Source organism: Phaseolus vulgaris, chromosome 4 (assembly GCF_051622355.1).
Source record: "Phaseolus vulgaris cultivar YP4 chromosome 4, ASM5162235v1, whole genome shotgun sequence".
Classification (NCBI taxonomy): domain Eukaryota; kingdom Viridiplantae; phylum Streptophyta; class Magnoliopsida; order Fabales; family Fabaceae; genus Phaseolus; species Phaseolus vulgaris.
In genome coordinates, this window is record NC_143501.1 from 4,308,640 (window position 1) to 4,378,576 (window position 69,937).

The 69,937-nt window shown below is 30.7% G+C and overlaps 10 protein-coding genes, 1 long non-coding RNA gene and 7 other non-coding genes across 20 annotated transcripts; 15 read left to right on the top strand and 3 right to left on the bottom strand.

Moving 5' to 3' along the window:
* Positions 1-1,316: 1,316 nt before the first annotated feature.
* On the top strand, positions 1,317-5,661 carry LOC137836852 (uncharacterized). 2 transcript variants are annotated; one of them, XM_068645615.2, is made up of 9 exons: positions 1,317-1,774; positions 2,008-2,079; positions 2,793-3,014; positions 3,526-3,661; positions 3,816-3,978; positions 4,203-4,331; positions 4,465-4,659; positions 4,959-5,081; positions 5,342-5,661. In XM_068645615.2, exons 1-9 carry the CDS (start codon positions 1,603-1,605, stop codon positions 5,432-5,434), a joined length of 1,305 nt encoding a protein of 434 aa, XP_068501716.1. In that variant the 5' UTR covers positions 1,317-1,602; the 3' UTR covers positions 5,435-5,661. The 2 variants fall into 2 exon arrangements, with proteins under 2 accessions (XP_068501716.1, XP_068501715.2); XM_068645614.2 differs by having other exon boundaries at positions 1,413-1,774; positions 2,556-3,014.
* A 5,218-nt stretch (positions 5,662-10,879) lies between these two features.
* Positions 10,880-12,884, bottom strand: TDF1 (Duplicated homeodomain-like superfamily protein). The gene is made up of 3 exons (XM_068645098.2): positions 12,630-12,884; positions 12,393-12,522; positions 10,880-11,810 (listed from the first exon to the last, which is right to left on the bottom strand). Exons 1-3 carry the CDS (start codon positions 12,856-12,858, stop codon positions 11,075-11,077), a joined length of 1,095 nt encoding a protein of 364 aa, XP_068501199.2. The 5' UTR covers positions 12,859-12,884; the 3' UTR covers positions 10,880-11,074.
* A 5,025-nt stretch (positions 12,885-17,909) lies between these two features.
* Positions 17,910-21,853, bottom strand: LOC137836853 (putative prolyl 4-hydroxylase 7). Its single transcript, XM_068645616.2, has 8 exons — positions 21,454-21,853; positions 21,243-21,329; positions 21,105-21,162; positions 20,482-20,586; positions 19,804-19,861; positions 19,546-19,721; positions 19,361-19,421; positions 17,910-18,318 (listed from the first exon to the last, which is right to left on the bottom strand). The coding sequence occupies exons 1-8, from the start codon at positions 21,555-21,557 to the stop codon at positions 18,011-18,013; spliced, it is 957 nt and encodes a 318-aa protein (XP_068501717.2). The 5' UTR covers positions 21,558-21,853; the 3' UTR covers positions 17,910-18,010.
* Positions 21,854-24,693: 2,840 nt separating this feature from the next.
* Positions 24,694-24,775, top strand: LOC137838964 (small nucleolar RNA Z199). Its single transcript, XR_011085571.2, has one exon. It is a non-coding gene; the product is annotated as a small nucleolar RNA Z199 (small nucleolar RNA).
* A 118-nt stretch (positions 24,776-24,893) lies between these two features.
* On the top strand, positions 24,894-24,968 carry LOC137838929 (small nucleolar RNA SNORD18). The gene has a single exon (XR_011085570.1). It is a non-coding gene; the product is annotated as a small nucleolar RNA SNORD18 (small nucleolar RNA).
* Positions 24,969-25,042: 74 nt separating this feature from the next.
* On the top strand, positions 25,043-25,125 carry LOC137838966 (small nucleolar RNA U54). Its single transcript, XR_011085573.1, has one exon. It is a non-coding gene; the product is annotated as a small nucleolar RNA U54 (small nucleolar RNA).
* Positions 25,126-25,228: 103 nt separating this feature from the next.
* On the top strand, positions 25,229-25,321 carry LOC137838968 (small nucleolar RNA R64/Z200 family). The gene has a single exon (XR_011085575.1). It is a non-coding gene; the product is annotated as a small nucleolar RNA R64/Z200 family (small nucleolar RNA).
* Positions 25,322-26,867: 1,546 nt separating this feature from the next.
* LOC137836859 (UDP-glycosyltransferase 74G1) lies at positions 26,868-28,557 on the top strand. The gene is given in 3 exon segments (XM_068645623.2): positions 26,868-27,607; positions 27,733-28,261; positions 28,264-28,557. Coding segments are annotated over 3 exon segments (1,245 nt in total). The 5' UTR covers positions 26,868-26,953; the 3' UTR covers positions 28,326-28,557.
* Positions 28,558-31,257: 2,700 nt separating this feature from the next.
* LOC150027833 (uncharacterized) lies at positions 31,258-32,605 on the top strand. The gene is made up of 3 exons (XR_016520507.1): positions 31,258-31,708; positions 32,088-32,299; positions 32,405-32,605. It is a non-coding gene; the product is annotated as an uncharacterized LOC150027833 (long non-coding RNA).
* On the top strand, positions 32,488-32,570 carry LOC137838965 (small nucleolar RNA Z199). Its single transcript, XR_011085572.2, has one exon. It is a non-coding gene; the product is annotated as a small nucleolar RNA Z199 (small nucleolar RNA).
* A 70-nt stretch (positions 32,606-32,675) lies between the features above and the next one.
* Positions 32,676-32,749, top strand: LOC137838928 (small nucleolar RNA SNORD18). Its single transcript, XR_011085569.2, has one exon. It is a non-coding gene; the product is annotated as a small nucleolar RNA SNORD18 (small nucleolar RNA).
* Positions 32,750-33,007: 258 nt separating this feature from the next.
* LOC137838967 (small nucleolar RNA R64/Z200 family) lies at positions 33,008-33,100 on the top strand. The gene has a single exon (XR_011085574.2). It is a non-coding gene; the product is annotated as a small nucleolar RNA R64/Z200 family (small nucleolar RNA).
* Positions 33,101-36,660: 3,560 nt separating this feature from the next.
* LOC137836854 (Pathogenesis-related thaumatin superfamily protein) lies at positions 36,661-38,000 on the top strand. 2 transcript variants are annotated; one of them, XM_068645617.2, is made up of 2 exons: positions 36,661-36,765; positions 37,196-38,000. In XM_068645617.2, the coding sequence occupies exons 1-2, from the start codon at positions 36,702-36,704 to the stop codon at positions 37,900-37,902; spliced, it is 771 nt and encodes a 256-aa protein (XP_068501718.2). In that variant the 5' UTR covers positions 36,661-36,701; the 3' UTR covers positions 37,903-38,000. The 2 variants fall into 2 exon arrangements, with proteins under 2 accessions (XP_068501718.2, XP_068501719.2); XM_068645618.2 differs by having other exon boundaries at positions 36,662-36,765; positions 37,205-38,000.
* A 2,657-nt stretch (positions 38,001-40,657) lies between these two features.
* Positions 40,658-42,413, top strand: LOC137836855 (AAA-ATPase ASD, mitochondrial). Its single transcript, XM_068645619.2, has one exon. It carries the CDS (start codon positions 40,786-40,788, stop codon positions 42,301-42,303), a length of 1,518 nt encoding a protein of 505 aa, XP_068501720.2. The 5' UTR covers positions 40,658-40,785; the 3' UTR covers positions 42,304-42,413.
* Positions 42,414-42,703: 290 nt separating this feature from the next.
* Positions 42,704-44,523, top strand: LOC137836861 (AAA-ATPase At3g28580). The gene has a single exon (XM_068645624.2). It carries the CDS (start codon positions 42,884-42,886, stop codon positions 44,309-44,311), a length of 1,428 nt encoding a protein of 475 aa, XP_068501725.2. The 5' UTR covers positions 42,704-42,883; the 3' UTR covers positions 44,312-44,523.
* A 2,703-nt stretch (positions 44,524-47,226) lies between these two features.
* On the top strand, positions 47,227-49,231 carry LOC137836856 (AAA-ATPase ASD, mitochondrial). The gene has a single exon (XM_068645620.2). The coding sequence runs from the start codon at positions 47,535-47,537 to the stop codon at positions 49,056-49,058; it is 1,524 nt and encodes a 507-aa protein (XP_068501721.2). The 5' UTR covers positions 47,227-47,534; the 3' UTR covers positions 49,059-49,231.
* A 2,231-nt stretch (positions 49,232-51,462) lies between these two features.
* LOC137836857 (AAA-ATPase ASD, mitochondrial) lies at positions 51,463-53,225 on the top strand. The gene has a single exon (XM_068645621.2). The coding sequence runs from the start codon at positions 51,557-51,559 to the stop codon at positions 52,964-52,966; it is 1,410 nt and encodes a 469-aa protein (XP_068501722.2). The 5' UTR covers positions 51,463-51,556; the 3' UTR covers positions 52,967-53,225.
* Positions 53,226-63,670: 10,445 nt separating this feature from the next.
* On the bottom strand, positions 63,671-68,039 carry LOC137836862 (Core-2/I-branching beta-1,6-N-acetylglucosaminyltransferase family protein). Its single transcript, XM_068645625.2, has 4 exons — positions 67,061-68,039; positions 66,465-66,540; positions 66,224-66,339; positions 63,671-64,736 (listed from the first exon to the last, which is right to left on the bottom strand). The coding sequence occupies exons 1-4, from the start codon at positions 67,644-67,646 to the stop codon at positions 64,222-64,224; spliced, it is 1,293 nt and encodes a 430-aa protein (XP_068501726.2). The 5' UTR covers positions 67,647-68,039; the 3' UTR covers positions 63,671-64,221.
* Between the last annotated feature and the right edge of the window lie 1,898 nt (positions 68,040-69,937).

The window sequence follows — 69,937 nt, forward strand, 5'->3', positions numbered from 1 at the left end:
CGGTTTTAATTTTAATTTTCAAAATCTCTTATTTATTATTGCACCTCAATATCTTTATTTCTATATTATATATTTTATTTGAAAAAGTTATCTACTGTTCAAAATAATCTGATGTCGTATTTATTGTGAATCTAAAATATATTCATACGAGTTAAACTACAATAATATTTAATAATATATATAAATTTGAACTAGATATAGAAAATATTAAAATTGATTTTGATATCAAATTTAAAAATTTAGATATTTATTATATTTTTATAAAAAAATATAGTAAATTGTTTTTAAGCGTTTGATCGTATCAATCTATAGAGGTCCAAAACTATAGCTATAAATAAACAACTCATCCTTAGGAAAAAGATAACAAAACTTTTAATCCTAAATACACTACGTTTCTCTCCTTAAAACTGACTAACGTGAGAGTGTCATCGTAGAGAAGATTGAACGTGAAAGTGTCATTGCAGATATCCCTGTTGAGAAGGTTGAATGTGAGTGTCATTACAAATATCCCTGCTGAGAAGGTCAATAGTACGACAAAATTGAAGATTAAAAATTGAAAAAATACAACAAGTAAGATTAAAGATTGAAAAATACAATATTTCTTTCTTTTTCGATCTCTTGAAAAGAGCAAGATGTTCTTTTTATTTATTTTTTCAACAATTTATGATCTTTAGTAGACTTATCTATAGGATTCAAACTCAGATGAAATTTTAGTACACCTATTGATAGGATTCAAACTCAGATGAAGTTGTTTCAATACCAGTATTTTTGTGATACAAAATATATATATATATATATATATATATAATATTTATCTCTTTTGAATGTATGAGTTCATATATTCTGATTAGAAATAGATAAAAGGTTTATCTTTTAATCAACTCCCTCCTTTTATCAACGTGAACGCCTTATCTAAAACCATCGATTTATATTAAAAACTAATAAAAATAATAATCAGAAAAATCAATAATTTTAATTCTAACTGCAAACATCGCTTATAATTTTTTCAATAAATAATTTACTTTTATCAGTTGTAATTTATCTTATTTAAAAATAAATAAATAAAAGTCAGAATTAAAAAGGATAAGAGCAAAAATAAAGGGGAATTTCAAGTAACCATTTCCAAGATATCCACTTTATATTTTAAAAGATACACTTTTATTTTATTTTATTTTTTGGTAATGGAGATACCACACTTTTATTTAGCCTCGTGCTTGGCATAAATATAGAAAGATAAAAAAAAGATAGAAAAGGTGTTATTTTATTTTCCTTACCATCATCATTTATCACATATAATTAAAATTTCGACATTTTCTCTCCCAAGATTGTCCACGTGGAACTCCTTCCACCGTTTGATCAAATCCTGGAGTAGACCCCACACTCTTAAGAGCACTTGCATCATGATGGAAGCTAATGAATGACCCTTCGCCAGCTTGCTCAACGACGATGCTTTGCTGGTGACCCATCTCTTCTTCTTCTTCTTCTTCTTCTTCTTCATCTTCCATCTTCATTCTGCGAACACCCTTCTGCATAAAGCACCGATTTTTGAGCACTGCGACGCGAATAGCGAAGAGGGTCGCGGTCAGAAAGGGAGAAGGAGTAATGGGTGTTTGTGTGTCAAGGCCCAAGGCGAACGAGGACCTCGCCGCGAAGAAGAAGAACCACCGCCGACGAAGGAGGAGAATCCTCCGAAGGCGCGTCTCTTCGAGAAAGATCGAAGCCAACATCGTTGCTCACTCCAATTCCGCTTTGCAAGCTTCTAATCGCGCTTCAGGTGCTTCTGCTTCTATGCACTCTTTTATTTTTTGCTTAAAATTTGAATTTATTGTTTTACTTTATTTGAAAGAAAAATTGAACACCACAGTTTAATCAATGGTGTTGGGTTTTACTTTTGGTTTGCATGTATATGGACGTACTCTTAATTAAGGTTTATTATCATTTTTTTAGTTTTAATGAATGTTTGATTAAAATTGAAGTGGAGATCCTTATTTTGTTTTTCTGTTTCAGATGCTGCTTGGTTTGATTCTACTTCGGCGTTGGATTCTGAGTGTGATGACGAATTTTACAGTGTCTATGATGGTAAGTGAATTTTTTCCTTTTTCTGTAAATTTGGAGTATAAATTTCAGGTTTTTAAATTGGGGTTGCCGAGTCTTCGGTATAATCCTTGATATTGAGGATAATTGGGGACAGAAAAATGGCTCATACGGGTGAAATTGAGGTCGGTTGTGGTTGGGGAGATTCAAATTTAAGGTTTTGAATTGGGCAGAGCAGAGGTCGGAATTTTGTTGTAATTCTTTGTATTGTGGGAAATTACAGACAAATGTGGTCGATTAGGCTGCAGTTGTGGTTGTTGGGGGAAATTGTTGAAAAATGTAACCGATGTAGCTACAATTGTAGCAGTGTCTTGTGGTCACAAAGTCTCCGAAAACCTTGATGTTAAGGCTGAAATTGTGTCTGTGGGTCTTTTTTTGAAACCTTGATTAGATTTTCAGTTTATTGTTGTTTAGTTTTCTTGTCAGTGTGGTTATATATTTTTTACATGACTGTTTGGTAGATTGGGTGTCTTTGAATGAGAGTGAAACTGTGTCAAGGCCAAACTATTCATCTCCTGAAGGAGTTGATCCTGCGTTTGTTGATCACCACCACCACAGCCAGAAACAAAGAGTGCACCCATATAATTATGTTTGTAGCAATTCTTCTTTGAAGATTGCTAAGAATCAAGGCAAACCAAAAGATTCTTCTACAATGAAATCAGATGGTCCTCGAGCTTATTTCGACTCTGTTTCGACAGGAGAAGTATCTTCAGGTCATGCAGATGATATTGGAGAGGACAGAAAGCTGACCCTGGATCACTGTGGGATTCTGCCAAATACCTGTTTGCCTTGCCTCTCCTCCAATGCACTTGCTGTTGAAAAAAGAAGGCCAATGAGTCCTGATACACCGAGTTCACAGAGAAAGTCGCTTTCCAAACTCTCCTCCAAATGGAGAGAAGGGTCTTCAGATATGACTTTACGTGAGTATTCTGCATATTTCTTTCCCTGCAAGAATAGGTTTTTGTTTCAGTTCTTGCGCACTTTCCAACTTTGTGCAAATGGATTAATTAGGATATGTTTGTTTTGAGGAAATGTTTTCTGCTTTGTTCTGTGTGTTCATAGATGATTATGAAAATGTCTTTGTTTGCACATTGCTTCGTATTCAAATCTCTGAAAACAGGAAGCATAAGGTGACATTTTAGTAACCATTTATAAAAACAGAAGATGTTTTCTCAAATCAAGTAGACTCTTAGGACAACTGTGAAATTATGAAAGTGAAGATAAGTTGTTTGCTTGAGGTCGAGCTTATTTTGTTTATCCTGCCATGTTTACAGCAGTAAACACATAAGGAATATATAAAAAGTATCAGTTATTTCTTTAATTTGCTCTCGTTGAATTTGCCGTTTCATGCACTTTCCCATTTTTAGATGTTTTGTGTTAGTTCTCTTATGGCTTCTCTTGTTACTAATTCATGGCTCTCTTTTATTGCAGTTTCTCCCAAGGCATTTAAACAAAAACATTTGGCTGGTTCATCGATTCCATTTTGTTCAATAGAGAAGCAAACCCCTGGTTCTTGGTCGCAAATTGAGCCTAGTTCATTCAGAGTCAGAGGCAAAAACTACTTTAGGTAGGCACCGAGTTTATAATCCATGCTAAATATTCTTTCAGGGATTGAACATTTTGTTACGGATGCCTCTTGTATAGATGTCATTCATTATGTTAACAATTAAGCACTATTCCATTCTTCATAATGCCATAATTCATTTGTTCCATGTTGGCAGGGATAAGAAGAAAGATTTTGCTCCAAACAGCGCTGCGTTCTATCCTCTTGGAGCTGACCTCTTCTTGTCTGCTCGAAAAGTTGATCATATTGCTCGCTTTATACAAATTCCTGCAATAAATGTACATGGGGACGTCCCTTCTATTCTTATTATAAACATTCAGGTAGCTGCATGTTTTTTTTTTTAGAATTTCTCATCCATTTCACTGAGGTGCAAATTTATGCTCTGTGCCCATAGTTCCGAGTTTCTTACCATTCTGCATATGGATGCCAATTTTATCAATAATTCTGTGTCATATGTGCTGAAAAACATATTGTGTCAATAATTCATCACTATCTAAATTTTTTACCTCAAGATTTTAACATATTGATGCTCTTTAAAATGCAGATACCGTTATATCCGGCCTCTATTTTCCAAAGTGAAAATGATGGTGAAGGAATGAATGTGGTTTTGTACTTCAAATTATCTGAAAAGTACTCTAAAGACCTTCCAGACCAATTCCGCGAAAATATCAGTGTAAGGGGAATGATATTTATCCTTTGTTATAGTCATTGTGCCTCATGTTACAGAAGATTTTACCTCTGTAACACAATATGTAGTTTTTGGACACTTCATTAACATGTGTGCATGTTCTTGTTTTCCTTGACAGAAACTAATCAACGACGAAGTGGAAAGAGTTAAAGGCTTCCCTCTAGATGCAATTGTACCGTTTAGGGAGAGATTAAAAATTTTAGGCAGAATTGCAAATTTGGAGAATCTGTCTTTAAGCACAACTGAAAAGAAGCTTATGAATGCTTACAACGAAAAACCAGTTCTCTCCCGTCCTCAGCACGAATTTTACTTGGTACACACTTGCATATTCTAGTTTCAGATTCAACATCCTTCAATAAATTTTAAAAGTACCTTTTAATCTTGCACTGAAGCAATCATCACTGAATGTGTAAAGTGTCTGATTCAGTACATCACTGTCGAAAATCATACAAATAGGTTCATTACTTTGATCTGTCTGTGACACCATTAGCCTTCATTTTCACATGCAAAATTTGTCAACATATTAGTGGACATATGTTTCTTTCTTAGTTATGTTGAGTGATATTTTTGAGCTGTTGAAAGATTCCTAATCTGATGCTATTTCTTCCACAGGGAGAAAACTATCTTGAGATAGATTTAGATGTGCACAGATTTAGCTATATTGCAAGAAAAGGATTTGAAGGCTTCATTGAAAGACTGAAGCTATGTAACCTGGATTTTGGTCTCACAATTCAGGTAACTTCCTTACCATTTTATTGGCAACATAGATAAACTTTCTTCTATATTAACCAAGTGTTAAGCTATCAATCAATCAGAAACCAGAAACCATCATTAGTATGATTCTTAACATAATCACTATACAATCCATCAAACTTATCATACATAATGGTTTGTAATTAGATGATAGTATAAAAATTCCTTGCATAAACTATTTACATGCAATTGGAAGATTCAAAGTCTTGGTATGTAATTAATTTCTTGTGTTCATGATGCAGGGAAACAAGGGTGAAGACTTGCCAGAGCATTTATTATGCGCAATTCGGTTGAACAAACTTGACTACAGCAACTTCAACCATTTTTGCCCTTAAGTCTAGTGTTCAACATAAAGAGTTTTTTTTAACCTTAATATTTTTCATAATGATTACAAGTGTGTCACTCACAAGTTGTTTTCAAAAACAAAACAAAAAATGGTAGCTAACAGCAATGTATCCCTGAATTTAATCGATTCATTGATATAAAATTCGAAGAATGTATAGTGATGAGAATAATCAAATTGGAAATTATCAATGAGTAATTTATCTCTCAAAGATACAAACACTCCCTGAACCTTCATTATCACTTCTGAATTTAGGCCATTACTATTTTTTTTCTCCATATTTTGCAACACTCATGACAAAAATATCACCTTAATCATCAAGTTTATACTTCATTTATTACTTCCTCTCCTATGTTCTTCCTAAACTAAAAAATTCCTATAGTTGGATTAAATTGATGAATAAAACAAGATAAATCCAATAAAGTTTGAAAATTAGATTAAATTCAACTTGATAATCCAATCTAAACTACATATACTCTTTTTAACTAGTCTCTTAAATATTAAAACATTCTTTTAATCTATTTTTCCTCTTCGTTCTCTCCCATTTGGTGAGATTCATAAGTCTTTATAATCTAATATTGGCAAAAAAAAGGTAAACCAATTCAATTTAACACTTTTTTTTAACATATTATCCTAAATGGTTAAAGGAATGCGATGAATATTTGACAAGATGGTTTTTTTTTTCACCTAACTTATCCATGGTTAGTGCTCTGTTTGACACTGAAGATTTTGAGAAAATGGCAACGAAATAGTGTAGTTTTGTAGGGTTAATTAGTGAGAGAATTGATTTGGGTGGAGGTTGGTCCCATCACAAAAAAGTTTCCTCCCTTTAATGATGGCAGTAAGAATTGAAAATAGATTAGTATCTTCTATAAAAGAATAAAGTTTGAGTGTGATAAAAGTCTTGTTTGCATCTTAAAAAGATTTTCTTAAATTAGCCAAAATATTACATTATTAATCTAAATGGATCTATTAATAATTATATTTTATTATATATATATATTGCATATTTTAATTGTTTAATATAATATAATAAACTAAACTACTTATATAATAAAACATTTAAATAACATATAAATTTACCTTTTATTAATCTTATAAGTTTGAGATTTATGTCCATCAATATGCTTCATAATCAAGAAAAATATAGAAATTTATGATTTTAACATATTGTAAAAAATATAATGTAACAATAATATAAACAGAAAAATTTATCTATATCTACTTATATAGTTTGACCTAATAGGTATACAACATTTTTAATGATTTAAAATCTGACTTTTTACCCAAAAATGCTTTTTAAAAATTTAGATTTGACCCATTTTCTAAAAAAATGGTTTGTCTTAGACTTGGTACAAAACAAGTCATAAATCTCTTTCAAATAATATGATTTATTTTCACCTCTAATGATATTATACCAAACTAACATTAAAGAAAATGGTGTTTTTTGTTTGCATTTTCTAGGATTTCTTTTTGGTAAAAAAAGGAAATTCTTATCTTTATTACATTTAAACTAAACACAACTTCATAATTTTACTACATTCTCATATACTTTTCAATTAAATATCCTTGAATTTATTTTTATTTATTATTTACTTTTTCATTATTTCAATTAACTTTTTTTTCTTCGCAATGTAAAAAGAAGAAAAGCGAATGAATTGACTTTAGTAATATGAAATGGCTAACCTGTGTAGTCCGTTTTGGTGGATTGATTGCAGAGAAGGTGGGTCAGTTTTTTATTTTTATTTTTTATACCTACACTGCATGTGTTTTCTATATTTATATGACAAAGTCTTGCTTCATAAAGAAGGTTCCTTGAAAATTCCATGTCTCTATTATTTTAATTATAAATTTATTAAAGCCTTTGGGAATGTGATTAAAGATGAAATAAGGTCATGTTAAATGTAAGATGAGTTATAATTTTATTTTGAATAATTTCTATTATGTCACATTATTTTTGAGAATATTTTACAAATTTTAACTTATGCAAATTTTTATTTTCATTTCAATTTTTTACAATTTAAAAAATTAATTTATTAAATTCTATTAAAATTGAAAATCTCACTAAAAAAATCATTAAGCTCTATTAGTATTTTAGAGACTAATTTAAAATATAAAATATTACTAGCTAAAATCTGGGTAACTAATTTAGATAATAATTTAAAAATTATTTTATAATTTTTTATTAATAATATAAATATTTTTTATATGAATAAATTTTTAGTATCTAAATTAGTATATAATTTAATCAATATAGTGACTAATTATTTTTTGTTTTTTTAGTGTTTTTTTTCCTCTTAAGATCCAATCTTATTTAGGACCCTTTTCATGTCTCTGTTATCTTATTTTAATAGAGATTTTTGGGTAATTTTTTTATCCTAAACTTAAGTTGTGATGTTGCATTATATATTATCTAATGAGATTTCTTAATGAATTTGTTTCAAATCACACCTCTCTTGTACCCAAAATCCATGATCTTCATCACAATCTTGTAATTAAAAACCATATTTCTTGTTTATGCACAAAATACTAAAATAAATATTGTCTAGGAGGTTAAAAAGGGTGCTTCCAAGACTTATTAACTAGACTCAAATTACCTTTCTAAAAGGAAGAAATATTGTAGCTAGTTAAACTTGGTAGAGAAAGAAAAAGGGTTTACTTTATGAAAAAGCATATTACTTGGAACTTTTTGTTTTACATGCTAGATGGATTGGATTTTTGTGAAAAATGATTGGTATTTGTCTATATCTCATGTCTACACATATTTAAGTGTTGGTAAATGTAAGTCTTTCTAATGAGTTCATATCACAAAAGGGATTTAGGCAAGTAGATCCCTTACTTAGCATCTTTGTTATTGTGGTGGAAGTTTGTTTAATGGTTTTTTGGTTGGAAGCTATTACATGGAAATTTGCTTCATCCAATATACTGATAACACTCTAATTTTCATGGTTAAAACATGATCTTCACACATTTTGAAGACAGACTAATGAGTTATTAAGTTTGAGTCTCTATCAATAAGTTGAATGTGGTACAACTATATATTTGTGTCATCACTTGGTAACAAAAAAGAAATTGCAAAGTCCATGTTCTATTATGTGAGTGCTGCAATGCAGTATACATATGAATGCTGCATAAAGGACAGGACATTAGCTAGTGCTCATGTGAAGGTTGTCTGTTGCAAGGATGATGAAGGATACATACCAAGAGGAAGATAAGGTGGATGCTTATCAACAAAATAAATTTAATTGATGCTTAAGGTTATCATAACTGCTATGGGATAAGCACTTGCACAGCAGATTTTTGGTGGAAGGGGACTTCTTGATTATGCAGTTTTTGAATTTGGAGTTTATATATAGCATAACAGTTTTATGGTTGAACCAGAATGCATGATTTTGCAGTTGATGATTAGTAAATGTGCTTTTTTTGGTGTTGGTGGTTTCCTTATAAGGTTATATCAAATACTTGTCTTCTATGAATTAATACACATAACCTTCTGTTTGTATATGTTCAGAGATTTTCCTGTTTTGTTTCCATGTACTTTAATTTGGTACCATTTGTTACTTGTAGTTCCCAAGTACCAAATGGTTCCTTTTTCAATATGATACAATTTGACTGATAAACTCTTGGTTAAGTTAGATTCCTTTGGCAGCATTGTTAATACTCACCTGAAGAAGTTGTGATGAATAATTTCACATTGTTCATTCATTCTGCAATTATCAAATAATTGCTTCATTTTAGTCCTTATTCATTGTGGTACATTTTCTTGTCTTTTTTGTTCATTTTCTCTTTACTTTGCCAATACCCTTATTTTGAGATGAAATTGTTGATAAGAATTATTTTTACTAATCAAAAGGGTGCATCTACATGAGGGGAAAAGATGCCCTTTATCATTTTTCTGAACGGAATTTGCAATTTTCGCATTTATTGCTTGTTTCTTTTGCTGATATACACTGAACATTGGTTATGGTTAAGAACATAGCAAACACAAAACCAAAGAACATGGAATGATTCTGTTAAGAATAACGAAAGAATGTTCATTGAAGATAAAATGAAGACACATATTTGCACAAGATGAAAATCCAATTAACTGATACAAAAGAGAAGACCCTAATAAAAAAAAATAAGGGTGATCATCAATCACGACCTGATGGATTGCTCATACATAATCCGCAAATGGAAGAGAAAAAACTTCCATGTACCTTGTTTTGAGTTTTAGATAAAGAAGGTGATGATTGTGAATGTGGATCACCTTCATCATTCTCATGAAATGTTCTTCCCATTATGTTTTCTTCCATTTGTGGCACATTTCCCTCCCTGTTGTTGTTGCTGTTGATCTTGTTCCTAGAAAATTTAGCACTACTACCATTACCATTGGCTTTTGAATCCTCGACTTGCATTTGATCTTGCCATATCCGACCAGAAGATCCTTGTCTTCGAAATGAAAATGATGATCTTTGCAATGAATTCATGATATGAATCAAATTTTTTTCCTGGATTGCAATGAAAATGTGTGTGTGTCTTCTCTTTGTTTCTTGTGATCTCTTCCAATGAAATCTCAATTCACCATTTTTTAACTAATCACATAATATGTTTTGGCTTGTGTTTGACTATAATAATCTCTCATTCATTAAGCCAGTACATGCAAATATAGTAATTAGCCTTCTATGTTTAGTTCTTATCCCCACAAATTTTGACTAATTCATTTGGCTCAGTTGCTATATTTGGAAACTTAGTAATAAGTGTTCTTACTTTTGGTGATGCTACATTTTAGGGATAATTATTTAACCACTAATATCTCTTGCTCATTTTTAGGTCTCAGGTTTTTCATTTATGGGTCTAAGGTTTTTAGCATAATTATTGGTAGCAGAGTTTTTGCTTCAAGATTTTATCAAAATTCCAATGTAATTTTATTATCTCTTTTAATATAATAAAGTATTATATATATATATGGTATGTTTGCTAACATTTTAGAAAAGTGATACATTAACAACTTGCACCAATATACACTCCTATTTCGTCTACAACTCTATTTCTTTACCTAAAATTTCATTTTTTTTCATGAAATGACGAAAATATTCTTTCTTCGTATCATGAATCCCAAGTTGTATAATGGAGCATCATGAATCCCAAGTTGTATAATGGAGCAAGTTGTTGAATTTTTACCCTAACTCTGTATAAAACTTAAATTATGAACTTTAACATATTGAAAATTGCAATTTTTTATTTATCCATGATAGAAAAAATACTTTATATGAATATTTATTCACATTAAGAATTTCCTAATACATAGGAGGTCCCAATGCTACATCGACATAGTTATATTATATAAACTCAAAACCTTAGAAGGAATTAATCTTGATTATATAGTTACACATTAACATCCAAAATTCAGTACATGTTTATTTTGTTAAAGAAAATACACATCTTTTCAAAAAAATGTTAAAAACTAAAAAAGGGCATTGTGAAAGAGTAACAAGCACTAAATCATGTGTAAGAGGCATTGCAAAAGGTATATCATAACAAAATCTGCAAGTGGAAAACATAATGAATGGTTTAACTTTTTGGTACATCCTAGTGATGTGAGAGTGTTGTACTTAATAGCCCTGCTAATCATCAATAAGCAGAAAAACACTTAGTAGTCAAAAGAAGCATCCAAAAGTTCAGGGAATGCTGCTCTTAACTCACTGTCCCTGTCCAAAATACCATCTACAAATGAATGACCTTCACATTGCTTTTTAATTTGATATTCCATTCCTGCACCACAACAACCCTCAATTGAAGCAACTCCTTGTTTGTCATGGCCATTGCTTTTGGCATTGATGGAAAGATCAGCTTCAGTTTGCACCAGACTTGAGGGGTTCAGTGACCACATAAATGAGTCACTGTGAAGAAACTCACTCCAATCAAAGGAGGAACAATGAGGGGTTTGGCAAGAGTAGGACTGTGGTGAGCCTAAGTGTGTGAGGTTGGAGGAAGATGAGGATGAGGTGGAGGATGCAGCTTCACTGAAGACATGTGGTTGGACATTTTCTGTGGTGAGGACTTGGTAAGGAAAGTGGTGTTCCCATGAGTGAACTTGACCCTCTTGTGTGTTCTCCACCATTGACTTATTGGAACCTGATGGTTCAGTTTTGGTTGGCACCATGTTGCTCATCATCAAGTCCTTGTTAACAAAGGCCATTTGGTTAGTGGTGGTGCTGTTAGGGAGGCCACTAATGCTTCCCAAGTCAGAGAGGACTTGTGATACTGGCTTATGAGTCACTGGATCAATTCCCATCTTCATAAGCTTCTTCCTTAGCTTTGTGTTCCAGTAGTTCTTCACATCATTGTCTGTTCTCCCAGGTAATCTTCTTGCAATCAAAGACCATCTGAAAAGAAAATGTGATTAGATGTCACAAACAAGGTGATGAGATTTTTTTTCTTTGAATAAAAAAAAGGTTAAAAGGAAGGCAAAGAGAAAAAAAGGGGGGGTTATATAGTTGGCACATTTGTGGTGCATGTCAAAGTTTATGGTTAGTTCATTCTCTCAATAAACCAAGACAGCACAGTTTATATTTTCCTCATGCAACATATACCAACAAGTGCATTAAGTTTTGTCATGCTAATTTTGCTTACTTTGTGAGGCTAATAGCTGTATCATAAAAACAGAATTTAGTAAATTGCACCCTATAGTGTGATTAGACAGCTTGGAATTAACCATTATCATTTTAGAGACTAAATCCCCTTTAATAAATCATATAGGTGAATGGCATATGTAGTTAAAACCTTCAAATACACAAAAAAATGATGACAGATAAGCACTTTATACAGAAGGTAAATCACACTGAAATTTTAGATGCTACTTTAACTTTAAAACCAGTCTGATTAATTATTTCATTTTGTGTCACCTTTCATATTGGTTTCACTGAGGCTATAGAAGAATTTTACCATATATAAAGAGTAGAAGATACCTGCTTCCTATGGCTCCATGAAGGTTAATAATGAGCTCTTCTTCTTGGGGAGTAAAACTATCATGCTTGAGGTCAGGTCTCAGATAGTTGGTCCATCTGAGCCTGCAGCTTTTACCACACCTATTCAGCCCTGCAAACAAGTCAAGAAAAGAGAGTAAAGTTGCACCATAAAAAAGTTATGTCTCTTGATTCTTATTTTCACTTCTTTTTTTTAAGGAAAGAAGTTGTTGAAGAGACCTGCTTTCTTTGGAACCAATGTCCAGTTTCCAGTTCCATGATTGGCTACATAGGCAAGTATTTTAGCATCTTCCTCAGGAGTCCAAAGACCCCTTTTGACATTGGATTTGTCACAACAAGGAGGCCTTCCCATTTTTGTGAAATGAGAAACAGAAGAAGAAGAAGAAGAAGAAGAAGAAGAAGAAGAAGAAGGACAGAGTGAATTATGTAATGGTGATGCAATATGCATTGAAGGGTAACTTTAAAGTGGTGAAAGGGGCTAATGTTTAAGATATGAAGAGGCAAGAAAAGCATGCAAATATTGGCTCCTAATAACAACAATTGCATGATTATATTCATCTTTATGTAAACAAAATTAAAAACCAAAACCATTTGTATGACATCAGAAACATAATGCAAGTGCCTTCCCATTTCCTTCTCTGTCTTATTCACAAAAGCAATATCTATTTCAGGTGCAATTTGAATGACCTCTTTGGTTAAAACTGACAAGATTAACTGATTTAATTTCATAATGCAATCCAAATTCTTTCATCTTATTATGTGCTCATTGGCCTCTTAATTAACAGTACAAAATCATAAAGAAAAAGTACACATAGACCTTTGTCACTAGATAGATTCATTCTGAGAGAGCCTGTGTAAGCATTACCACTAAATTATAAAAAAAATAAAAAAATCTACCATCACTCAACATTTTCTTCCTTTATTTCATTCATTAGAAAATGAAAGCTAAAACGAGATTGAGTTAGTCTTAAAGTTCATTTTTTAATATGGTATCAGAGCAATTTCAAGTTTATTCTAGTGAAAGTTTGTTGGGTTTATTGGGTCACTCGTTATCGAGCCGATATCAGACCACCCTTAATATATTGTCCTACACACGAACTATCACTCTCGGCGTAAGGAGGGTATGTTGGAGAGCTCACATGAACTAAAGATTAAGATATTTTACAGTATATAAGTGAGTGTAGACCTCACCTCATAAGTTGATTTTATAAGGTTGGGTTAGACTTAAATTCACATCTTAATATTTCCTGTATCTATATAGGGAGATTGTTTTCTCTATGTATTCATTCACAAGAATTAATACCAACGTCGTTGTCTTTTTCATTTCATTCTGAATATTTGTTTTGTTTTAAATCTATTTTTAAAAATAATAATAATAATATAAGTGAGTGTAAATCTCATCTTATAAATAAATTTTATAATATTAAATTAGAATTACATTTCAGAACTTAAATGCTATCAAAATAATTTAAAGTCTATCTTAATAATTATTGATCAAAACACCCATAATATCACCATTATATAATTCCACATAACACTTGTGTGGGTTTATGACTCACCTTTACCGTTATCTTGACATAAATGGGAGGTTAATTGTCACAATCAATTGCAATCAATAGGAGGTTAATTGCCGCAATCAATTGCAATCAATGGGAAGTTAATTGCCGCAATCAATGGGAGGTTAATTACCATTAATTGTATTTATTATTGTTGTCTCCTAGAACCACTATATATAGTGACTTCCTTCCAGCAATGTAACACACTACACACAAGCAACACACACTTGTTTCCTCTCTCTTTTCATATACTCTCTATTTCTATTCTTGGGTTATCATTATAGTGAAAGTTTTGGCTCTCTCGCCGGTGGTTTTTTACCTCTATTTAAAGGGGTTTTCCACCTAAAAAATTCTGGTATCATTCTCACTTTACTTATTACTTTAATTTCTCATAATCTTTGGTTGAAATTATCACGCTTCCGCACACGATATCCCTACAACTTGATATAAATAAGTACAGATCTTATATTATAAGTTTATTAATTTTATAAGATTAATTAATTTAAATTATATCTTAACAACTATTGAATACATCAGAACATTCATGTCACGTTATATAATCATCTTATATTATAAGTTGATTGATTTTATAAGATTAAAGATCCCTTTCTAATAAAATAAATTCTTTTAAAATAAATTAAATGTTTGTTCATTTTAAACTGAAATTTAAATTGTTTTCATATTTATATATACTTTTTTTTCTTATAATTTTTTTTTCTTACGTTAAAACATAATTATTTAAATAATTTATTTTTTGCTTGTTATGAACCTTAATAGTTTGCGAATCGTTATCTATACCTATATCTATACATTCCCCTTCTAACTGTCATATAATATTATTTCAATTTTATTCTTAGATTTATATTTTATTTCATTATTTTAAAAATTTAAAAATATATTATTTCATTATTTTAAAAATTTAAAAATATATTATTTCATTTTTTTAACAGTTTTAAATGTATAACAGAAATATATAACAGAAGAGATAACATTATTTTTAAAAATCAAAACTAAATATATCTTTTTCTCCCATTATTTTCTCTTATCAAACACGATCTTTTCGTCTTCATATTCAAATTCATATTCAAAATATGAGAAGTCTTTCTTACGTTCCACGACCACGAACCCAGGAACCCAACCAGTAATCTTTCAATTATAAAATAGAAGATGAAATTGCATTGTATGAATTTACTTTTATTTTTTATGTTTTATTTATTGATAATAATATTATTCTTATTGTGCTAATACATAAAACATTGAAAGGGAAAGAACATACTGCTGCAATTGTCAGGTTCAGTGCCATGGCGGTAATGGATTCCAACTCAACATCGAGTGTGGAACGGATGACGGTAGTAACGAAGTCGGCGATTTTGATTGACTCACCGCAGACATAGGCAAGGAGAGAGTTGTTCGATGGGCCACCGGTGTAGAATTGTGGTAGAGTGGATTCATAATGGTAGTTGGTTTTCAATTACAAGGATTCCATTTAGAAACTGCTGCCACTGTGTAAAATCCTTCAGGTTTCAAATTTTTTCAAACTTTTTAAATTTGAAACTTTTCAAAATTTTAAATTTTTAAATTTGTGAAATTTTTAAATTTCAAAAAATTTCAATTTTTCAAAATTTCAAACCCTAAATTAAAACACTTCAAAAAATTTAAAATTTAAATTTTAAAAATTCTTAAATTTTTTAAACCCAAAAAATCTTTAAATTTTAAAATTTCAAAATTTTCATATTTCAGAATTTTCAAATTTCAAAATTTTGAATTTTAAAATTTTTTAAATTTTCAAAATTTTAAATTTAAATCTAAACTGAAGGCTTTATAAACCCATCAAATATCTTTTTCGTTTTCTATTTTCTTATTCAAAATATTAGTCGTAATTTTGTTTCAAGACCACGAAATCAAATCAACCAGTAAGTAGTGTTTTTCAATGGCTTCTACACAGTTGACTCTTGCAAATTCGTAAGTATGTATATAATTATTGTTTTGTGTTTCTTATAATAATTACCAAAATCATTCCATTAAAAGATTCTCCATGTTTTGTTTCGTGAACATTTATAACTCTCTCAAATTAATCTTTTGGTCTCATTACCTTTTCTCTCTCTTATTTTCTCTCTATTCTTTGTATCTCTTTTCTTCCTTAATCTCTTTTAATTTTATTATATGCGATTTGCAGTTTGAAGAACTTTCATGCGTTATGACCTGGGATTTGCAAGCTATTGTGGGATGCACCATTGCCCTAGCCACCACTATGGACAACCCGAATCTCATTCTTTTTCTCAAGGTTTTTGTGCTGAACAAGATGACCTACTTTGTGATTTTCATAAATTCTCATAAACCAAAACGGTGAATTTTAAATTTGCGAAATTTTTAAATTTCAAAAAATTTCAATTTTTCAAAATTTCAAACCCTAAATTAAAACACTTCAAAAAATTTAAAATTTAAATTTTAAAAATTCTTAAATTTTCAAAAATTATAAATTTTTTAAACTCAAAAAATCTTTAAATTTTAAAATTTTGAATTTTAAAATTTTTTAAATTTGTTTCAAGAACCACGAAATCAAATCTACCAGTAAGTAGTGTTTTTCAATGGCTTCTACACAGTTGACTCTTGCAAATTCGTAAGTATGTATATAATTATTGTTTTGTGTTTCTTATAATAATTACCAAAACCATTCCATTAACAAGATTCTCCATTTTTTGTTTCGTGAACATTTATAACTCTCTCAAATTAATCATTGGTGTTTCACTCTCTTATCTCCCCAGAGTCAACTTTTCCTATCCATGTTACAAAGACCAAGGTCAAAGACTCATGGGAATGTGGAAAAATCATAAACCAATGAATGGTGACACTTTACTCCAGATGAGGACGTTTGTGTTTTCAGAATTGAAGTGCTCCCATTTTGCCTTCACAGGGTGCAAGAGTTACACGGTCGAAAAAGGTAGATACTTTTAGGAGTCTGTGGTGTAAAGAAACTCAACAAAACAACAACAATAATGATTCTTTGGGCATTGTTTTTTTCCATTAAAGGGGTTTTGTCTTGAGTCTCCTTTGGAGAATTGTGTGTTCCTATATATTTTGGGATTATTATTTTACAATCACATGGTGATGAGTGTGCATTTGTCCATTGGAAATAATAAAGAAGATGAGAAGACCAAACTTTTGGTTAAATGGAACTTCATTCTAAAATATTGGTTCATGTTAGCAATGAGAATGGAAGTAATAAAATTAACAATAAAATTAACAGTAATGTTGAAAGAGAGGGTGAAAAAGGTGAATGATGTTTGCTCTAAATTATTTTGTATTTTGTTTTCACTTTTACTAATAATGTGTAAATAATAATATTATTTATTCAATTTTACTATTAAACATAATTATATAAAAATAAAAAATGCGGATACACTCTCTTTCTATAGTCCTTTCAAACCCTAACAAATATTAGGAAGAGTCTTGAGAACAACAGAAACACCAAAAGTATCAATGATATATAATAGAAATATAAATGATACATAATAGAAAATTACTTCATTTTAATAACAAAATAATAACATATCAACACTCTAAAATATTCAAAACTCGTTTCCAAAGTATTTTAATCAACTCTTAGTTTATGAAAATAACTTGTATTATTATAACTCAATCATATTTCATCTTTGATTACTAAAACAAGTCATACAATGATAATCAGTTATTTAATAAACACTTAATCAAGTTTTACTCAAGCATAACCTCTATCCAAAATGCATGAAGAGTGATATCAGGCAATCTAAACACCCTCAAGACACAGCACAGAGCACACAACACACAACACTTCCCTTACCTGGAGAAGAGAATGGTGTATCCTGTTCTTATCTTTGACTATTGGAATATGGCTAAAAACTAAAACACTTGTGTTTTGGTAAAACAGTATAAAAGGTATGAAATGTACTGGCAGAGTTCATGGTTATAGTTCACAACAAAATGAATGTTATATACAATATATTTGACAATGTATTATGTTTCTACATGCATTTGAGAACAAAGAAGAAAAAGGTAACAGACTCCCTAAGAAGAGCAGACATTGCAACTCTTCATACACTTCCCTCTGACTCCTGCACTACCAACCATATAAAGTGGATTCTTCTCACATTCACCAATTTTAGCCCACCTAGAGCAATTCTCGTTATCATCAACACAGTCTCCACCCTCCACTGAAATGACAGGCTTTTCAAAGTCACTAACGTGAATCCACTTGGTTGCAGACCACTTCTCACCCTCAATGACTGGACAGCTTCCATGCAAGCTATTGGCATCTGTAGTTGCATCAAGATGGAGACTGAAGAACAACAAGGCATCACCCTTCTCAGGTTTTACTGAAATGACAGAAACAGAAAGGGTTAGATTGATAGGTGAGAGATTAAAATAATGGTGACACTGAAATATCAAGGAGAAGAATAGTTTAAGTTCATTTAGTACTGAAAAAACCATTGAATTCTTAGTGTGTGATAACTTAGAAGTCAATATTATCAGTGACATAGCAAACTTTTTGGCAAGAGAAAGAAAGATGTCTCTACAAAGCAACACATAAGCAGTATGATTTTAACCAATTTAGTAAATACCAAATGAAGCAGCTAAGAAAAAAAAGTTTACTAATGTACTATTACTAGTAAGAGAAAAAGCCCAAGCCCAAGCCTAAGCCCAACCAACCACACCTTTCTTCCATTTTTGTCCCTCATACTGCTTGTATTTTTCCTCTAAGAATAAAGAGGAACTCACAGTTAAAAGTGAGCATTACAGTAGTCATGCCATGGGTGTTCAACAAATGAGTTTATGATCATCCTAGGGCCTCAATCGTTTTTTGAAGTAAACCAACACAACCAACCTTTATTCATTTTAGTTTTGAGAACTGATCTTTAGTTGTGCCTTTGAGTTTTGAGAATAATTTTCAAGAACAGAAAAAAATTTCCAATCAGACCCTTTTGAAGAAACTGAGGATAAATATAAAAATTTGACTTAATACCTAATGAATAACATGATCACATTTTTCATCCTGATAAAATTTGATGGAATTGGAAACATATATGGTCAAATATCATTTAGCCTTAAGTTCCTGCTTCTATAAATTTGTCTTATCTATCCACAGTGTCAGAAGTTTATACAATTTGTCCAAATTTAAAATTAAAAAGTCACAGCTTGGCTAATTCAAAAATATTGAGCCAATTTAATTATTAGCATCTGCATATGTGCCTGCAACATCATCTTACTAAGAAGGAGAGTGTGAAATTATGTACACCACAAGATATTATACACTACAGACCTCAAGGGATGTTTCTTTGATGTAGTTAAAAATATCAAACATCTAAGTCAATACATAAAAAACTGCTAATAGTTTGTAAAAGCATCTAAATTATATACCTGCATATCCTTTGTGAGCACATTCGGACCAGGTATCATCTTTTGGCTGTAAAAGCTTTGCCTGAAAATGAAAACGAATTCATTATGATCTCATTTTTCTTTTTTTCTTTTTGATTGAGGGAAGGGAGCTAGGGGTGTTCTTTAAAAAAACATCAGCGAATCAAAGCCATGAAAAAAATCTTTACCTCAGAATTGGGAAAAATTGTTTCCCCACCCTTCCCAACATTGGACAAATACATCAATACAGTGGCAACCCGATGGCCACCCATAATTTGATTAGCTTTGTCATGGAAGTAATCAAAGTGTGGTTCATACTTCTGACCATTCTCATAGTGCAATACTTGCATCGACTCACCATTCTCTGATGCAATGAACATATGTTTAAATTAAAGCAAAGAAAAACAAATACTGAACTGGATCAAAGAATGATATTGTCTACTAACCTATAGGAAGGAATGTCCATGCAGAAATCCGGGCTTCAATATCAGCAACTATTTTATCCTTTAAAGATTAAAAAAGAGGAAATCAATAGCTATATGCAAGTGTCACAAAGCTCAGTTAGAATAAATTTCAGCTCACGAAATTGAGATAAAAAAAATTGCAAAGAAATTATGCTAATTTTCCCAACAGTCAGTAGTAGATGATTCTGGGAGGAGAGGGGAATTACTAATGAAAAAATAGATTAGATTCATATAGGCCCTCTAGATATAAATGCTAGATTAAAAAGTGAGTTATTAGACTACTTTATCTTTCAAGTAACTTATGGGCTCGGCACACTTTATTCTTATTCACATGTTAACTTCTAATTTGGTACATCTTCACTTCATTGGTAATTATAATTCAATCTACATTTTTCATACACTTCCATTTAACTTGCTCAAGTGAAGAATATATTCATACTTATTTTCCCAGGATCAACCAAAGTCGCAAAATCATCAAAACCTCCAAACTAATTTCTATAACATTTCTCGCAATCTAGCATCATTAATAAACATGATGTGTTCCAATAAAATCACAGCCATAAAATTAAAGAAAAAGAACTTCACCATCATAATCAATCAAATAAAAAGCATTGCAGGTTTTCACATAAGCATAAAATAAACCATTTTGGTTCAGCATACCTGTGCCTTGTTGAGAAACATTCCAGAACTCGTTCTGACTTCACTCATTACACTTTTACCAGACTCATTATCCGCCACCATAGATATCTCCAGCTTGTCCTTGGCCTAATATCACAAAAATTCAGACACAACATAATGTGATATATAATCCCATAAAAAATCTCACACAAACCCAATGCTAGAGGGTTTTAATTGTAGCCACAATTTCATCACAACCCTTAATATTGCGATAAATTGTGGACAAATGCAGCCTCAGCAACCAAAAAAACCTTCAAGTTGCAGCCTAGATGACAGTCGCAGACCCTTTTCTAAAAGCTTCATTTGCTAATATATTGATCATAAAAATCAAACATATAAACAAAATTGGGCGTAGTTCCATACTTTATAAAGATTTACTCCCCGTATTGTTATAATTTATCAGTTTCATCCTTGACCCTACAATACTATATTTCATAAAGATGAACAGAATTCAACAATTATAAAAAACAAGATCAAAATTCATCGATTATAAAAAATAACAAGAGCAATGCCCACAGTCCTTGTTTTAAAAGTATAGGACTAAGATTAATTTTGACCGAATAGGGAGAGACTTAAAACACATTTTATCAAAAACAAAATCTAACCAGAGTTATCAAATGATCACATTCTTCCTCCGATAAAAATCCCTTGTACAGAAAAGCCCTGCATGATATAATTCACAAAAATCATCAACAACAAAAAACAAAAGCGACCCATTTGTCTAACAAAGGAAAAGGTCAAACCTGGGATTCCACGAGAGCTGAGTGACCCGTGTGGGATCAAATTTCACTGAAGAGCCTCCCGTTTTCATCCTAAGCACCGATCCATGGCTGAAAAACGAGCACCCACAAACCAAACCAAAGTAAAGGTCAAATTTTAAACGCATCAGCCGGCAGAGAGATAAAAAAATGGCAAAAGGGCATTCAGAAATATAATTATTATCATCGTCATTACGTGGACTTGGCTTCTTGGTCCAGACCGGGCAACCGAATGGAGGAAACAGAGATCTCGAAACAGAGGAAACAGAGGACGAGCGACACGAAATGGCGAGAAACCATGGTGAAAAGCTTTTTCGGTGGCAGTCTGAAAGAGTGTTGAAATTTATGCAATCCAGATATAGAGTTGAGAGAGAAAGAGAAAGTTTGTGAAAATGCAATGTGGGCGTTATTTCAATTCCGTTTGTCGTTTTTCGGAGCTTTGAGGATTCAACGAAACGCCCACTGGTTTTGATTTGGCTTTCTACTTCCTCTGTCTGTTTCCGATGTGTGCTTAAACCCACCTTCTGGAACCTTCGTTTACCGCATCAACACGGAAAAAACATGCCCTTTTTTTTTTTCAAACAGTTTAATTTCCCAGTAATAATACTGTTATATTATATATAGTTTTTTATGTTAATTGTTGATAATGTGTTTTTAAAATTAAATGGAGCATAGTTGTTTTAAATTAATTTTATTATTGTTTTTAAACAAAGTGCAAAAATAAATTTTATGCTCTTAAATAACACTCACTTCTTCTGAAATAGATATTTATCTTCCTTCGGAATTTAATTTAATAAAATAACATTTACACTCTTTTTTAGATTTTTTTAAAATAATAATGATTTTAATAAAATAACACCCTTTTCACTTGTACTTACCACTCTTGTTTTATATTAAAAATAACATGTTGAATAACATTTAAATAAAAATATAAAGTAAAGTTGGTCTTACTTATTCTTATTTAGACAAAGTGTAGATTTTTGGAGAAGAGCACAAAGTTGGAATAGTTTATCATTATCAAAAGGATAGAAAAAAAATCATGGTGGTGGCCTTAAACAATGATAGTTTTTTTTTTAATTGATGAGGAAAATTACTTAAAAAATTCATTTTGATATTTGGCTTTGGTGCATCCTTTCATATCACACTCGTGAATTTTTTTTTTATGTGCATCTTTTCATATCACACCTCATTAAGTTTTTTTTTCCATCTTATCAAAAGAGTAAGATTCAATAGATAAGAGAAGTGATTCTAATTGACTAATAATGATGCATATGAATCTTACCTCAACAAAAATTTGGATGAAAATGAGATGACAAGAATCTAAAGTGAGATGCTCCAAGAGATTTAGACAATCACAAGAAATAACTTCTCAAATTAATACTAAATCCAAAATAAATGGGTGTTCAAGCTTAAGATTAAAGAGAGCAACCTAAATTCCATATATAAATCACAATTTGTTTTATAAATCTAAAACAAAGATATATATTTTAAAAAATTACTAACAATGAAGATGACATTTATAAGACTAGTTGCCAAATAGAGTTGGAGATTTGACAACTTGATGTCAAATTATTATGAAGCCATGATTATTTAGGATCATGTAGATACTGAATATTGTAAATTTAAGGTTATAGAATATAATTACATCACAATCTCACACTAAATAACATCCACATGAAAATGACAATAAAGTGATTTATGTAATTGTTAAATCATGATTAGATCTCATATGTAACAGCCAATTCTTCATATCCTTTTCAATAAGATTGATCAATTCAATTAATTATTTGTATTTTATTATCAATGTTTTGTTCTTTTGGGATCAACCAAACCTTAATTCAATCCCTCTTAAAAAAACATATTCCAATTAAGATCCATATAAAAATATTACTACCCTCTTATTTCTTACTAATAAAAAAATATCTAATATTCAATTTTTAAGTCACCTAAGATGTTGATTGTTTAAATATTTCATTAAGAATTAAATAACGTTAAATTTATCTATTAAAGATTATTATGATTAAATTAAATTTATGAATTGCTGAATTTAATTAATTAAAAGTATTTGAATGAGTATCAAAGTGAATGAGATAATAAGTTAGGCAAGTAAACAAGGTGCTCCACCAATATTATACAAGTTTAATGAGTAAACCTGCCACTTGTATTTTTTTTGGTAAAATGTCAATGACAAAAAAATGTTTAATAATTAAGCATAAGTGTAAGTCTAAACTATTTAATGAATGTTTGAAAATAATGTCAAATGCACGTCTTTAATGTTTGTTTGAAGAATGACGTGCATACAATTAATGCCTTTAATTCTATAAAATTAAATTATTTTGCATATTGGTCTTGTTAAAGGTTTATTTTACTTTTATCCATAAAAATAACTTTTTTGTCATATTATTACGTGGCAATTAGTATTGATTATGTGTTTTAAAAATGTTTACAATATATAATTTTTGAATTCCTAAAACAATATTATTTATCTTCCCATACTGAATAATAAGTGTTCCGGCTAGTTAGATGAAATCTAGAGAACTATTGAAATTTTTATCTCCATCCTTCGGTCGAGCAGGTTGTTGGGTGATGAATGGAGTTCTTCTCGTTTTCTTCGTGCTTTTCTTTCGCCTCTTGGTCTCAGATGAACAACGAATGGGGTACCTGCGGAAGACACTTTGACGTCCAAGTCAGTAAAGCGGGTGATAGATACTCAGATAGGTGTACAGTAATAAATAACGTATCTTTCTCCTTGGAATATGTGCTATTTATATTATTTTAATGGACTTACCTTGTTGGGTCTGATTAGTGAAATGGATCACACTTAGGGTTGCATTACCTAATTCTTAATGATGGTTTAACTTCACTGACCTTGGTTTGAGCGTTAGTGGTTATACATGTCGATCGGTTGGTCAGGTTGACAGAGGTCGTGCCAGTGTGTCTCGGTCATCTCGGACAGGAAGATCAAGACACGTCATGTGTCGGTCGACCATACCGGTACAATAAGGATAAAGAGTAGTGACTTTATATTTAAAAAAAAATAAAATATTTTTGTAAATAAATAAATAAAAAAACAAATCCAGCATCTTTTGGCAATGAATAATTTTGTAATTAAAAGATGTATAGAGATGCAGTAACGAAGGTGGAGGAAGAAATTACCTTAAGATGAATGCACACAGATATAAAGAAAAGGCCCATATTGACAAGGACCGGCCCATTCAGCACCTCTTTCAATTTTAGGGTTTCTTCTTTCTAGATACTTCACCGTTCAAATGTGCTTGCTTATAAATACGCGTAGCAAGTGCCTCACTCCCAGTGTCTCCCATTTGTGCCTCTTCCAACTGCACAGGGTTCAGCTCACTCAGAGGTTCAAATTCATCTGGTTCAATTAGGTTTTTTCTTTATCTCCATTTGTTTTAAGTGCAATCTTTTTTGTTATAAATCATGTGATGAGAAAAAAAAACTGCAACAATATGATTGGATTCGTTCCATGATTCCTTGTATTTAAGTCTCTGATGATTGATTCTATCTTTCTCTGCTTACACTTTTCGAAATCGTATTTCACTATGTTTCTCGGTATTTATTTTTGAATTTGTCTTTCCCCTTGTAGTTAGTTATTCGACTAGATCTACATGCGAGGAGATGTGATGATTTTTACATTGGTCCGTGTTTCTGAATTACCGTGACCGACAAATCTTACCAATTTCTGATCTCCATTCATGTATAATATATTTTAATTGCAATCGTTTTTTTTTTTTTTACTCATGTGTATTTTTTTTGTTTGTTCTGGCTCAATGATATTCTGCTATATATGCAGTATACGCTATTCCGACTTATTACGTGAGCAGATTTTTAATTGTAGATGAGAGCCACTGATTTCTTAGTATTCGTAGTATCATCACAATTAATCACGCAGTATGGTTTGAATTTAAACTTTTTCTGATTTTAATTCCGACATGTTTTCTGATTATCTTATTCTGCAATGACGACTTAAGAATAAAATTCACATGTCAGACTTCAGAGATTTTCGAATCAATGAGAATGACAATTCTTTTACCGAGCGGATTATGTGACAGCTTCAGGACTATTTGCATATGGCTTGTTATATGTCAATCATTTGTTGTAACTCTAATTATTGTCTTCTGTATAAATTTAATGTCATTGACGGGAGTTTCTTATCCGGATTCTCACACTTTTGTTGAGGGCGAACGAATTGTGTTTGCATGTTCTCAAGTAACCGTCATAAAACAATTCTCCGGCGTGACGGCGCTACCGTAAAGGTTAGCATCTCCGCTAGAGTGGTCTCATATTCCATTGCCTTGTGGAGCGGCGTCGCTGCCTTTACCATATGGGCCGGCCATGAGACAAACATTCCTGTATTTTAAAATTTTTGTTTCTATTTATTAATTGATTTTTTTAGCTTGAGTGTTATATTCTATGTACTGTCTACAAAAACGGGTTCACAGTCGTAATGTGAGTTATAACTTTTTATTGAATAATAATTTATTATGGCTCTGATTATTGAATTCTGTTTAAATTTAATCTTATTGGCGGGAGATTCTCATCCGGATTCTCGCACTTTTGTTGAGAGCAAACGAATTGTGTTTGCATGTTCTCAAGTAACCGTCATAAAACAATTCTCCGGCGTGACGGCGCTGCCGTAAAGGTTTGCATCTCCGCTAGAGTGGTCTCATATTCCATTGCTCTGTGGAGCGGCGTCGCTGCCTTTACCATTTGGGCCGGCCATGAGACGAACATTCCTTCATTTTATTGTTATTTATTAATTGTATTCTTGGAATATGATTGTTGTATTTTGTATAATTTTTACGCAATTTATTTGTTGTAATTTTTATTCTTGTATTGTTCATTCGTTTAGGTCCTTAAAATTAAAGGAAATTTATAGTTTCACAACCCATAATGTATCATTACCCAAAATTAAAATTAGCATTGGAGTATATATATATTTTTTTATATTATATTGTTTACATACTGAAAGTTAAGCATTGGATCGTGTTGTATCATATTATACCGGAATTAAAATATGTCGAAATTCCAAACCGAAGTCACTATAAAGCAGAAGTATTCGAATGTTAGTCATCTGGAAATTCAGTTTAAACATAAGCTTGCAATTATAATTAAATTGATTTACAATTTAAAAAATGATAATACCAATTCTTTTATTCTCATCGCTCTCGAATACGTATTAATTAGTAAACAACATAATGACTTAACAACGTGGATAAACAATACAAAAATCCGTAAAAGACTTCCAAAAACAACATAGAGATATAACCACTTCAATAAACCACACAATAATTTAATTCAAAAAAACAACACAATAATTTACTGATTTCAATAAACAACAAAGGTATATAAACATCATTTCAAGACTTTTAGTTCGTTATAATTAAATAACAATTATAAATTAGTTCATTATAAGCTCATCTAAGATAAAAATGTTAACTCTTTCTTTTTCTATTCTTAAAACTGATTATAAAGTTTATGTATTTTATTTTCTGAAAATTGTTCATAAAATAAATTTCTCATATCCCAAATATATATATAAACTAATCATGTCGGAATATCATTTTCCTTAAAATTCCGTATGTTGGCTGGTACGAAACCCTGGTCACACATCTTTGAATCTTATCTTGTATAAACCAGCTCCTCTCATCTCCAGACACATCACAGAGAGAAAAATGGCGAAGAAAAGCACAGCAACAAGAACAGCACATTGCTTGGTGTTAGCGTTCCCTGCCCATGGTCATATAAACCCCTTGCTCCAGTTCTCGAAGCTGTTGGTGCATCAAGGGGTGAGAGTAACGTTCGTCACAACCATTTTCCACGCCAAGATTATGCAGAAAGTGCCTCCTTCCATTGCCCTTGAAACCATTTCTGATGGGTTTGATGAAGTTGGGTTGGCAGGTGCAGTGAACCTCAAGGCCTACGGAGAAAAATTTTGGGAAGTTGGGCCACTCACCTTTGGTAAGCTTCTTGAGAAACTTGGTAGATCAAAAGATGAGCATGTTGATTGTGTTGTGTATGATTCATTCTTCCCTTGGGCACTGGATGTTGCAAAGAGATTTGGCATAGTTGGTGCTGCTTATCTCACACAAAACATGACTGTGAATAGCATATACTATCATGTTCACACGGGAAAGTTGCAGGTTCCACTCATACAACACGAGTTTTCCCTTCCCACTTTGCCTAAACTTCAACCTCACGACTTGCCTACATTTTTTCTTACATATGAAAGAAAACAGTTTCTGCTTCAGTATTCTGTGGCTCAGTTCTCAAACATCGAAAAAGCTGATTGGATCCTATGCAACACATTCTACGAGATGGAAAAAGAGGTATGAATTTTTATGCAACTTGTTATACTGTTAAAACAAAATTATTCAAATAAAAAATAATTAATAAAATTTTAACTTTTATTTTATTTTAGTATTTAATATTCTTTTAACCAGCGTTTTTTTAGATTATAGATTGGATCATGGAGATTTGGCCTAAATTTAGGTCTATCGGACCAAATATACCATCTTTCTTTTTAGATAAGCAATATGAAGATGATCAAGATTATGGGGTGACAGAATTCAAGAGGGATGAATGCATAGAATGGCTTGATGATAAGCCAAAAGGGTCTGTTGTTTATGTATCATTTGGGAGTATTGCTACCTTTAACAAGGAGCAAATGGAAGAAATAGGTTGTTGTTTGAAAGAGTGTTCACATTACTATTTGTGGGTGGTTAGAAAATCAGAAGAAACCAATCTCCCTAAGGATTTTGAGAAAAAAACAGAAAAGGGTTTTGTAGTGAGATGGTGCTCCCAGCTAAAAGTCCTGGCTCATGAGGCTATAGGATGTTTTGTGACACATTGTGGTTGGAATTCCACATTAGAAACTTTGTGCTTAGGAGTCCCAATAATTGCAATACCATTTTGGTCAGATCAAACCACAAATGCAAAGCTCATGGAAGATGTTTGGAAGATGGGAATTAGGGCTCCCTTTGATGAAAAAAAGGTTGTGAGAAGAGATGCACTCAAGCATTGCATAAGAGAAATAATGGAGTTTGAGAAAGGCAATGAGATGAAAAATAATGCAAATCAATGGAGGACTTTAGCCATAAAGGCTGTGAAAAGTGGTGGAAGTTCTCATCAAAATATTTTAGAATTTATAAATAGCTTGTTTTATTTAGAATGCAGAGCAAGGTTTTGAATGTCATAATGTTTTTATGAAATTTATTATTTATAATGTTTTATTAACATGAACATGTAAAAATAGATGATATTGTTAGAATTGAATAAAGGTCTGAATATCTCTAAAATAATCTATTATTTTTTTACTGATGCAAAAAAGTTACATTTACTTACATGCATGAATATTTTCTTGAATCCACTGCATACAGGAATATGCTTTTCACAAGACAGTACATTTTCCAGTTTTTGGAGATTTTTTTTATTGAAATGGCTCTAGACCATTGTGCTTCTAGAGCCACCACCGCTGTTATGTGTGTTGGGTCTGCTTTGCTCCTTGGTGCCTCTAGCCACCTATGTCGTGTCGCGCCTCCACCATGTTAGTTGATGTTTTTTTGTTCTATTTTTAGTGTTATTTTTTTAGTTATTATTTTTAATGAATTTAGTATATGTTTGATTATTTAGAATTGATTAGTGATATTATCAGTTATAAAGTTAGATTTGATGAATTAATTAAATTATTAACTATATTATTAGTTAAAATGTAAAATTAGAATTGATTCATTTTTAAGGAAGAGTATAATTAGAATTGTTTAATATTGTTTTAGTTATAATTGTAAAGTTAGTATTGATTAATTAGTTATATTATTATTTAAATTATTAGGTAGATTATTAGTTGTAATTGTAAAGATACAATTGATTAATTTTTTAATTGGAGGTATAATTATAATTGTTTAATATGTGTTAGTATTAGGTTTGAGGTGTTCGAACTTTGACAAATATTGTTAGATTTTGTAAAGTTCTTGTTTTAAGCCTTGTACTGTCCAAATTTAGCACTTTCTTTAAGAGATTCTTAGTTGAGATTTAATACATTTATTTGTCTAATACTCCTTTAAGGTAAATGTATTTTTTTCACACTAAACATTTTATAAAAAAACATTGAAGGTTGTACATTGAATGTTGAATTATTTGAACAATTTGGGAAAAGTATTCATTTTTTATTAGTTTATTAATATATAACTTGTAATCTACATTTCATATATTTTAAGTAATTTTGGTTCATTTCACTTTGTGTTGGTTTTCATGTGCATATTTTATTGTGGAGATTTAATGTCACCGCTTTCATTTCGTGCCATCCGAAGACCAATGCACAATATTGTCGAAATTTCGTGAAATATAAGGGATGACGATTAAATATTAAGTACCATTGAACTATAATAAAAGTGAGTCTTTTCGAATGAGATAGAGTCACACCTTTGAAAAAATGTGAGAGTATACATGCATTTAGTCACCATGCAAAAGTGATGCATACAAGAGAGAAGTAGAATAATTTATACAATTTGCTTAACTTGCTCAACATAATGCCAACAGTAGTGTTGATGGAATAAAGTTTAGGTGTTCTTGCATTAATTGTTTGAATGAGAGAAAATTGGATACCAAAATTAGGAACACCTTCTATGTGATGGGTTTCTATGACATTGTAACTTGTTCATGACACAATGAATTATTATAGTTAGCAAGTGTGTGCAAATCTCAAGAATATGTTGATTGTACCAGGGATGATGAAGCGAAGCAAGAACGATTGTAGGACATGATTCATGATGTTGGAGCTGAGTATTTTACATAAACACACGAATACAAAAGTATGTCTAGTGATGCAGAGACTCCTTTATATCCTAAATCAACTAATTTCATACAGCTGTCCAGTGGTGTTACGATTGATGAATTTGAAGGCAGAAAATACTCTACCTTAACGTAATTATGAGGTTAAGAAAATTTCTTGTCTGATGGGTATGGACACATGTTCAACAACTCCTTTGAGTCTTAGCACGTGAGAAGATTTTCATTTTAGTACCTTCATGGGATTATGTGCCTAATGTCGACCAAAACATGATTTGACAAGATATTTTGGTAATGTATACAATCTCCTTGTTATCATATATATGTTATTTTTTTTATATTAAATCATAATTATAACTTTATTGTATTGTCTTTCAGATGCATTTTGATACCCCTAATATACAAACCATGAAATCAAAGGTTCTTTCTTTGATCACCATTAAATTATGCCAGTTTAAGTCAAAGCCGATGATGACATACATTTTTGGGCCGAAAAAATGTCAAAATCCTTGTCAAGATACACCAACATTGACGAAGAGACTTACCCGTTATTTGTTGAAAGTCGTGAAGTTGACAAATGGATGGTTAGTACAAGTAGTTTTCATTCAAATTAAAGGTCATAAATAAATCTATCATTAGTTTATTCAATTTGTTTGTTCCATTTTTGACAGGATGTTAGGGAAAAAAGCTAAGGCTATTCAAGCACAAAATGTTACCTCAGACTTATTGCCTCGTGCGAGTTATAATAAGGTTGAGGATGTTATGATGAGGTTGAAGGAGAAAATATGACTTGTTGTTACTTCTAAGGATGACAGAGGGGCCAGTCAACCTCCATCACCATCTTCCTACGACCAGAAATGGAAGCAAGTTCGTTTAAAAAAATCAGGTGCATAAATAAAAATAAATAAAATTAAAATATTTTTATAAAATTCTAAAAGTGATAAGTATAAATATACTATTTTTTTTCAATATATGTAATTTTATTGGTAAAATGTGAATGACAAAAAAAGTTTAATAACAAAACATAAGTTTAAGTCTAAATTATTTAAATGAATGTTTGGAAACAATATGTCAAATACACGTCTTTAATGTTTGTTTGAAGAATGACGTGCATAAACATAATGCCTTTAATTCTATAAAATTAAATTATTTGCATATTTGTCTTTTTAAAGGTTTTATTTTATTACTATTCATAAAAATAACTTTATTTTTTGTTATATTATTACTTGACATTAGTATTGATTATGTGTTTTAAAAAAAGTTTAGAATATCTAATTTTTGAATTCTATAACAATATTATTTATCTACCTAACTGAATTTCCCAAAACCTTTAAACACGCCTAAATTATGGCAATACCTATTGGACCATATCAAACTTGAAAATACAAAAGGCAGTTTCTTCCTGCACCCCCACTTTTTTCTTCCTGCACTTATACAAAGACAAAATCACCTTTATTAGTTTTCAAAATTTCAAACATATCCCTAATACGAAAAAACCCTAAAATGAAGACAGCGTTGATTTTCTCATTTGTGCAGCGTTTTTCTTCCTCTCCAACAGCAGCATAGCAGCGACACCTCCACAACATTTTTCTTTCAATCTTACACATTCTTTTTTGGTGATTTAGAGTGCTCTTCACAAAAAGGTAAGTAAATTTCTTTGTTTTTCGGATTTACAAATTTGTTTTTTCCATGGATTTATGTTTTCGTAATCATTTTTTCACATTCCGAACTTATGGATCTGGTAAAATCCTGAATTTCTGATTCTGGGAATGTTTCGAATTTTGGGATCCGGTAAGCTTCTGAATTTATGGATTCGGTATTGTACTGGATTGATGTGTCTGGAATAATGAGTTGATGTTTTTGTTTGTGTTACTCAAATTAGTAAACAACAATTATATTGGCTCAATGTTTTGTAGTGTTTTGCTTGGTATTATATTTAAACTTTATTTAGTGTTTGGGTCAACAATTATGCTAAGTTTTGTAGTGTTTTGTAGTAAACTTTATTTAAATTTGACATTGTAGTTGATACCCAAGGATAAAGATGATCAGTGATTGTGGAAATGCAGAACGGTGCCCTTTACAAATTTTAGGTCAAGGGTAATGTTGGAATTTTTAAAATTGTGGGGGTGCAGGAAAAAAATGTGGGGGTGCAGGAAGAAGAAGCCCCTACAAAATAAAGCAAAGGCCCATATTGACAAGGACCCGTCCCATTCCGCACCTCTTTCAATTTTAAGGTTTTTCCTTTCTACTCCACCGTTCAAATGTCCTTGCTTATAAATACGCGAAGCAAGAGCTTCACTCACAGTGTCTCTCACATTTGTGCCTTTCCAACTGCTCAGGGTTCAGCTCTCTCAGAGGATCAAATTCATCTGGCTCAATTAGGTTTCTTCTTCATTTGTTTAAGGGTATTATTTTTCGTTATAAATCATCTGATGAGAAAAAAAAAACTGCAACAATATGATTGGATTCGTTCCATGATTCCTTGTATTTAAGTCTCTGATGATTGATTCTATGATCTCTGCTTCCAGTTTTCGAAATCATATTTTTCTGTTTTTCGGTATTTGTTTTTGAATTTGCCTTTGCAGTTATTCGATTGGATCTAAATGCGAGGAGATATGATGATTTTACATTGGTCCGTGTTTCTGAATTACCGTGACCGACAAATCTTACCAATTTCTGATCTCCATTCGTATATAACATCTTTTAATTGCAATCGTTTCTTCAATTATTTAGGTGTATGTTCTGATTTGTGTTGGTTCAGCGATATTGTGCTATATATGCAGTATACGCTATTCCGATTTATTACGTTAGCAGATATTTAATTGTCGATTAGAGCCACTGATATCTTAGTATTCGAAGTATCATCACAGTTAATCACGCAGCATTGACTGAATTAAAACTTTTTTTCGATTTTAATTTCGGTTCTGTTTTCTGATTATCTTATTCTGCAATGACGATTGAAGAATGAAATTCACATGTCAGACTTCAGAGATTTTCGAATCGATGAGAATGACAATTCTTTTACTGAGCGGATTATGTGACAGCTTCAGGACTATTTGCATATGGCTAGTTATATGTTAATCATATATTGTAAATCTAATTATTGTGTTCTGTATAAATTTTTATTTCATTGACGGGAGATTCTTATCCGGATTCTCACACTTTTGTTGAGGGCGAACGAATTGTGTTTGCATGTTCTCAAGTAACCGTCATAAAACAATTCTCCGGCGTGACGGCGCTGCCGTAAAGGTTTGCATCTCCGCTAGAGTGGTCTCATATTCCATTGCCTTGTGGAGCGGCGTCGCTGCCTTAACCATTTGGGCCGGCCATGAGACAAACATTCCTGTTTTTTTTATTTTCGTCTTTCTATTTATTTATTGAAATCTGTGACTAGGTGTGTTATATTTTGTATATTGTATTCAGAAATCGTGTTAATAATTGTAATTTGAGTTATAGTTTCTATTCTTTCTATTAATGTTGTTTCTTTTAGGTCTTTAAAATTCATGTTGTTTTTAGTATTGGAATTCGTTCCTTTGTTCTGTTGGATTTTCAAACTTGAACTTGTTGTAAGTATATTTTTGAATTGTTGCCTATTTCTGATTATCGGCATAGGAAATATGGTGTGAATTTGATTGTAATAGGATATAATATCTTTTGTATATAGTATTGTTAACATACTGTAAATAGTGCGTGTTGTATCATATTGTACATCGGAACTGAAATCAGTGGTAGTACCAAGCCAAAGTCATTATCAAATGGAATTAGTCAAATATAAATCTTCTAAAAATTCCGTTTAAATTCCCAAAGATTTGCAAAATACTGATACAAATTTTTAGTTTTTAATTGGTGACTCTTATTATTGTTTTACGTCTCTTTTTTTAATATATTTATAGGTACAAATAGTTTTTAAAGTACTAGATAATTTTTTATGTCTACAAAATAGATTAATTAATGAATTATTATAAAAATGTATTATATTTTCTCAAATATACGTCATTCATATATGTATCAGTAATAATACTATCAATTTAATAATAACGTTTCTTTATTTACATTGATTACTTGAACTGAATTATGACTCAGTTGTACATTTGATTCATGTATTTCATGGTTTGAATATTCTGTTATTATTTGAATGATGAATTAGTTAAAATTCATTTCAAACAAGTTTTCTTTCAAGTTTCGAAACTATCAATTTGAAAATAAAATGCTCATTATAAAATTTAAGATTTTACTCGAGCCCCATTTTTGAAATCCACACACTCCCACTTTCTGGGCATAAACCTTTTATTTTATTCTCTTTTTTGTCTATCAAACAAACCTTAATTCAATTTCTCTTGAAAAATTCACATCCACTTATTTTATAGGAGCAGGAAATATTCAATTTTCAATATTTAAGTAATCATCATTAAGATTTGTTTGTTTACCATATTTGACTATTTTCTTTTAATTAAATAAATTATCCATTAAAGGATCATGATTAAATTAAATTAATGAATTACTGAATTAACTAAGTAAAGTATTGAATAATATTAAAGTGAATGAGATAATAAAAGTTAGGCAAGTCAACAAGGTGCTCCACCAACATGTCAAATACACCTCTTTAATGTTTGTTTTGAAGAATGACGTGCATAGTCTTAATGCCTTTAATTTTATTAAATTAAATTTTGTGCATATTTGTCTTTTTAAAGGTTTTATTTAATTTTTATCCATAAAAATAACTTTATTTTTTGTCGTATTATTAGGTGACAGTTAGTATTGATTATGTGTTTTAAAAAAGTTTAGAATATTGATTATTGTTTACGGTACCATATTAACACTAAATTAAGTCATGAGTACTGTTTTATATAAATTTTAAATATTGTGAAGACATAAAAAGAAAAAATGGTAATATATAGAATGAACAATTTATTTATTTATGATATATTAAAGATATTAAGATTAGAATATATAGAATGAATTATAAACTCTAAATGTAATATAATTATTTTTAATGGAAATAAAGTATTATAAAAGCTTAAATTATTGAATAAAAATAAAGAAATGACGTAAATAGTTATTTGATTTTTATTAAATAATAAATATATCACTTAATCATAACATAATTTCATTGATATATATCATATCAACAATTTTATATTTTTGATAGTTTTTCATAATATATACCATAATAAGAGTTCTACGTCAGAATAAAGAATTATCCATATATTTCATACATTCTATACTTATTAAAACTAACTTTTTCATGAGTCCATGTTCTATACAAGATCTAAGCTTCCTTAAACCATTTTTACTAGACATATTAAAGAAAAACATGGAAAATATTAAATCTTTATAAGTCTTAAATATCAAACTTAATAAACTTAACACATAATATAGATAATGAAGTTAATGACTTGATTCACAACCATAAGACTCAATCTCACTATATATGCATCAAAAGTTAATTGAAAATTGATTAAGTAGTTGAATATTTCTCATTAGGTACAATTATAATTTTTTTTTCAAGAATATCCACCATTTATTGGTTCACAAAGAGATATATACTCATTATCTAACTTTGGTTATGTTGAACATGTATTAGATATTTCCAAGTTTGACCTATGGATATCCTTTATACCTACACATATAAAAAAATTACAACGATAAAATATATAAATAACTTTCTTTTATCCAAACTTATTAAATAAAAATAATAACTATTTTTACTTTATTTTTATTATTACTTCATATATATTTTTGAATTATAAAAAAATACATTTCAAATAATATAAAAAGAAACTAAAATAAAAACTTTTAAATAATTAATATGGATTAATATATTATAAAAATATATAAACTAATAAATATGATCACCCCATAATTAAGATGAATTAAATAATATAAATATAAATAAATAGTAATAATTAATAAGTAGTAATAATAATAATAACAATATTAATATTATTAATAACAATAGTGATAATAATAATAATAACACGGCAGAGTGAATATACCTTTAATTTAAAATTAAAAATTATTTTTATTAAAACTAAATACAAGAAAATCATTAAATAGAAATCAATTTTAGAGACAAAAAAATAATTAGTTTTTATAAAAACTAAATTAGAAACCATTTTAAAGACTAAAAAAAATTATTAGTTTCTAAATTAGTTTCTATTATTGATAAATAGTTTTTAAACTGATATTTAATTAGCTACCAAGGTTTTAACTATCAATTATTTATATTCTAAATTTGGTAGAAAAATCTTAATATCTAATTAGATACCAATTTACAATTTATTTATCAATTTTATGTGAAATAAAGACATGTTTAATCTTGTGTTTTTTTTCTCACAGGAAAAGGGACATTTTGACATAATCATTCCATATTTAATGCCTCATTAAAAAAGAAGGTAAATGTTATTACTCTAACATTAATCAATAAGCAACATTTCATTAGTGTTCGCCACTTGTTTTGTGATCCTTCAAGCAAAGACAACGAATGCTTAAGGGTCAACAACACATCATTTTTCTTTCTTCTATGTAAAGATTATCCACATCAAATCTTAGAGTACAATTGTTACTTCTTTTCTCCTATATAAGTGTGTGTCTCTGTTAGGTGTTCACAGCTTTCATTTACTAAGATTCACAATCATGCAGCTCCCAAAGTGTAATGTGGCACTCTTTTTCTTCCTCATCTGCTCTTCCATTTACTCTGGTAATTCCATATTCATCTTATTTTCCATGTTAATATAATTCATAGGTAACAGTTGAATTGGGTTGTTTCTATTGTTATATTTAGTTTTTGGAACTTATACATGAATTCTGTTTGATTTATCTATCACAATGTATTGAAAATAGTATTGAGATCAGTGAGCAATCAGAAATTCTCATATTGTTTATGACATTAATTTATAAGGATTAGTTCAAAAGTTATTTATCTAAAGTTTGGTGTTACTACGTATGATTGTTGTTACTACATATGATTGTTGTTACTTGATGTGTCAATATAACTGAGATGTCAAGTCTTCTGATATGAGAGTTTTTATATAAAAAAATCTTATAAAACTCGAATAACGTTATCATCTAGTTATATATTATGAAATATACTTATCTCTAATCTCTCTTATAATTACAAACTATGAAAGCATATGCAGGAAATGCAAAGAATCATGTGACATTCTATCTGCACAACAAGTGTTCCTTTCCAATATGGCCAGCATTTGCATCAAACAATGGGCAACCAGAGATAGCAGATGGAGGATTTCCCCTTGCACCAGATCAAACACAACGTATGATAATACCATGGACATGGAATGGTAGAATCTGGGCCAGAACAGGTTGCAATTTCAGTTCAAATGGGAAACCAGGTTGTGAAACAGGGGACTGTGAGGGAAGACAAGCATGCAGAGGACTCATAGGCACTCCCCCAGCAACACTAGTTGAAGTTTCACTTGAAGGAGGAAAACCAGATTACTATGATGTTAGCCTTGTTGATGGCTACAACATCCCTGTGTCTATCACTCCCAGGACCACAGACCCCAAGTGCCTCATTGGAGGGTGCTTGAAGGACATCAACTCCTTGTGCCCTCCTCAACTTAAGGTGCTGAATTCCAAGGGAGAAGTTGTGGGCTGCAAAAGTGCTTGTTTGGCCTTTGGTGATGACAGGTATTGTTGCAGGAATGCTTATGGGACTCCAGAGAAGTGCAGGCCTAGTGTGTACTCAAAGATATTTAAGGATGCTTGTCCTAGTTATTTTAGCTATGCCTTTGACTCACCAACCCCATTGGTGAGATGTGCAGCCTCATTGTATGTAGTAACATTTTGTCCTCCTTATGATCACAGATCTGAGTAGGAACTGTTTACATCTCTCTTTGTTCTTGTATGGATTTTGTGGGAATTGAAGTTGGTTCTTGAATAAAATGATTTGGTTCTGTTTATGTTGCAATAAAAGTGTTGTGTGTTGGTTATTGCATGTTATTGATGCCTGAAAAATACCAAGTGATGCACATTTTGACAGAAGAAGTAATTTGTATTTAAAAAGTATAAGAAATATCTCAGTCTATGTATAGTAAAACCAAAAATCAAATGAGACTAATGTTTTTAAGGTATATGCAGCGTAAAAAAAACATGAAATAAAAACTAATTTTAGAAATAAAAAATAATTAATTATTATAATAATTAAATTAGATATCATTTTATAAACTAAAAAAAAATTGGTTTCTAAATTAGTTTTTATTATTGTTAAATGGTTTTTAAATTGATATCTAATTTGCTACCAAGGTTTTAACTATCAATTATTTAGTTTCTAAATTTGGTAGCAAAAACCTTGGTTGCTAATTAGATACTAATTTAGAAACTATTTAACAATAATAGAAACTAATTTAGAAATCAAAAATTTTTTAGTCTCTAAAATGGTATCTAATTTAGTCACTACAATAACTAATTATTTTTTGTCTCTAAAAATTAGTTTCTATTTCATAATTTTTTTGTATGGTAGATTTGAGTGTGTTCAAGAATTGAAATAGTTACACAATACATGTGTAAAATACTACAAATTGTAAATAAAATTTATATAATAAGAAAATTGTAAATAAAATCAAAGGTATAATAAACTTTCATATAATCTGTTTTTAGAATTATTTATGAATAGATATAATCTACATATGTATAATTTTTGTTAGCATATAAGTTTTAGTCTAGTTTTTAATATTTTTTTGTATATTTTTTTCTTTTTTTTATTATTTTTTTATGTGAGATGACAAATGATTGTTGTTGCTTGAGGTATCAATCTAGCTTAGATGTCAAGTTGAATAATGATATTTAATATGAAAACTTTTATAAAACAAATAAAATCAAAGGTAAGATTAGTATTTCATTGAAAAAAAGGATTAAATGAAAAAAAAAGACAAACAAATGTATGTAAGAATTGTTAGTTCTATATAGGTAATAAATTAAACTATATTGAATTGTAAGAAAGTAATTTAATTATTTAAACTGTTTTTTGTATTACACATTAAACAAGGAGAAATGTTTATTACCCTGTTTTTCTATTTAAAATTAAATTTAACCTATAATTTTTTTTTGTATTTTTCTTTTGAAAATATTTGTTATTATTTTTACAGTTTATTTCTAGAATTATTGAATTTTTATAAATATATGAAACAAAAATTATCCCTCCCACTTAGCCCAGGGGCAAGTTTTTTTTTTTTTTTACCAATAATTTATTTTTCTATTTTTCTTTTTAAAGTCATCTTATTTCTTCCTACTCTTTGATGCTGATTATTGTTAATACTATAAGCCTATTTAATTAAAGAGGAATATAAATGAACAACTATTTTTGCTAAATTAAACAATAGTCCACCATTAGAATATATTAGTTTTTGGCAAGACTCTTTCATGCATAGACTTTGTTTAGTCTTTTTAGTCAACTTACATATAGTATCAAAATATATGGATCAAAATCAACACTTTCAAAATCAAAAAGAGTACAACACTTCACTTGAATAAGAAATATTTATTGTATTTTTGCAGGTTTTTTTTCAAGTGGGTATAGTTTTCTATTAAATCAAATTAAATTATATATATATATATATATATATATAAATAATTAACTGAATTACTCTACTTGTTCATCAGAAAAATAAAAACAAAGTAACACTTTATCATTGAAAACATGAAACAAAATTATTAAATAAAAACTACTTATAGATAAAAAGAAAAAGTAATTTGTTAAATTATATATTATTTTAAAATTAAAAAATTATTAATATCTAAAATAATTATTAATATTGAAAGGTCAAAAAAGGCTGCTATTGAATAGAAACACAATCAAATCAAATGAACTCCACAAAATGACAAAAATAGGGAAACTCCCAAGAAATTAAACATACCGTGTGAACTTGGACTGTGGATCACATCATTTTTAAAGTGCAAATTTTTTTGTGATAAAAAGAAAGTGATATTTTTACACTCACCTAAAAAATAACATTTAACAATTAATATATTAATACTTTTTATCATTTTTTAATTTAAAATAATATATTGTTATATATTAAAAAGAGTTATTAACTGTCTATTTTTTCAAGATGTCAAAATATTATTTTTTATTTAAATCAGGTGAAAACAAATTATGTCCACATCCATTATTAGTGTTGGAATCCATATCGACTAGAGATTAGAGCCTTTTCATTGTATATAAGTGGGTGCAAATCTCAACCTCTTAAGCTGGTTTTATGAGGTTGAGTTAGACTTAAAAAAACTTTATTTTGTAATATGGTATCAGAGTCATTTCGAGCTCATCCTAGCGAGTATTTGTTGGCCTTATCAAAGCCACCCACTATCGGACCACCCATAATATATAGTCCCACGCAAAAGTTGACAGTCTCGATTAAGTTAGGCTTAAAGTAAACTTCTTAATAATTAGTTTTTTTTTATAATTATAAATATATTTTTTCTGATTAACACCTTATCCATTAAAACATATGGACATGATTGTTTAAGTATAAAAAATATTTTTCTTTTTCTATTAAAAAAATATATTTTGACAACTGGAAAAATTTTGGGTGTACCAGACAAACAACTGGACTTCACTTTACAACTCATGTGTAGCAAATCTGAGTTCCCATTTGTAACATTTGAGTCTATAAATACCACATTAATTCCATGCATCATTAAACACAGAAAACAGACAACAGAAACAAACAGAAACATTTTTGTAATAGATTCTGTTGAAAAGATGATGGGTGAAGTCTGGTCTCAACTAGGTTCACTCATGGCTAGCATCATGTTTGTGTATGCCATGTATGAGCAATTCTTCCCACGCCATCTTCGAATCCATGCCACAAAATACACACAAAAATTCACTGCCGTTTTCTACCCTTACATCCAAATCTCCTTCTCCGAGTTCTCAGGAGAACGGCTGAAGAGAAGTGAAGCATACACTGCCATAAGAACCTACCTCAGTGCAAACTCATCTCAGAGAGTCAGAAGGCTCAAAGCTGAAGAGGTGAAAGATAGCCAAAACCCTCTTATCTTTTCTATGGAAGACAATGAAGAGATCACAGATGAGTTCCAAGGTGTTCAACTGTGGTGGAGGGCAAGCTACAAAGTCCCAAAAACACAGTCTTTCTCCTTTTACCCTACTTCCGAAGAGAAGAGGTTTCTGACTCTAACATTCCACAAGCGCCACCGTGACCTTGTCACAGCCTCTTACATCCAACATGTGATGAAACAAGGAAGAGATATTGCAGTTCAGAACAGAACACTCAAGTTGTACACCAACAACCCCAGCAAAGATTGGTCTGGCTACAAACAGACCAAGTGGAGCCATGTGAATTTTGAGCACCCTTCAACGTTTCAGACTCTTGCAATGGATCCAAAGAAGAAGGAGGAGATTGTGGACGACCTTGATAGGTTCAAGGCAGGAAAAGAGTACTATGCTAAAGTAGGGAAGGCTTGGAAGAGAGGGTACTTGTTGTATGGTCCCCCAGGAACTGGGAAGTCAAGCATGATAGCTGCTATGGCTAATTACATGAACTATGATGTGTATGATCTTGAACTCACAGCTGTGAAGGAAAACACGGACTTAAGGAAGCTGTTGATTGAAACATCAAGCAAGTCCATTATAGTGATTGAGGACATTGATTGCTCTATTGATCTCACTGGCCAAAGGAAGAAGAAGAAGGAGAAAGATGAGGATGAGGAGAAGCCAAAGAATCCTGAGAAGAAAGCTGAGGAAGAAGAGAAGAAGGGAAGTAAGGTGACTCTATCAGGGTTGTTGAATTTCATTGATGGAATTTGGTCTGCGTGTGGGGGAGAGAGGATCATAATCTTCACCACAAACTTTGTGGACAAGCTTGATCCTGCTCTCATTAGGAGGGGAAGAATGGACAAGCACATAGAAATGTCATACTGTGGCTATGAAGCATTCAAGGTGCTGGCCAAGAACTACTTGGGGGTTGAGTCACACACTTTGTTTCCTACTATTGAGAAGTTGCTGGGAGAGACCAATATGCCACCTGCTGATGTAGCTGAGAATCTAATGCCTAAGTCAATTGTTGCTGATTCTGAGCTTTGCTTGAAGAGTTTGATAGAGTCTCTTGAGGAGGCCAAAAAGAAGGCAGAAGAGGAAGCAGAGAAAAAGGCCAAGGAGGATGAGGAAGCAAGGTTGAAGGAAGAGTTAGCCAAAGAGGAAAAGGTTGAAGCTAATGGAAAATCTGGAGAAGAGGTGAAAGAAAATGGCAGTGTACATTAATTTAGATTATGAGCAGTCATAATAGTGAAACAATAGCTGTGATGTATGTTCTTCAAATAACACTTTCCTTAGTTTTCTGAAGCAATAAATCTATTTAAAGGTTACAGAAATGATTAAGACATGTTTAGTTTAAGGTTAACTTTTCTTGACACTAGAAAATAAAACACACACTTTACAACTCTTTATAATTATATTTTTAGATACGTGTCAATATATCACCTCCTGGAAGAAGGTTCTGTGGACCAGCAGATGGAGAATGGATTAAAATTAACTATTTCAATATTTTATAGTTAACATAAAAAATTTATGAATTTAACTGAAGTTCAACAAAATATTAATTTATTAAAATGTAAAATGTATGTTTTCAAAATGTTAAGAGTGTTAATATATCATCAATCACTCATGTAAAAAGCAGATTCCTTCAGCACATAAAAATTATATTTCCTTTTCACACAATTTGATCAACAATTCCTCTGTTTAACTCTATAAATACAACAGAATTGCTTCATATATAGCATAACAAACCAAGCTCTTGCAGACACAATCTTTTGTGTGAGATCAAGTGAAAAAAGACTTAAAAATGTGGACACAAGCGGGGTCATTGATGGCCTCAACCATGTTCATATATGCCATGTTCATGCGCTTGGTTCCTTCAACTCTTCAAGCTCGTGTAAGATGGTACACCAACAAATTCACCACCTTGGTCTACCCTTACATCAGAATCACCTTCCATGAATTCACAGGTGAACGCCTCATGAAAAGTGAGGCCTACACTGCCATTCAAACCTACCTTGGTGAACACTCTTCCCAAAGGGCCACAAGGCTCAAAGGAGAACTCATCAAAGTCAAAGACACACACAACCCTTTGGTCCTTAGCATGGATGATAACGAAGAGATCATGGATGAGTTCCAAGGAGTAAAGGTGTGGTGGAGTTCCTACAAAATCACCCCCAAAACTCAGTCTTTTTCTATCCACCCTTCTTCAGATGAAAGAAGGTACTACAAACTTACCTTTCACAAAGGCTATAGAACCCTCATCACTGAGACTTACCTCAAACATGTTTTGGAAGAAGCAAAGACCATTGAGACAAAGAATAGAAAACTGAAGCTGTACACCAACAGCAGGACAAGGTGGAGCCATGTGGTTTTTGAGCATCCTGCAACTTTTGAGACACTTGCAATGAGACCAAAGGAGAAGGAGGGTATCATCAATGACCTTGTGAAGTTCAAAAGTGGGAAGAGTTATTATGCCAAGATTGGGAAGGCGTGGAAAAGAGGGTACTTGCTATATGGTCCTCCAGGCACAGGGAAATCTACCATGATAGCTGCAATGGCTAATTTCATGAACTATGATGTCTATGATCTTGAGTTGACAGCAGTGAAGGACAATTCAGATTTGAGAAAGCTGTTGATTAACACCTCAAACAAGTCAATTATAGTGATTGAGGACATTGATTGCTCTCTTGATCTCACTGGTCAAAGGAAGAAGAAAAAGGAAAAAGTTGAGGGTAGAGAAGGAAAAAGTTCTTCTTCCAAAGGGGATGATGAAGATGATGAGGACAGGGGAAGCAAGGTAACACTTTCTGGACTGTTGAATGTTATAGATGGGATTTGGTCAGCTTGTGGTGGGGAGAGGATCATGATTTTCACCACTAACTTTGTGGAAAAACTTGACCCTGCTTTGATTAGAAGAGGGAGGATGGATAAGCACATAGAATTGTCATATTGTTGCTATGAGGCTTTCAAGGTGCTTGCCAAAAACTACTTGGATGTTGAGTCTCATCATTTGTTTCCCAGAATTGAGAAGTTGTTGGAAGAGACCAAGATCACCCCTGCTGATGTTGCTGAGATTCTGATGCCAAAATCAATTGATGAAGAAGCTGAGACTTGCTTGCATAGCTTAGTTGAATTTCTTGAGATGACAGAAAGGAAGCAGTTCCATGGACAAGAGAGTAAAGATATTAAACACGATGAAGAAGTGGTGGACAAAATTGGTGTCATTAATTAGTTACTTTTTCTCTATCATTGAGCTTGCTTACTTGGCATAGTAATAATAGTATGCAGAATGTTTCTAATTGTCCCTATGTTTGAACATTTTCTTGGAATAGTAGTATGCAAAATATCTGTAATTGTTCTTATGTTGTTCAAACTTTTTAGTAGTTTTTCTTTGATCTTCCAAATCCAGACAAAAACAAAAATGAAACACTAGTTTGCTCCAAACCTTAGGATATCAATTATTGGTGTGCTTACACCCAAGTTATTGCTTGCGTTTTTTTTTTATCCCATGATGTGAACAGTTCTAGTGGATATTTTTACAGGAATGTCTTGAACCCAAACAGAAAATCCAATTTAGAGAATCATAAGTTCAATTATTCAAAATATAATAATGTTAAAGTGGTTATTGAACACACTAAAGTATTAAGATAGTTTCTGAAATTATAGAACATCAATCAATTTAGTTAAATAAATCAAATAGAAAAATAACTTCTAAATCTATTTTTGTTAAAAAAACAGAGGGATATGACAGAATCACAGTTCAATTTTTTCATTAATTTAAGTCAGATTAATTCCATATGTTCAACAATTTTCTTGAAAAACAATGACATCTTGGTGTTATTCATATTCAGAAATAAAGAACTGCATCATTTTATCATTATGACAGAGAGTTAGTAAACACTTTTCTGTCGTTTTATCATTTTTGAACCAGAAACATTGTTTGGGAGAAAATGACATTTTTGTTCTTCTGTCAAACTTCATTATAGAATACAGAAGTACAGCAATAACATATTGTTAATTGCTGCAAATCATGCATCATGCAGCATGCATGATATTAACATTTGCTTGAGGTGATGTGTATTCTTTGTTATTTATTATTACAAGTTTGAAAAAAGTAAAGCAAAGAAAGAGACAACAACTTACTTATCAACATGTATTAGAATAGATGAATGTTTCTTAAACCATGTTTATCTTTAGAAGTGTTTGTTTAACATTATCACTCACAATCTATAACTATCTTTAAAATTATATGATTTATGGATTGTACAATTTAAAATTTTCTTTCTAATTTTATAATAGGAAATTTTTTAGATTCTGTAATTTGAAAGTTACTTATGAATTTTTATATTGCACAATTTAAAAGTAATTTTTTCATTAAAAAAATAGCTCTATGATTATATTAATTTTAAGCTTATATAATTTATAAATAAAAATAAATTTTAAATTATTGTTTTAAATTGTGTAATCTTATGACTCTTTTTAAATTTTAGATTATATAATTTTTTAAGTTTTAGATTACATAATCTAAGGAGATTTTCGAATGCTACAATTAGAAAGAAACTTTAAACTAAAGGATAAAGTGTAGATTTTAATATTTATGGGGTGCAGAAGAAAAACAAGTGGGTACAAAACAAAATTCCCCCAAACAAATGTATTCAGACTAGGCTTCAGTGGGCAATTTGAATTGTCCAATTTCAAAAACGGAAATTTTTCATGTTCCTCAATATTTTCCTTCCACACCCATACTTCTAAAAATATCGAAATTATTTTAATATTTTATTGATTTTTTTTTTTCAATTTTGAAATATGAAATTCAAAGATTTCTCTAATTATAGAATCCATAATTTAATATTTGTTCTTTTTTGCAAACTAGATTTCATAATCTGAAATACAAAACTTATTCTTGTACAATCAAGAATACAAAATTTATATTTCAAATTATATGATACAAAATAAAAATTTTGCATTTCAGATTGTATAATCTAGAATATAAATTTACTGAAATACAAATTTTTAAAAAAAGTATAATTTTGAAATTTTCAAAATATGGGAGTGTAGGAAGAAACACATGGAGATGTTGTCTTTAAAAATAATAAAGGAATTACTATATCCAGTCTAATTGTCTACTAGCCCATTAGTCTAATTAATTAATTGATTTATTACTCAACTACATGTTTTTACATCTAATAGGACAAATATTTTTTTTGTGTGTGCATACAATAGTAAAACAAAATTATAATTCATGAGAATATCTCTCTCTATTTGTTTTTTTGTTTTATAATACCCATTTTGGCTATGTTCTAATTTCAATTATCGAGATGCACATGAATTAGTGAAGTAATTGTTGGAAATAACAACCTCAAATATTCCAAAGTTCCATAAATTCCTTTAGTTACTACTATTCATCGAATACCATGTAAATTTAATAACTCATTTATTTTATATTTTAACCATTTATACCCACAAGTCATTCATAATTATTTGTTCAGTTTATATACGCATTTTTTTTTATCTGTCTTTTATTTGTTGTATACAAAAATAAGAAAATATAATAGATTTCAGTAATCACAATAAAATAGTCCCATCACAAAGTTTATTACAAGGAGAAAGTATCTCATATACTTTTTATGTAAATTAATTTTAGTTCATATATATATTATTTATTTTTCTTGTCTTTAAGTTTCTCTAACGATGAACAAGAAAAAGAAAAATTGTAAGAATTGATTTTAAAATGAAATATGAAAAAAAAAGTTAAAATGTTTTAAAATAATGAGTGGGTACAAGAGTAGATGATGCAATTATCTGAAGAAAGCGTGTTGGTGATATAACGTGGAAGAAGGGTAGGCTGCTATTGTCGCATATGCCAAATGGAGACGAAAGAACCAACGCAATGCTTCTTGCTAAAGCGGCTTTCACACTTTTCACCGTCTAAACATGTGTCCTTCCATTCTTCACAAACATTTTTTTTTTTCATCTTATACCATGTTTGGAGAGATGAGAATATTTCATTGTATATAAATGGATTAATGCAGATGTAAATTTTATTTTGTAAATCGGTTTTTAAAATTGAGTTAGGTTTAAAATCTACTTTTTAGAGTCATTTTCGAGTTTATCTTAACAAAAATTTGTTGGACTTAACAGGCTATCGAACTACGACACTACCCATAATATCTTTTCACACGGGAATAGATTACAAAATTGATTTTATAACTGAGTTAGAGTAGAATTTCAACTCAGATTAAATTAAAGAAGAACTTCTCCCATTTGAAAAAGTTTTCTTCTTTCTTTTTCTTTGAGGAACTTGAGAGGAAAAGGGCACATGGATGTATGAAACTTGACTTTTCCTTGGAGGAACTTAGCGAGAAAGAAAGCACATGTGTATATATATACACACAGAAATTGTGTAAGATGAGAGAAAAGTGAGAAAAGCTAGAGCAGCAGAGAAGATTAGAGAGATGATGGGGGAGCTATGGGGTCAAATGGGATCAGTAATGGCGACTGTTGTGTTCATGTACACCATTTTTGAGAGATTCTTTCCTCCTACCATTCGAGACCGTCTTCAAGCCTATGCTCAAAAACTGACCAACCACTTTAACCCTTACATCCAAATAACCTTTCCTGAGTTCTCAGGGGAAAGACTAAAGAAAAGTGAAGCATACACTGCAATCCAAACCTACCTCAGTGCAAACTCATCTCAAAGAGCCAAAAAACTCAAAGCTGAAGTGGTGAAGGATAGCCAAACCCCACTGGTTCTCAGCATGGATGACAATGAAGAGATCACAGATGAGTTCCAAGGTGTCAAAGTGTGGTGGAGTGCAAACAAAGTAAGCTCCAATCCACAAAGGTACAACCCTTTCTCTTACTACGGTTCCTCTGATGAAAAAAGGTTCTACAAGCTCACTTTCCACAAAAGCTACCGTGACATCATCACCATGTCTTACATAAAGCACGTGTTGGAAGAGGGCAAGGAAATTGAGATGTCGAACAGGCAGTTGAAGCTTTACACCAACAATCCCAGCAGTGGTTGGTATGGTTACAAGCAGTCAAAGTGGAGCCACATAGTGTTTGAGCACCCTGCTTCTTTTGAAACACTAGCAATGGATCAGAAAAGGAAGGAAGATATCCTGAAAGACCTTGTTAAGTTTAAGAAGGGAAAGGATTATTATGCAAAGATAGGGAAGGCTTGGAAAAGAGGGTATCTTCTGTATGGCCCTCCAGGGACTGGGAAGTCTACCATGATAGCTGCTATTGCTAAATTCATGAACTATGATGTGTATGATCTTGAGTTGACAGCAGTGAAAGACAACAATGAGTTGAGAAAGTTGTTGATTGAAACTCCAAGTAAGTCTATCACAGTGATTGAGGACATTGATTGTTCACTTGATCTTACTGGCCAGAGGAAGCAGAAGAAGGAAGAGGTTGAGAGTGAAGAACCAAAAGATCCTATGAGGAGGAATGAAGAGGAGAGTAGCAAGAGCAGCAAGGTAACTCTATCTGGGTTGTTGAATTTTATTGATGGGATTTGGTCAGCTTGTGGAGGTGAGAGGATCATCATTTTCACCACAAACTATGTGGAGAAACTTGACCCTGCTCTCATTAGGAGAGGGAGAATGGACAAGCACATTGAGATGTCCTATTGTTGTTATGATTCATTCAAGGTGCTAGCCAAGAACTACTTGGATGTTGAGTCTCACCTTTTGTTTGGTAGAATTGGGAGATTGCTGGAAGATACAGAAATGTCACCTGCGGATGTAGCTGAGAATCTAATGCCAACGTCTGTGGATGAAGATGTGGAGATTTGCCTGGAGAAATTGATCAAGGCTCTTGAGAAGAACAAGGAGGAAAAAGCAAGGAAAAAGGCAGAAGAAGAAGCACAGAAAAAGTTGGAGGAGAAACAGAAAGAAGAATCTACTAAGATGAAGGAAATGAGCAAAGAAAAAACTAGGGAGAATGTGGTGAAGGAAAATGGTTTTTGTTGAGGGGCAATGCAAATGTTTTTGCAAATAACAATCAATTACTGATTTAGCTAGTTAGTTTTTCTGTTAGTTGGTAATTACTACTGCTAGGATTTGGTCATTTGGAATATCTACTAATTTTTCCAATGTACTTTCTTGGCTTATTAAGAATCAATTAACCTTCTTGTGTTGTTCAATTTCTGTTTTCCTTGTCTTCTGGTTTTTCCAATGTTTCTTAGAGTAGCAGATTAAACTCACTTCAGTTCAGCTTGTGCCATCTTTGTATATAGCATAATGTTTTGTTCATAGGAAACTAAGAACTTGAAAAAAATGCAGTTCAAAGATTTTACTATGTGAAGGAATAGTGTTTTTTTAATAAAAAAATATCCTAGTCAAATGAACCTGCAATGATCATTCTCTTAACAATCTAATTCATTCTTTCAATTCTCTTGCAGGCCAAAAAAGAAATGATTTTTCTCTGATCTTTGACGTTGTTGATAACAGAAAAGTTCAACATTTCTTGAATAATTAGTTTTCAATTACTGGTTCACAACCTAATTATCGAACAGTTCTGAATTTCAATCAATCAATATTTTATTTTATTTTAAATTGTGATAGTTACTGGTTTTCAGATCATTACTGATAATTATTCTATATTTTCTATATATTATTCTAAGTTCTATCTCTATGTATGCAGCAATCTTCATTTGGCACAAATTTGGGGTCATTTTTCAAAGTACTGTCTGAAGACATTTTCACCACTGTTGCAATTGGCATGTCAAAATGACAACAATTTGTCATGTTACCTTTGATTATTTCAAATCCATTCTTAACATTTCTCTTTGTACTTAAACTTTCATAAAAGCACAGAAATAAGCAAAGGTGAACAATGTTGTTTTTTGTTGTTTTCTTTTGTTTTTTTCAAATCACAATGCAAACCACAGTGAATTTGAGAAAGGATTTACCATGTTGAGATCTTGCTCCCATTGAGCCTAATGTGGGGTGCTAACAATAATAGCCATACCATAACTTTGATCCACACTAAAATAAGAAGACCCTTTTCACTTCCTAGATTCATACATGGAGAGTGAAATCAAATAAATTTTTTATGGATGAACTTGTTTGGTAGATGAACTAATATTCTCAATATGAATTTTGTACCATAGACCCTCTCCATTAACCGAATATCCACATCACTGACATGATTTCATAGATCCATGCTCCTTAACATATAGTGATTAACGTATCTATAGTACGAAATGTTACCTTAACTTCGAGGTTAACCTATCTTAAATTAGACACAAAGAGACTCATCACGATTCTATAATTGTGCACATTTAAGAAGACAAAATACACCTTGAATAAAATTTATTATCCTCACCTAACTCATACCAAACTCTAACTTAATAGTACATTTTGTAAATATCATACCCTCATACTTCTAACTTAAGTATTGAAATACTTTTTTCAGAACCTGACACCTTAAACTAGAATCATCCAGTGAAGTATTTCCTGTCTGTAAGAACAAATTTCATCTTAGTTGGACATTAAAGTGACAACATTTAAGTAATATAAAACTTTTAGTCTTGTTCTTGAAACATAAATCACTATGAATATACCTTTTACAGGTAAAAGATTATGAATAACAGTATAAACCTATTTTATACATATAAATTTCATAAACTTATAAATTTAGTAGTTAGCACTATCAAAACCTAGAAATGTTGTACTGTCAACTATTAAAAATTATTGTTAATATGCCTTTCAAGACAATTATTATAAACATTTAACCTATAATAGTCTGCGATTAAATAAAAATGGTAATCTATTTTCTCAAAGCATTTTAAATAAACAAGTCTTTTCATTCTGTTTTGTTGCTCTGTGCCCTCCCTAAACAGAACATAAAATAAGCCTAATTTATTTTTTCTTGCAAAAGTAAAGTCTGATTTCATCTTTATCCAGTGACCTTTCAACCTTTTTAAGAACCAATCAAATGAAAATTGTGTAGCATAAGTCAAACATTAGGACACCTAACCAAAATTTTGTTTTTCTGTTTTATTGTGTCTTCTTATCCAATTGATTAAGGAACCTGTAGTCGGTGTTATGACAATTTAGCATGCATCCACACACGTCATGCACAACAAAACATCTTTCTGAATCTGATTGAATACATAAATAAACTAAAAAAAAACAGCACAGATATAGTGGAAGTGCTTCTAGTAAATTATTTATGACAAGATGTAATGAAAGAAAACTTTTGCTAATATATCAGAGTACCTGTTTAGTATTGGTAATAAAGTTTGATCATGAGAATCAACCAGAAGTCAACAAATCATATCATGATGTATCCACAGTGTAGAACTATTTTATTAAGAATATGGTGTATTTTTATTTAAAGTATATCCGAAGATATGAGGAGAAATGAGATGGATATTTTTGTCACACATATCCTGAATCTTCTATATAAGACAATATCTGAACCAGAAATTTGTGGACAAGAAAAAGTAGGAGGTGGAAACAGGATGAATCCAGGTGATACGTTTGGTCACTTAGGATCCATAGTTGGTTCCTTGATGTTTGTTTGGGCCATGTTTAAGCAATTTTTCCCTTACCAACTCATCAACCAAATTGAGAAACACTCCCAAAGATTGGTGATTTATATGTACCCTTACATCCAAATCACATTCAATGAGTTCACAGGTGAGAGACTGATGAGGAGTGAGGCCTATTCTGCTATAGAGAACTACCTCAGCTCCAAGGCATCAACACAAGCAAAGAGGCTCAAAGGTGACATAGGGAAGAACAACCAGTCTCTTGTTCTGAGCATGGATGATCATGAAGAAGTAGCTGATGAGTTCAATGGTTTGAAGCTTTGGTGGGCCTCTGGCAAGCACATTTCCAAGGCACAGTCCACAGTTTCCTTCCACCACTCTATGTCAGAGGAGAGAAGGTACTACAAACTCACTTTTCATAAGAGGAATAGAGATGTGATCTTAGGGACATATCTTAACTATGTTATGGAAGAGGGTAAGGCCATTAGGGTGAAAAACAGGCAAAGGAAGCTTTATACCAATAGTGGTGCTCATTGGAGCCATGTGGTGTTTGAGCACCCTGCAACATTTCAAACACTAGCTATGGATCCTGAGGAGAAGGAAATGATCATTGATGATCTCATTACATTCAGCAAGGCAGGGGGGTTCTATTCAAGGATTGGGAGGGCTTGGAAGAGAGGGTACCTACTTTATGGACCCCCAGGAACAGGCAAGTCCACAATGATTGCTGCTATGGCAAATTTGTTAGGATATGATTTGTATGATCTTGAGTTGACTGCTGTGAAGGAAAACACTGAGTTGAGGAAGCTTCTGATTGAGACCTCAAGCAAGTCTATAATTGTGATTGAGGACATAGATTGTTCACTTGATTTGACTGGTCAAAGGAGGAAGAAAAAGGAAAAGGAAGAGGAAGGGAAGGAGAAGGATCCAGGGCAAAAACAACAAGGAATGCAAGAAAGAGATGTTAGAACTAGCCAGGTAACACTTTCTGGTCTTCTGAATTTCATTGATGGGTTATGGTCTTCATGTGGGGGAGAGAGACTAATAGTTTTCACCACAAACTATGTGGAGAAATTGGACCCTGCATTGGTTAGGAAAGGGAGAATGGACAAGCACATAGAGTTATCCTACTGTGGCTTTGAGGCATTCAAGTTGTTGGCTAAGAACTATCTTAACATTGAGTCACACCATTTGTTTGGCACAATACATGAACTGCTCAAGGAAATCAAAATCACTCCAGCTGATGTTGCAGAACATTTGATGCCTAAAAGTTCTTTTGGGGATGCAGAAATTTACTTGAAAAGTCTGATTCAAGCACTGGAATTGGCAAAGGAAGATGCAAGAAAAAGTTCTGCATGGTCCTCATTGGACTCAAAATGAGTCAATTAGTGGATACTTTTTTCAGTAATTTTTAATAATACTTGATGAAGTATATTTAATACTGAGTGACATCCTTGGAACATTCATGAGCTGAACCTTAAAACATTATAGAACTGCTACACCTTTTGTTTGTGGCCTAAACATTGTTCTATGGTCCAATCTCAAGAGTACCTAATTGATGACCCAACTAAATTTCCAACAGACATGTGCTGATGATTGAAAATTCATAGAATATGTATGAAACCAGTGATTTGATAAACTCATGCTGTATTCCTTTACACGCAAGCATGCACTTCATCTTCATTAGACTGCACTAAATCCAGAATTGTGATAAGAATGGTGTAAAGTTGAAGAAAAAGGAATGCAAATATCATTGAATAACAGATAAAAACAAAAGAACTGATGTTGCAACAGATTCAGATTATATATTATATAGTTACAAGAGTAGAAATATCCATTTACTTTTTCTTTTACAAACTCATGTAATTGATTAATTGTTCTTAAAATTTAAATACAAGGAAAAAATGTAATTAGAAAAAGAAACTCAACTAAAAATTAGTTATAATTTTGCATAAAAAACTGCTTAGCCAACAAAAAAATGATTTTAGGAACACTTTTTTCTTATAAAAATGGTTTGAGGTGTATTAAAAGGATCAATTTTTTTTTTTTATAATTTTATAAATAACTTTATTATTTATTAAGTCTCAAAATGTTAAGATTTATTATAAGCCAAGTGCATGGCCCAACAAAAGATGGACTTTTTGTTATTGGGACTAATAAGCGTTGCAAGGCTATTACTTTCTCCACCACCATAATTTCTTTCTAGACCCCTACTTTTTTAAATATTCATTTTATCTTTGTAATTTTTATATTTTTGAAACTCTAAAAAATCCCTTTTTGAATTATTATTCACTGGTGCATTCAGCTCTTACTTTGGACTTTTTTGGCAAAGGATATGATCGGAAATCAAGATTTTGTAGAGGTTGAAGTTGGTCATTAGTACATATTTGGCAAAGAAATCTTTTCCTTTTTTCAATGTATTTGAACACTGGTTATTGAAATAAAAATTTGAAGTTAAACATTTGATGATTGCAAATTTATGCTTCTAAACACAAAATACTTTGTTAAAGATGTTGATATGTACTTAACCTTAATTAGATTAGATTGTAATTTGAGATTTTAATCATCATTACTACAAGAAAATTATTAAATAAAAATCAATTTTAGAGACAAAAGATTAAATTATAGATTATTTTAGAGACTTTAACAAATTATTGGTTTCTAAATTTATTATTGTCAATGAAGATGAATATTCCTTGTCTGATGTGGTGCATCAAATGGAGCGTAATAGTAATGGAAAAATAGAGATTCTGATAAATCTTAATTGCAAATGAAAAAGAGACCATGACTTAAGCATAAAAGAGAGAAAAACAGAGAAAATGAAATATAAAAGAAATTTTTATTTACTTGTGTATATGAGAATAAAATATATGATGTATATATAAAAAAAAGATTAAAACCTGGCTGAAACAAAAAAGAAAAATTACCAATAACTTAAAACAGAAAAACTAAACATGTTAACAAAATTAGTTTCTATTATTATAAACAGTTTCTAAATTAGTATATAATTAGCTACCAAAATTTTTATTATAAAATTTAAAATCTAAATAATTATTAGTGAAAAACTTTACATATTTTTGCCTATTTTTCATATTATTTTTTAGTCACCCAAAGAAAACTCATTGCACTTATTTCTCTTCTATTCTTTATCATTCGAATAATAAATTTTAATTTATTTTTACTTTGATTTTTTTACTCTAATGTTTTCTTCTGTTCTCACTATCTGTGTTTAAAGTGTGGAAAAAGTGTCAAATGATAATTAACAATCATGTCATTACATTCAATTATTTCACAGAAAAATATAAAATATTAAATAAGAAACAACAAACATATTATCCTTAATTAATTGACCCAATTGTCAATCCATGTGATTAGTATTTTAGGATAACGTTTGGGCTATGTCACATGATTTGGAAATATTCAATTCTCAAATATTAGAAGAAATTAAAATTAAGTTGACCAAAGAATTTTAGTGACAATTTATAACGAGATTATGCATTATTTATCAAATTTTAAGTTTAAATAAAATTATTTTCGTAATTGAAATATCAACTAAACAACATCACAAGTTAAATCACTTTCACAATTATTGATGAAATAAGTTTAACATCTTTTACATCAATTATAAAACTAATAAAAAATTGAATAAAATGTTGAAGGACATATTAGATACGTTGTTCTAAAAAATCTATGTAATATATGTACTGGTAAACTAAAAGGAAAACATTAGAATATTTAAATGAACATAATTTGTTCTAAATACTTAATAAAAATAAATTTTTTAATAAAAAAATAATTAAAAATACTTGAATTTATAAGATAATTAAAATGTAATTAATCCCCTCATGCTTTTTGGCTTATATGTATGTTTATCCGTAATTGCTACATTTTTGGATAAATTATTGTTTTGCACTTTTTGATTTTTCAAACTAAGGACACTAATTAGCATTTTCTTAGCACTTTCTGTGTGTATCATCATCATAATTACTCCTTAAGAACATTATTATATATATAGATTACTGTCCTGCAATTTCAGCTATTTATTGACCGTCATATTATATTATATTGTCTGCATGAAAAGCTAATTAAAGTGATTTGTTTTTAAAATTTATTTACATAAATAAAATTGATTTAAATTTTTAGATACAATGAATCAATGTATAAATTGTATTGTTTCAATAAATAATATTACTTTTCAGTTTTTTAAAAATTGTAATTATTATCTTTGAAAAACAAGTTAACGCATAACAACTCTTTACAAACATTCTACCCTCAATTCTTCATATTTATAGAGATGTTATGCAAATATTTAAAGAGAGTTTGTTGTTTTGTATTCCACATGGTCTAAAAAAAAGCTAATTTTGAATCCATTTTTAAAATTCTAAATTATCCTTTATTTTAGAGTTAAAAATTTAAAATAAAAAAATATATATTTTGAAATACAAATTTGAAATAGTTTTTTATGTTCAGAAAATGAAATTCTAAAACAAAATTAGAAAACTAAAATCTCATTTAAAAAACAATTCCGAATAACATAAAAAATATGTTTTAGAAAAAAAAAATAGAAAAATGAAATCTAAAAATATATTCTAGAATTTAGAAAAATATTTTAGAAATTCAAATCTAAAAACGTATATAAAAAAGAAATTTCGAAATATATTCTAACCTGTATTCCTCTTATTTAAATATATTTGTATTATTTCACATTATTGAAGAATATTTATAATATTTGTATCATTTTTCACGTTCCAATTCGTCATGTCACATAAATTTATATATGCCAACTTTGACTAATTTACGTAACTAATTCTACCTAGTATATTATTTAAGAGACTAAAGTATTTAACAAAAAAACCATTCCATTAATAGTTGCACACTTTATAATTCATTGATAAAGTGAATGGTTGGTATGCACAAAAAGTAATTAAACGAAATTGAGGTAGAATTTTCCTTACAATGCTTTCACAACATTATACGTGCCTCTCGTGACCTCAATTATTGCTTTCGATTTTTTTTTAGCAACTTGCAACCAACAATATTCCCTAAACTCAAACGTAATTTATTACATATACACTCTTAATACAGAGTACTAACTTGATCGTCAGAAAACTTTCTGCAAGTTAACTCTCAATCAAGCACCAAGGAGAAAAGCGACCGAGTACCAAAGAGTGAGTACGAGAAGAGTAAACAGGAGCAACCGAGTACAAGAAGAATAAGGAGGAGCGACCGAGACATCAACGACAATTGTTACTATCAGTTTAATTTCTAGGTATTATATCTAGGCCCCTTTTAGTCTATACAAGTACACTTTCTTTCATAGTAACTCTTCTCTCTTAGCAGACCAACCCAAAATCTTTGACCCTACATATACTGCATATCCTTTTCGCTCCAAAACATTTGATAATATTTTGAAAATTACAAACTAAAGAAATAAATTTCCTCCAACCAACAAAACACAAACCAGAATCCTCCCAAATTCAAACAACCTACAAGAAGAAAAAAACAAGCAAGCAAGAAAATACTACTTCATAAAGCATAGTGAAAAAAAAAAAAACAACTCAATTACCTTTTCTAATATATTTCATACATTTCAAAGGTTCCACAATCTGAATAAGAAAAATCAATTACATGTTCCTTTATTATCCACAACCAAATTTTTATTTGTGCAATAGTGAAAATTTCCACTTGATCGACTCTACCAATTTTAAATATACATTTATTTCTATGTTTTTAAATCTCTCCAATTATTACTATTCATATACATAAAATGAGATTTCGCATATAATATAATTAAGTGTGATATCCTCATAGATGATTTATGGACTTTTTTTTTAAAAAAAAAAAAACACATATTATTTGGTATAGTGTATTGGATTTCATGACACGTACTTCAGCCACCACGGATGTCACTTTTAATGGCGATACCAAGTTTCTTGGCATGTGCTACCGATCAATCATCATCGTTTATGTAACTCCATCGAAGTTTCTCGTACATGCACATTCCTAGAAAGTGTCTTGTTTCTAATCAATAGAGTGAAATTGGTGCAATTCAACCTTCAAATCATGAATATTAAACTACTCTCTTTCTCTATAACTTTTTTTCCTTAACATGTGCTACAGTTTTTGCAGCTTTCCCACCATTCCCTTTTTCAACTTGTTTCTAGAGGATTGGTTCTATATATATACAAACACATGAGACATTCGAAGCATCAAAAGGGAGAAGGAACATGGAAATAAGGGGATGAGAGAATGTCGTCGCAGGATAGAGGGCACTGCCTGTGATTCACGAATGCAGACATGTTTATAGCCAGTGTCTCTATTTTCCGACAATATTCTCTTCAACCTCTGTCACAGTATCTTTGTTTTGTTGCTACCATGGAAGATTTACGAGGTTTGTATTTCATATCCAACTTTTATCACTGTACTTTTCTGAACTTTGAACTATCACTTAATGCAGATCATTTCAAGCTTTTTAGTTTAGCTTTTGCTTTGCATTAGTTATAGTTTTATTTATTTATTTAAAATAACTTATTTAAATCTGCAATTTTTTACTCAAATTAAGCTTCATATTTATCTTGTTGAGAGTTGTATAAAAAAAATTTAACGGAAACTGTACCTGTATGGATATTGGGGACTGAGTAATGTTGGTCCACGTTGATACAAGGTGTCTGCTTCAGTCTTAGTTGTCCTGTCCTTCGAGTTTCCTTCTTCCTCGCGTGCCTCGGTCGGCCGGTGGGGTACCTGCGATTGTGCTCCGACGCTCAAGTCAGTAATATCTCTCAGTGAGAATCCTTGATAATCTGAAAAACATACCTTTCTCTCTTTCTTTCTCTTCTTTTGTATGTCCCCTTGGGCTTGGGCCCTCCGGGTCGTTAGTGGTTCGCGACCTGTTTTGTGGTCCTTGGGTCGTGGGTCGTGTTAGATGGTTTCCTGGGATCTAGGGGGTGTTCTCGAAAATCCAGGGAATGCTCACGTGTGTTTGTTGCTCAGTGGGAATTGTAACCGTTTGTCCCACGTGTAACCACGTTCTTTGCTTAATTAGATAATTTACTTCGAACCACGCGGTCGTCCGGTGCCGACCGGTACAGAAACCAAGTCATATTTAAATTGTTGTGCTTGAACTACTATGTTCTTAATGAGATAGAAATTGATGATAAAAGCATAGTTGTGAATTACATCAATTTTATTAATTATATTTTTTAGTAAATAGATCAACATTTAATCCTCTAACATACATTTTATGTAATTTAACATATAACTTCTAAAATGTATATTAAGTTGGGTAACCTATACTTTGACCTTTATGAAGTTATGATAGACTTTTACACAAAAACATGCAATGAAAACTTTATCTGCTATTTCACAGTAACGTTTTTTTCTCAAACTATCACATAAACCTTTGAATCATTCCTTTCACCATTCATGAATAATTTTGGAAAAAGAACTCTACTTATTTGCATATTTGTCTTAATGAATAGTTTTATTTATTTATAATTTTTTTTTCTTTATATTACTAATTTTTTGTACATGGTCGGTGAAAACATGTTTTAATGGATTAATATGAATGGTAAGAAAAATAACAAATTATAATTATTGATCATTCTAATATAATCGTTTCATGTATAAGAAACAAATCTTAAAGTGTTAAAATTGAGAGGCCTGTTTCTTAAAAGTGACAAAAAATTGATGTTTTGTATTTTAGCTTCTCATGACCATAGAAAAAGGGTTTCGAAAATTTAGCACATCAATCTATTTAAGTTGATGTTTTTATTTTTATTATATAAAAAAGACAAAATTGGAAAGTAAAATAAATATAATATAAAAAATATCATACCAAAATAATATATAAATTCTCTTTACAATTTCATTAATATATTTCATTTTATTTTATATTATATTAAATTAATTTCCAAATAATTAGTCGAAATAAATTAGTTTTATCATGATTAAAAAAATAACACAAGATTGTCTCACTAAGTAATATTTATTCATTTAAATTCTTAAAATTAAACCTCTTAGTAGAGTGCCATCAATATTAACGATCTTTTTTTTTCAAATGTTTAGATTTTTTTATCATATTCATTTCTCAATAACAAATAATAAATATTAAAATTAAAAACATACGTAATATAAACATAAAATGAATGTGTAATTTTGTAAGATTAAAATAATAACTTTTCTACTATTTTTCTTGTCCTTGTGATCTAGAAAATAAGTGTATGGTTTGGGCTGCTTTTTCCAATTTTATGAGAAAATTGGAATTGATTTTGATTGCTTGAAATTGACTGAAGAAAATTGTTTTTCCTATGGAGAACTTGAAGAAAAGTCTTTTTGTGCTACAAGAAATGAAACAATTGCTTCGAAGTTGGCTTAGGTCATTTCTTTTTTCTCTGGATTTCTCTTATTATTTTCTCTAATAATATGCATATTTGTTAATTTCTTTTTGTTTCCATCACAGGTTTAAACCACCCAAATTATAAGTATAGCCTCATGGAATATTTAAACTCAATTTTATAGCTCTTACAAATTTAATTAACATTCACTACAAGAAAATCATGAAATAGAAACCAATTTTTAGAAATTAAAATAATTAGTTACAATAAGAACTAAAATAGAGACCATCTTAGAAACTAAAACAAAAAATGGTTTCTAAATTAGTTTCTATTATTTTTTATTATTGTTAAATAGTTTCTAAATTGGTATCTATTTAGCAACTAAGGTTTTAACTACCAATTATTTAGTTTCTAAATTTGGTAGCAAAAACCTTAGTTGCTAATTAGATACCAATTTAGAAACTATTTAACAATAATAGAAAATAATAGAAACTAATTTAGAAACCAAATTTCTTTTTAGTTTCTAAAATGGTTTTTAATTTAGTTACTATTGCAACTAATTATTTTGGTTTCTATAAATTGGTTTCTATTTCATGATTTTCTTGTAGTGATTGTTATGATGCATACAAATTTATTGTATAAATCAGAGTTTCTTGTATAGATATCTGTATTTGACCTTGTTCTGTACAATATATATTCAATCAAGATTATTAATTTACATGGTTAATCTTATACTTATTTAATTTATTTAGATTTTATTGTTAATGATAGACTCATATGCATTAATTAAAATGAAATTATTATTGTGGATTAAAATGCAATAAAAAATGTAAAAGTTTTATTTATGTGGATTAGTCCTTTGGAATGTTGTGTAAGACAAAACCAAAAAACTAACTCACAAATCTTATATAGATTAATTGACCTGATTGATTTTTTTTCAAATCAAATATAGAACAAATTAAGAGTTAATTCATCCATAAGTTGATAATAAAAATATTATTTTTTAAATTGTGGTTTTGTAACATCTCATTATCCATCCATAAAATACTTAAAAGGTTATAAAATAAATAGATAAAAAAAATTAAAGAATAAAATTTATTAAACAAAATACAATGTATAATTCTGAATTTAATTTATGGTTGTATGAAGATTAGACTTTTCCTTATATTTGTTTCAGTTTGGAGTTTTCTTTATTTTAGATTTTTTCTTTCCTTCAAGGATTAGAAGAAGTTTTTGTGAATTTATTTATTTATATGTGTGAAATTAATTAATTGGATATAATTATACTGTGACTTTAATTAATAGTAGAAGTTTTATATGGATTGAGGCTGGGTCTTGGTTGGGCTTTAATTTGGACAAAGGAAAGTGGGGTGTAAATAGAAGAGTGGCAATTTTGTTGTTTTTGAAAATAGAAACCCCAAAATCAGCCCCATTCTATTTTGTTTATTTTTCTTTCTCATTTTTTTTTTCTTTAAGCATCCTAAAATTCCACAAAAACTCTTCTTCCTCTAAGGTTGAGTAAGCAACTAGGAAAACATCCACATCTTGCTATCAATAACCATAAGTAAGGCTTTTTTGTTTTCTTTTTGTGAAGAAAAATCCATATATGCAAGGGTTTGGGGAATTTTTTATGTGGGGTTTTTTAGTTTCATTTTGAGATTAGGGTAAAATTTGATGTGTTTTGATGGTTAAGGTAAAAGGAAGATGATTAAGAAATTCTTATTTGTGGTGCTTCAATCTTTTCCTTCTAGAGAAGATTCCTTATGTTACAAGCATAAACCTAGGTAAAGCAAGTTAGAATTTAAAAGTTTAAAAATTTCAGATTTTGAAGGATGTTTTGTCTTGGTTTTCAAAGGATTATAATTTCATGAAAAAAAATGGAATAGTCAAATCTTTTCAAAGTTTAGATATTGGTTAATTATTTGTGTTAGGGGGGATTTTGAAATTAATTTGATTAATTGTGAAAAGTATTATATGTAATATACATTCATTATAAATTAATTATTTGATTTTGTTTGGATGAGAACTTTATGTAAATATCACTTATATGATATGATAATTCCAAAAGTTACAAGTTCATAAAAATTACTATATATATTTTTTACCAACTATCCTTAAGTAATTCTTACTACGAGTCAAGTGTTAATTTCTGAAAAACATATTTAATGTATCAGAAAATAACCAAGTAATATATATATATATATATATATATATATATATATATATATATATATATTACTATATATTTTTTATTCATCACATGCAGGTTAATTTTGATGGCACTAGCAGTTTGATTTATCAGTTGTGTAGGTGTTCATGAATAACACAGATGGGTTTCAATTTCTCTTTTTTTTTAAAAAAAAAATCATTTAAAAAAATCATTAAATAAAAATTAATTTTAAAAACAAAAAATAATTAGTCATTATACTAACTAGATGTACTATTTTAAAAAGTAAAAAATTATTGATATCTAAAATATTTTTTATTAATAAATAGTTTCTTAATATCTAATTTGCTATCAAAATTTTAACTATCAACTTTATAATCTAAATTTTTAATCTAAATTTTTAATAAATAATTAAATTTTAATTTAAAAACTATTTATTAATAATAGAAATTATTTAATATTTTAATAATTTTTTAGTCTCTAAGAAGTTAATATTTAATTAAATTAATATAGTGAGTAATTATTTTTTATTTAATTATTTTATTGTAGTAATTTATGTAAGATATTAAATCATGTAGAGATAATTATATTAATATTTTTTTATGATGATTAATCCTTAAAAGGACATTCATATAGGATATGAGTAAAGTATGTAGCAATTAATAAATTAATAAATTAATAAATTAGTTAGTAAAATATCTCTATCCTAATAGAAGCAATTGAATGGGATTATTGAGATTTAGTCTTGAATCAAATGGGATTATTATTCTTAGTTTATTTTTTTATTTTTTTTTATGTATGAGATGAGGAACTAAAAAAATGGTGCATATTGAATAATGTGGCTCTGGCCTCCATTATAGGAAAAGGTAAATAGTGGCAGATGCATGCAAAGTCAACTACACACGTGAACTTTTACCCTACCCTACAACAATCAATATTTACATTTTTTTTAAATATATTTTCAAATTTGCATTTTTGGAAATCATTTCTAAGTTCTCAAAATCCTTGTTTTCAAAATGCATTTTCATATTGAGTTCCGAATTTTCTTTTCTACCATATGTATTTTTTGCATTCCAAATTTATTTTTACAGAATGAGATTTTAATTCTCAAATGGTACTTTTTTTAATTTTAGATTTTCAAATTCAGTTTAAATGGAAAACTAATTTTCGAGACAAAAAATAATTATTTATTATATTAATAAAATTAGATACCAGAAACTAAATAAATTATTAATATTTAAATTAATTTTTATTATTAATAAATAGTTTTTATTATTAATTTATAATTAATAATTTTTTTATTTTTGAAATGGTATCTAGTTTAGTCAATATAAAAATTAATTATTTTGTCTCTAAAATAATTTTCTTGTAGTATAATTAAATTTTGACCAAATTTTATAATAGTTGAATCCAATTTGAAAAGAAATGAATAGTTATGGCTTCATTTACCCAACTTCTATAATTGACATGTACCCAACTTGTTCATTTGTTTTTTCTTTACTTCAAAAGAGGAAAAGAAATAAACTAAGTTGGACAAATGTCAATTAAAGTCCTATATCCATTTGGAAATATGACACCAAATTGTTTGGTACCAAAGCACATATAGAGATGCATTGACTTAAAAACAAAGGAAAAGTTGGTCGTATAACAACATCAATTGAAAACAAAAAACATGTAAAGAGAATACATGAAAAAAGTATTTCCATTCCATTTCACACATTTGTTTTTACTTTTGTTCCCCCCACTTACCATTTTGTCATCCTCCTTTTCCCTCTCTTTCTTGCTCAACAGAAAAGCTGAAGAACCTTCAATGGTGCTCACACAACTGATCTGGCTTCATTCATGTCAAAATTTGGAGGAAGAGGTGACTAAGGACAACAGGGTGAACTGTCATATGTACCATACTATTACAGTGGTGATCCAACTCTGCAGTCAACCTCATTTCACCAGACTTGTCTCACTCTTTTTCTTTCTCTCAATATCAAAGACTGTGTATACTTCTCACTATTTCTTCTCCTAGTGGGAAAGAAAACTAATTTACTGATCATCAGCTAACTAACCGTGGACATGTAAACTAAAGCCAGTGGAAAATAATGTTCTACAAGACCGCCATAGCCGGTTGGTCCTTTTTCGTCTCACACGCATTGTCTCGGCCGGAAATTTTTGTTCGACAGCAATGAGCTGATCAATGCTTCAAGCCGCTTGGAACCTTGGCCGGGCCTGAGGACGTTGGTGTCGCCGATTTGAGAGCAGGGATCGGTGCCGTTCTCCCTTTTCCCTATGCACCAGCCTCCGGGAACAGTCATTCCAGGACCTCTTGATAATAGTTCGGCATCGATTTTGTCCAACACTGGATCCTCTCTGTGGAACTTCCTTGCAAATGGAGCATTGCTGTCAACCATTCCTTTCATGTCTTCAACTGTAAGGTAGTGAGGATGCTGCTTGGGAGGATTGTCCCAAGAAATGAAATGCAGATCACTGTTCACAGTTGTGTTCCTGAACTCTTGAGCATTGCAGATAACTGTGTGGAAGTATCCTTCGGGGGAAGATATGAAATTTGAATAGTACATGAGTACGGTCCGGGGTAGGTTGTCCCATCCCCATATGCAGTAATCAATGAAAGATTTTGACAGTGCCATCCAAGCAGAACCTAACATGAGAGAAGTTTTATCAGTTCGAATGCAATCCACCCATCAAGTTCATGAAGGGAAGATGAGTCACAATGCATAACTATACTATCATACAAAATCAGTTCAACCACAATCAACAAAAGAATCTTAAAGAACCAACCAAAATGGAGAAGTTGGATTTGGCTGATGCTAGTAGATTTGATTCATGATACTGAGAGGATTCATTAGTCTATCTTTAAGAAAACCAAAAATTGCTCTTTATTTCTACCAATCATCAAAGGCCATTCAAGATACCTTCCTTAACAATGAGAGGAAACACCAAGTGTGGAATGGGTCTGTCTGTTTAAACTTGTTTTAGAAAAAGAAAGTGTTCTTTTTAATACAACCGAATATATAGATGTGAATCTCAGTTAAATATTTCATGTTTAGCAAAATATCATCAATCCAGCAGAATATTACTCTGCCATTTGTTTCCTTTATAATAGCATTTGTGCTAGAAGACATAACTAATAAACCCACTCAATATTTTGCTGCATTATACCCATCTCACTCACAGAGAAACATCATCTTCCTATTACAGACACCATAGTATGTCCTTCCAAAAAGTTGTTCTTTATTAAAGTGGAAAACAAAATCCTCTAAAGTGAATACATCCTTGCTCAGTCTAGAGATCAGCTCACCTTTGAGGAGCCTAGGCCAAGATGAAAATTTAAGAAGAAAAAATTTTCACACCTTCTAGGTGTCCTCTGAAAAGTCACCCAAACTTAACCAAAATTTGCCTAGATCCAATAACAGATTCCAAACAGAGATAAGCAGTTGTTTGCCTATCTTTAGAAAATCATTGGCATAAGGAGATTCACTTTCAAAATCACAATGCACGAGTTTTATGTATTACCAAGATACCTAAAATCAGAAAATAAAATAATCTTATACTTCGAAAAGGTGCTTATAGAACAAAACTGTCTAGGAGAGATGTTTTATTGCAAGAAGTCAAATGTAAATTAATGAAATTCAGAATTTTACTCTGACCCACCTGAGATGGATTAAACTTCTTGACCATTTTGATTTAAACTTTTAATGCATGGAAATGCACTCAACAAGTCACAAAATAACTTTCATTAACAGGTCCAGGCACATTACAGAATTACCACACTGAATTAGAACAGATTATTCACAAGTGATGCTCTCTGCCATGCATACACACCCCAGAAAAGAACTGATAATGCCACATAAGACGTTTCTTGATCTTCAAAACCATAAATGCCCCACTATCTATTCACACAAAGCTTCCCATTAATGCAAAAAGCCACGTGCAAACCAGGACTACTTCCTTCTCAACATTAACGAAAACCTCTATGCAAAAAATGGAATACTAATCTAATCCCCTAGTCCGCATAAATCCAAAAGCAAAAACAGGAAATAAACTATATTGCTTTCCCAAAAAGAGAAACAAACAAACAAAGAAACCCAAAAAAGCAAAATTAACACACAAGAAAAGGATCTTCACCTGTGAAAAGCTTGAAAGCCGTTGGCCTGCTCCTCTTCTGTGTAACCCAAAACACATCTTGCTTCTTATTCATATACAACCCCGGATCAACTATTATCGGCCTCGCACGCTGATGACTAACCAACACACACATCACAAAAAACCAATCACATAAATCTAAAAACAAAACAAAAGACCCCACACAGAAAAGAAAAAATTAAAATCAGAACAACACCACTATCAAAAAATTAAAAAGACTCACTCTTTCCATCCAATGTCACTCGTATGATCAATGAAATTCAGATCCCGTGGCAAGTATGAAAACGTGTGCAGCAGATCTAACCATCACAGAACAAAAAAAATACAAACATCAGCAAAAAACATTTTTTTACAGACATCAAAGCTGTAGTTCATAGGATTAGAAACCATACTATCTCCGACAATTGAACACAACTGCAAACCCCAGAATTAGAAATTCAACACAACCGGTTAAACTAGAACAAATCTAGTACTAGTAGATCCAAGTTAAACCGGAACAAGCTTGTCCCAGTTGGTCCCCCGGTTAAACTGGAACAACTCCATACCAATTGATCCCCCAAGTTAAACTAGAACAATCTAGTACCAGTTGATCCAGGTTAAACTAGTACAATCTCGTCCTAGTTGATCCAAGTTCAACCAGAACAATCTCACATTAGTTTATCCAAGTTAAACTAAAAAACATGGTACCAGATGATCTAGATTAGACCAGAACAATCTCGTGCCATTGTTCCACGCGCTTTCCAACTAAAAATCAGGAAAACTGAAGCAAATTATCCACCTAACTAACCAACTAATTAAAAGAGTAACTGACTAACTAACCATCTTGTGTAACAAGAGGGTAATCGGAGGCGCTGAGGTTGATGAACCAATCCCAATCGCCGAGCTCTCGCAGCAGAATCGCGGCGGCGTGGAGCGTGTTGGCCACCATGGTGGGCCCCCGGTAGGTCACCAGGTTCGCCTTCTTGATCACCCTCACATTCCCGAACCGCCGGAACAGCGAGTGCTCCTCCACAAACCTCGCCAGATCCGCGCGCTCCTCCGCCGAGGCCTCCAGGTCCAGGTGCACCACGTAGCGGTTCCCGGGGTGGTAAAGCGCCAGCAGCACACGCCTCACCGCGCCGCCGTCTCCGGCAGAGCCCGACACCAGGTATGCCAGGCGAGGCGGCGGCGGGAGCGCTGAGACCGGGAGCGGGCGGAGCTTGGACTCGACGAAGACGGAGTAGGAGGCGGCGGTGATCGAGCGGTAGAAGGGGAGAATCGGAGTACCCTCCGGCGAGGTCAGCGTGGCGACGAAGAGGAGGAAGAGCGAGAGGAGAGCACCCACCGCCAGCGGGAACACCCACCTCCGCTCGGCGTGGTGGTGGTGATGCCGCAAATGCATATAATAGTTCTTCAACTTCTTCATGATCTGTAATACAATAACTTGAACTTCAACTTGAAGCTCTTACGCTTGTGGGAATGAACTGAAACTGAAACTGAAACTGATTCTGTGATCGAAATTTGAAACCCCTCTTTCAAAAAAACCCTTTTTAAGGATGTTTGTTATCCCCAGTAGTGAGGAGACTACGTGGGGTGTTGCAAAATTTGGTCTTTCTGTCTCAACAAACAATGGGTGTTTGTTTCTGAACAGGTTCTTTAAAGAGTCTGAGATGGGGAAAGACGGAAGAACAGTACAGAACAAGAGTTTCTTCTTCAATTTTTTATTCATTTATTAAGCTTTTCTTGTAATTAAATTACCCTAATCAAACACTAATTTTATTATTAAAATCATTAAAAAGAGTGTGATGAAAAGTATGGTATTAACCTCCGATTCTTGTAATTAATTATATAATAAATTGTGATATGTGTTTGCCATGACTCCGCAACTGAAGGGATAATTTGGTGTGAAGGCTTTGAAGACACTCTTTCCATTCAAATTTTGTGCTTTTTTTTGGGTTCATCTGAATGCTCAGAAAAAAAGAGACATCATGTTCATTTATGACTAATCAAACCCAACGTTTGGGTCTTCAAATCGGTAATTTTCGTTTGTTTTTTCCCCTAAAATATGCTGTCTTTGTTTGGTTTATGGAAACTTAACATATTTGTTTATGGGAAAAAAATAAAATAGAGGTTAGGCTATGGCTGTTACCACAATGACCCCAAAAATTCTAAAATTCGTCCTAAACACAAAATAAAAATTATTATTTCAAATTAAAAATAATTATTTTTAACTTTAGTATTTGTTAAAAATTTCAGTATATAAGAAACTGTAAATTTTATTTTACAAGTCATTTTTATAAAATTGAGTTAAACTTTAAATTATTTTTTAATATGATATAAGAACTATTTAAAGTTTATCTCAAAAAAATTTATTGAATTTATGAAATCGAATTTATGAAATCACGTACTATCATGTCGTGGATCACTTATAAATATAATTTTATATTCGAATTGACAGTCTAAATCGAAAAGTTTTAGAAATTTGACATTTCATAATAAATAAATATACATTTCACACAATTTTATAAGATTTATTAAGTTTAAAGTTAATAATATTAATGTGAATTCAAGTAGTGAATTTTTCAAATGTATATAGTATTAGATATGATGTAAACAAATATTATTTTTGTCAATGTATATTAAATTCTATTTTTAAATATAACTCCAAATAGATATATAAAAAATAAAATTAGTTTTGAAGTTATGTTAACTAACTTCTGTAATATGTTTAGGAAAAACAGTAAGAGAAAAAGTGTTAGAAAAAAAGGGTAACGTAACCGTATAAGGAACGGTTAGAAAAATACTAAATGTGTGTCATTTATTTGTTGAGAAGGTTAAAGGTGATTTCATTATGCTCTTTTTTTTTCATCTCAAAATCAACTTTTTCTTAATCTTTTGGTCAAACGTTTAAAGCAATATTCATCATTGACTAATTAGTAGTTGCAATTTTTTTCTAAGCTTTGTTTAGAAAATTGGACTCTATTTACTTGTATTTCAGTCAAGTAATTAATTCAAAGAAAACAAAAAAAAATCGATTAAAAAAATCAAAGAACAAGAAAATCGATTTAGAGATAAAAATGTTTGTAAAAAAAATTATTTTCTTAAAAAATGAACCTAAATATTTGTTTTTTTTTATTTTAATTTTATATACATAAATAATTTTACCAATAAATGTCGATGAATGTTATTAAAATTTTAATATAAGTATGATAACATGTTTTATTTTAATTTTTATAGGTATTTTCAACATTAAAATTCTATAAATTTATGTGCTGTTTTAACTTCTGCTATTATAGAGTTATCATATTGTTTTTTAATATTATTTAGTCATTATAATGATTTTTTTAATATATAGTTCTACCTTGATCAAACAATTGAATAATGTTTTAAAAAATATCATTGTAAGTAACCTTATTTTATAAATTACATATATGCTATTTTAGAAGAGACAATTATGCATGAATCGAATAAAATTATTATAGATTTAAAACTTTACTTCTAAATGGTTAATATTTGTATATTTCAAATTTGAAATAAAAAATAATCCTTAATTGAATCGGAACAATTTCACATTATTTTTGGTGATTCTTAATTTTTAATTTTGTTATACTTGTCAAACATGCTTTTAGGTAAAGCATTTTATATATTAAAAGTTTAGATATTAAAGAGTGCATTTTATGTATTATATATATTAAACTTCTTAAACAAGTCATAATT

Bases quoted from the DNA above. Each gene is read 5' to 3' on its own strand.
- LOC137836852 (XM_068645614.2), top strand. From the start codon at position 1,603: ATGGGTGTTTGTGTGTCAAGGCCCAAGGCGAACGAGGACCTCGCCGCG. The intron at 3,015-3,525 runs GTGAGTATTCTG...CTTTTATTGCAG, and splicing joins GTCTTCAGATATGACTTTAC to TTTCTCCCAAGGCATTTAAA. The intron at 4,332-4,464 runs GTAAGGGGAATG...TTTCCTTGACAG, and splicing joins AATTCCGCGAAAATATCAGT to AAACTAATCAACGACGAAGT.
- TDF1 (XM_068645098.2), bottom strand. From the start codon at position 12,858: ATGCATATTGCATCACCATTACATAATTCACTCTGTCCTTCTTCTTCT. The intron at 12,523-12,629 runs GTCTCTTCAACA...ACTTGTTTGCAG, and splicing joins ATTGGTTCCAAAGAAAGCAG to GGCTGAATAGGTGTGGTAAA. The intron at 11,811-12,392 runs GTATCTTCTACT...TTTTCTTTTCAG, and splicing joins CATGGAGCCATAGGAAGCAG to ATGGTCTTTGATTGCAAGAA.
- LOC137836853 (XM_068645616.2), bottom strand. From the start codon at position 21,557: ATGGTTTCTCGCCATTTCGTGTCGCTCGTCCTCTGTTTCCTCTGTTTC. The intron at 21,330-21,453 runs GTAATGACGATG...CTCGTTTTTCAG, and splicing joins GACCAAGAAGCCAAGTCCAC to CCATGGATCGGTGCTTAGGA. The intron at 19,722-19,803 runs GTTAGTAGACAA...TCATTGCATCAG, and splicing joins ATGGACATTCCTTCCTATAG to AGAATGGTGAGTCGATGCAA.
- LOC137836854 (XM_068645617.2), top strand. From the start codon at position 36,702: ATGCAGCTCCCAAAGTGTAATGTGGCACTCTTTTTCTTCCTCATCTGC. The intron at 36,766-37,195 runs GTAATTCCATAT...AAACTATGAAAG, and splicing joins CTGCTCTTCCATTTACTCTG to CATATGCAGGAAATGCAAAG.
- LOC137836855 (XM_068645619.2), top strand. From the start codon at position 40,786: ATGATGGGTGAAGTCTGGTCTCAACTAGGTTCACTCATGGCTAGCATC.
- LOC137836861 (XM_068645624.2), top strand. From the start codon at position 42,884: ATGTGGACACAAGCGGGGTCATTGATGGCCTCAACCATGTTCATATAT.
- LOC137836856 (XM_068645620.2), top strand. From the start codon at position 47,535: ATGATGGGGGAGCTATGGGGTCAAATGGGATCAGTAATGGCGACTGTT.
- LOC137836857 (XM_068645621.2), top strand. From the start codon at position 51,557: ATGAATCCAGGTGATACGTTTGGTCACTTAGGATCCATAGTTGGTTCC.
- LOC137836862 (XM_068645625.2), bottom strand. From the start codon at position 67,646: ATGAAGAAGTTGAAGAACTATTATATGCATTTGCGGCATCACCACCAC. The intron at 66,541-67,060 runs GTTAGTTAGTCA...TGTGATGGTTAG, and splicing joins CCCTCTTGTTACACAAGATG to ATCTGCTGCACACGTTTTCA. The intron at 64,737-66,223 runs GTGAAGATCCTT...CTCTCATGTTAG, and splicing joins GGCTTTCAAGCTTTTCACAG to GTTCTGCTTGGATGGCACTG.